At 43.4% G+C, this 72,089-nt stretch overlaps 1 protein-coding gene across 2 annotated transcripts; it reads left to right on the top strand.

The window, feature by feature from the left end:
- Nucleotides 1-14,181: 14,181 nt before the first annotated feature.
- On the top strand, nucleotides 14,182-42,876 carry LOC138733855 (follistatin-like). 2 transcript variants are annotated; one of them, XM_069881357.1, is made up of 7 exons: nucleotides 14,182-14,277; nucleotides 16,003-16,194; nucleotides 16,610-16,828; nucleotides 17,185-17,409; nucleotides 18,387-18,617; nucleotides 19,306-19,384; nucleotides 42,834-42,876. In XM_069881357.1, coding segments are annotated over exons 1-7 (1,029 nt in total). In that variant the 5' UTR covers nucleotides 14,182-14,195; the 3' UTR covers nucleotides 42,835-42,876. The 2 variants fall into 2 exon arrangements, with proteins under 2 accessions (XP_069737458.1, XP_069737457.1); XM_069881356.1 differs by lacking the exon at nucleotides 42,834-42,876 and having other exon boundaries at nucleotides 19,306-19,564.
- Nucleotides 42,877-72,089: the final 29,213 nt, after the last annotated feature.

Below are 72,089 nucleotides of genomic sequence, written 5' to 3' on the forward strand. Positions count from 1 at the left end.
CCCTCAGACAGATGGGCGCAAGTCAGGAAGGAAGCACAGTGGCGGGGGCACCTTGAACCGTTAAAAGCTTTTCCTGTGATTTATTCACGGGATGCCGGTCCTCACTGGGAACCAATTAGTTATGAAGCGATAAAGGAGATTCGAAAAGCTGTAAAAGAGAATGTACTAAGTGCTCCGCAGCCACCCACCCGGGAGGCAGCCCTACCCCCACCGCTGCCGTAGGTCCCACGGCAGTCGCAGGCCCCGCCCAGAGCACAGAACGTTCAGCCCTGGATCATTTGCAATGACCCCCGGATAGTCCTTTGCAACGGTAGGGCTGCAACAATCAGAAAGTTTTACTGCCTTTAAAGAACAGAAACCTGTCACACTGCAGTTCAGCTCATACCTACGGCAATTAAGGGCCCCTTAGGAAGCAAACTTAGTGCACTGTTAATTGGACGATCATCTGTCACAAAGCAGGGTTTGTTTGTTTTACCAGGATTGATTGATGCCGACTTTACCGCAACAATACAAGTAATGGCTTGCACGCCTCTGCCTCCTTGCTTTATACCAAAGGGCACTGGAATTGCTCAGCTGATTTGTTTTCAAGCAATTGTACCCCATGCAGCAAATCGCCTACGGGGAGAAGGAGGTTTTGGCTCGACTCACCAACCCGTGATTCTATGGACGCAGAAACTGCAAACATCACGGCTGATGTTAATCTGCAAAGTACGACACTCACAGAGCAACAAAGAACAATATTTTACCGGTATTATAGACAGTGGCGCCGATGTAACAGTTTTTTCCTTAGCAGAATGACCGACAGCTTGGCCATTGACCGAGCCACTTGGCTCTGTCGGGAGCGGGGGGAGTGACCGGCTCATGACAAAGTTTACACTCCGTAATCATATATGGACCCGAGGGTCGTGTGGCAACTGTTAAACCATATGTTCTGTCACTTCCCACTGTCTTATGGGATAGAGACTGCACAGCACAATGGGGTCTGACTTTAAGCACACATTTTTAATGGGGGCCACTGAGGTTCAGACCACCCTGCCTCTTACCTGGACTACAGATGAGCCGATCTGGGTGGAACAGTGGCCCCTCATCACCGAGAAACTGCACCACCTTAAAGCTTTAGTGCAAGAACAATTACAAGCTGGACACCAACTACCAGCCCGTGGAACACCAGTGCTTGTAATACGGAAGAAAAGCGGAAAGTGGCATTTATTGCAGGACTTGCAAAAATTAAATGCGATTATTGAGCCTATGGGAGCATTGCAACCAGGAATGCCCTCACCAACAATGTTACCTCAAAACTGGGACTTAACCATTATAGATTTGAAGGATTGTTTTTTTACCATTCTGTTACATCCAAAGGATGCAATCTACTTTGCTTTTTCTATTCCTTCTATTAATAGGGCAGAACTGAGCCAGCAGTTTCGCTGGACTGTATTGCCACAAGGCATGCGTAACAGGCCAACAATGTGTCAGTGGTTTGTAGCAAAAGCTTTATCACCAGTTCGTGAATTATATCCTCAAGCCCTGATTTATCATTACATGAATGATATTTTAGTTGCAGCCTCAACACCAGAACAGACAGCTAAAGCTGTAGCAGCTGTAACAGTAGCAGTTACCCAAGTAGGCTTTTGTGTTGCACCAGAAAAAAATCCAAAAAGTCCCTCCATGGAAATATTTGGGATGGAAAATTCAAGAACAAACCATTCAACCACAGCAAGTTAAACTTCTATATTCTGTAAAGACATTGAACGATGTGCAAAAATTGTTAGGAGCCATAAATTGGGTACGCCCCTTGATAGGCATCACTACAGAAGAATTACATCCTTTGTTTATGTTGTTAAAAGAAGACTCAGTTTTAACCTCTCCCAGGCAATTAGACAAAGATTCTTTGGTTGCATTGGACAAGGTCACTAAAAAGCTTAGTCAGAAACAAACATTTCGCAAATGTTTAAATACCCCAATTGAATTACATATTATTTCAGCCAAATTCCAACCGTTTGGAGTTTTAGCCCAATGGGTAGAAGGTGTGTCTGATAAATTTAGACCTTTAGAATGGATTTTTTACCACATCGGTTTTCTAAAACAATAACAACTCAGCATGAAATGTTAGCTATGTTAATTCAAAAGGGTTGCAACTGTTTACTGGAATTGGATGGGACAGATGCATCTACCATCTATGTTCCCATGACTCAAGAACAAGTAGACTGGCTTTTGCAACATTCTTTATCTATACAAATTGCATTAGCAGACTTTAAAGGACAAATTAGCATTCATTGTCCTCTGAGTCCCCTTTAGAGTCTGTTTGAGTGTATGAGCCTAATTCCTACCACGAAACTAAGTCATATCCCTTTTAAAGAGGCGTTGACACTTTTTACAGATGGATCAGAGAAAACTGGGAAATCAATGATCATTTAATAGAATCATAGAATCATAGAATAACCAGGTTGGAAGAGACCCACCGGATCATCGAGTCCAACCATTCCTATCAAACACTAAACCATGCCCCTTAGCACCTCGTCCACCCGTGCCTTAAACACCTCCAGGGAAGGTGACTCTACCACCTCCCTGGGCAGCCTGTTCCAGTGCCCAATGACCCTTTCTGTGAAAAATTTTTTCCTAATGTCCAGCCTAAACCTCCCCTGGTGGAGCTTGAGGCCATTCCCTCTTGTGCTGTCCCCTGTCACTTGGGAGAAGAGGCCATCACCCTCCTCTCTACAACCTCCTTTCAGGTAGTTATAGAGAGCGATGAGGTCTCCCCTCAGCCTCCTCTTCTCCAGGCTAAACAAGGCATGTGGAAATTGGACATTTGTAAAGTGTCAGGATCACCTCAAATTGCGTATTTAAAGTATGTAGACAATGGACACTTATATGCTTTTTTAAAGGAACTGAAATATCTGCTAGACAATTGCCATGATCCTTATTTTATAATGCATGTATGTTCTCATACAAATTTGCCAGGTTATTTGGCTGAAGGTAATCACAGAGTTGATGCTCTGGCAGCCCCTGTAATCATTCCAGATACATTACAACAAGCACGTATGCAGAGGATTAAGGGACAACACTACAGGCCTGTAGTTTCCTGAATCCTCCCTCCGACCCTTCTTGTAAAAAGAAGGCCTTGTGGGAGATGTGACGGTTGGAGAGCGCCTGGGGCATAGTGATCACGAGATGATAGAATTAGTTCTTGGAGAAACAAGGCAGGGGGTCAGTAGAACGGCCACCTTGGACTTCTGGAGGGCAGACTCTGGCCTGTTCAGAAGGCTGCTCGATCAAGTTCCATGGGAGGCAGTCCTTAAGAGCAAAGGACCTCACAAGGGCTAGACAGTCTTCAAGAAGGAATTCCTGGCAGCACTAGAGCATTTCCCTGTGTGTCAGGGAAGAAAACCAGCCTGGATGAGTAAAGAGCTCTGGATGGAAATCAGGAAAAAGAGGAAAATATATGAACTCTGGAAGAAGGGACAGGCAACTCGTTAGGACTACAAAGATGAAGTGAGATCTTGTAGAGAAAATAAGAAGGGCTAAAGATCAATTAGAACTTAGATTGGCCCTTTCTGTGAAAGATAATAAAAAATCCTTCTACAAATAAATCAGTAACAAAAGAAGGGCCAAGGAGAATCTCCATCCTCTACTGGACACAGAGGGAACAATAGTGACAAAGGATGAGGATAAGGCTGAGGTGCTTAATGCCTTCTTTGCTTCAATCTTTAATAGTAAGGTGAAATGTTCCCTGGATACTCAACCTCAAGAGGCAGTAGACAGGGAGGAAGAGAACAAAGCTCCTTTGATCCAAGAGGAAATGGTTAAAGACCTGCTAGGCAAATTAGATATTCATAAGTCTATCGGGCCAGATGAGATACATCCAAGGGTATTAAGGGAGCTGGTGGAGGTGCTCACCAAACCCCTTTCCAGCAGTCCTGGCTGACTGGGGAAGTTTCATTGGACTCGAGGCTGGGAGATGTTACACCCATTTACAAGGGCTGAAGAGAAGATCCAGGAAAATACAGACCTGTGAGTCTGACCTCAGTGCCAGGGAAGCTCATGGAGCAAGTCATCCTGGGTGCCATCTCACAGAACACACAGGACAACCAGGTGATCAGCCCCACCTAGCGTGGGTTTATGAAAGGCAGGTCCTGTCAAACTAACCTGATCGCCTTCTATGACAAGGTGACCCACTTGATGGATGGGGGAAAGGCTGTGGATATAGTGTACCTGGACTTTAGTAAAGCCTTGGACAAAATATCTCATAGTATCCTCCTTGAGAAACTGGCTACCACTGGCCTGGACAGGTGAACCCTCTGTTGGATTAAAAACTGGGTTAATGGCTGGGCCCAAAGAGTGGTGGGGAATGGAGTTAACTCCAGTTGGAGGCCGGTCACAAGTGGTGTTCCCCAGGCCTCAGTGCTGGGTCCAGTCTTGTTAAATAGCTTTATCAATGACCTGGATGAGGGGATCAAGTACAGCCTTAGCAGGTTTGCGGACGACACTAAACTGGGAGGAAGTATCGATCTGCTAGAGGGTAGGGAGGCTCTCCAAAGGGATCTGAACAGGCTGGATCGATGGACCGAGGCCAATGGGATGAGGTTCAACAAGGCCAAGTGCCAAGTCCTATACTTGGGGCATAACAACCCTGTGTAGTGCTACAGGCTTGGGGAAGAATGGCTTGAAAGCTGCCTGGCAGAGAGGTCTGAGCGAGTTGATTGAAAGCCAACTGAACATGAGTCAGCAGTGTGCCCAGGTAGCCAAGAAGGCCAATGGCATCTTGGCTTGTATCAGAAACGGTGTGGCCAGCAGGTCCAGGGAAGTGATTTTCCCCCTGTACTCTGCACTGGTGAAGCCACACCTCGAATACTGTATTCAGTTTTGGGCCCCTCACTATAAGAAAGACATTGAGGCTCTGGAGTGTGTCCACAGAAGAGGGACAAAGCTGGTGAAGAGGCTTTAAAACAAGTCTTACAAGAAGCGACTTAGGGACCTGGGGTTGTTTAGCCTAGAGAAGAGGAGGCTGAGTGGAGACCTTATTGCTCTCTATAACTACCTAAAAGGAGGTTGCAGAGAGTTGGGTGTTGGTGTCTTCTTCCAAGTGATAGGTGATAGAACAAAGGAGGAATGGCATCAAGCTGCATCAGGGGAAGTTTAGATTGGACATTAGGAAAAAAATTTTCACCCAAAGAGTTACCAAGCCCTGGAACAGGCTCCCCAGGGAGGTGTTTGAGTCACCATCCCTGGAGGTATTTAAAAAGCAGGTAGATGAGGTGCTTCGGGACATGATTTATTAGTAGACAGGTACAGTTGGAGTAGATAATCTCTGAGGTCTTTTCCAACCTAATGAGTTTATGATTCCATATAAATGAGATCCTTAGTCAACGACAACTAGCAGTGAGGACCATAAGTTCTGGGGCCAAGTGCTGGATCAAAGTGGACAGGGTGTTCCCCAAGTGAAGGAAGCCCTGGGAGGGAGCGGGGACAGGCGTTTCCCAAATTCTGGAAGCAGCAACTCTTGCAAGTGAGGCTGATGCAGAGGAGATGTTCCTGGAAGTGACTGTGGGAGATTTAAATGACCCCTGGGGAATACAAGCGACCAGGAGCATGGCAAAAAGTGTGGGCAAACAGAGCATGGTGCAGCAGAAGGGCGTGGCATGGCAGTTTGCACAGGCAGGTCGAGCAGGCAAGGGTGTGCAGGGAAGGCATGCAGGCAGGGCATTGGAGCTTGGCCAGATGTACCAGGGAACCGTGGTGTCCACTCAACAGACAATGAAGGCCTCTCCAACTCTGCACCAGCCATGACTGATGCAGCCTCCCAGACAGACCCCCTGCCACCCAGATTGCAGGCTGCAGGTTGTGCCCCCGTCTTGCACTGGTATCAGACACCAGTGGGGAATTCACCTGTGGGAAGTGTGACTGGGTGAAGGAACTCCTCCACTTCATGACGGAACACAGGGAGGAGGTGAGCAGGCTGAGGATTATCAGGGAGTGTGAAAGGGAGATTGACCTCTGGAACAACACCCTATGCTCCCCATCTCAGACCCAACAGGCAGGCATGCCCCATCCTCTTTCCATCCAGCTGAAGAGAGAAATTCAGGAGATGGAGGGGAATGGCTGCAGGTTCCTACCTGTGGGAATATATGCTCGTCTAATGATGTGGCCTTATCAGGTTGTTAGGGAGAAGTTTGGAATACATCAAGGTCGAGAAACAGCTTCAGCGTGAGAACAAAAAGGCAGTCTACGTGCAAGATTACTTCTACAAAAACTACTAGGGGAAACTTTGGGCTTTAGCCAAGCATTACGTAAACATTAGACAAGATAGCAGAAAAGTACAAAAGGCTTGCTTGCTAATAAATGACTTGATTTCCAATCATATTGATTGTCTGTGATCTTGTCCGGGGTACCTGCACGGGTTCAGTCTCCCACACCTACCCAGCACACAAAGAAATTCAGGAGATGAAGGGGAATGGCTGCAGGTTCCTACCCAGTGCAGAGGCATGTCTGCCCTGTGACAACCTCAGCATCCCAGATTTTGTCAGAAGAGATGCTGAGCAAAAATGACCATGAATGCTGCTGAGCCTCTGCAGATAACAGTGCAGAGAGCTTTGATAACCAGCTAGCCTCCAGCCTGAGAAAATTCAACACCAGTGGCAAAAACAAGAAGGCATGAAAACAATAACAGTGATCACGAGGCGCTTGGAAGGAGAACAGCTGTGGAAATTTTTATGAAGGACTTGCAGGACTGTTGTTGACATTTCACTAAGGTATAAAGATGAGCTTGTAACAATAAGCTTGGTCTTAGCTTGAAATGAAAGCAGAGTCCATGTGTGTGTTAATACGCCACAGGTTCCCTTGCACAATAGATACAAAGCTCTGCAAGTGGAACTGAACCTTAACGTGGATGATGGGTCTCACAGCCTAGAAACATTCCCTAGGGTAAGACACCCTATGCCCTCCATCAAAAAGGCTTCTGTAAAGAAGAAAAGATGGGTTGTTGTCATAGGGGACTCCCTTCTGAAGGGAAAAGAAGGCCCGATCTGCAGACCAGACCCATTTCATAGGGAAGTCTGCTGCCTACCTGGGGCCTTGGTTAGAGATGTGCAAAGAAAATTTCCAACTCTGATCAGACCCACAGATTATTATCCACTATTGAGTTTCTAAGTAGGCAGCAATGAAACCCCAACAAGAAACCTGAGGGCAATTAAGAGGAACTGCAGGGTCTTGGGATGAATGGTTGAGGGATCGAGTGCACAGGTAGTGTTATACTCTGTCATTCCTATTGCAGGGAACGATGAGGGAAGGAGTAGGAAGAGCCAGGAAATAAATACCTGGCTCCAAACCTGGTGTGAGGAGCAAAACTTTGGGTTCTTTGACCATGGGTTGGCCTACACAGCACCAGGCCTGCTGGCAAATGATGGGTCACACCTGTCCCCAAGGGACAAAAGGATGCTTACCAAGAAGCTAGCAGGGCTCATCCATAGAGCTTTAAACTAGATGTGAAGGGGGACTGGGACAAAACCAGGCTTGCTAGAAAAAAGCCTGGGAACTGCACTCCAGTGTCTGAGGGACAGGGTGTCAGCAAGGCCCTTTGGTCTGCTACCTCAGAGGAAGTGGGAGATAGGACTCCAAGTGGCCGCACAGATGCAAAGGTTATTGATGGGTTAGAAACGAGCAAGGGGTCACATAGGAATTAAGACTTTCCCCTCAGGCGCATGGCGGGATCAACAGCCCAACTGAAGTGCACCTACACCAACGCACGCAGCATAGACAACAAATAGGAGGAACTGGAAGCCTTTGTGTAGCAAGAAAACTATGATCTAATTGCCATCATGGAAAGGTGGTGGGATGACTCGTGTAACTGGAGTGCTGCCATGGATGGCTACAGACTCTTCAGGCAGGATAGGTGAGGAAGGAGAGGTGGCCCTCTATGTTAGAGTGGTTTGATTGCCTCGAGCACAGTGATGGTGATGATAGGGTTAAGTGTCTATGGGTAAAAATCAGCAGAGTGCCCAATAAGGCAGATATCGTGGTGGAAGTCTGCTATAGACCACCCAGCCAGGGAGAAGAGGCTGATGAGATATTCTACAAGCAACTGGGAGAAGTCTCACAATCACTAGTCCTTGTCCTTGTGGGAGATTCAACCTACCAAACGGCTGCTGGAAGTATAATACAGCAGAGAGCAAACAGTCTAGGAGGTTTCTGGAGTGTGTGGAATACAACTTCCCGACAAAACGTGTGAGCAGAACGACTAAGGAAGGTGCCCTTCTGGACTTGTTGTTTGTGAGCAGAGAAGGCCTTGTGGGAGATGTGATGGTTGGAGGACATCTGGGGCACAGCAACCACGAGATGATAGAATTCTCATTTCTAGGAGAAGTAAGGCGAGAGGTCAGCAGAACGGCCACCTTGGACTTCCGGAGGGCAGACTTTGGCCTGATCAGAAGGCTGGTTGATAAAGTCCCTTGGGAGGCAGTCCTAAAGGGCAAAGGAGCCCAAGAGAGCTGGACACTCTCTTCAAGAGGGAAATCCTGTTGGTGCAAGAGCATGCCATCCCCATTTGCCAGAAAATGAGCTGTCGGGGAAGAAAACTAGCTTGGCTGAACAGAGAGATCTGGGTATATCTCTGCAAAAGGGGAAAGTCTATGAGCTTTGGAAGAAGGGGCAGGTGTCTCAGGTGGACTACAAGGACAAAGTGCCAAGTCCGGCACTTGGGACACAACAACCTCACACAGCACTCCAGGCTTGGGGAAGAGCGGCTGGAAAGCTGCCTGGCAGAGAGAGACCTAGGGGTGTTGGTCGACAGCGGCTGAATATGAACCAGCAGTGTGCCCAGGTGGACAAGAAGGCCAATGGCATCTTGGCTTGTATCAGAAACAGTGCGGCCAGCAGGACCAAGGAAGGGATTGTACCCTTGTACTCAGCACTGGTGAGACTGCACCTCAAATCCTGTGTTCACTTTTGTTCCCCTCACTACAAGAGGGACATTGAAGTCCTGGAGCATGTCCAGAGAAGGGGAACAGAGCTGAGGAAGGGGCTGGAGAACAAGTCTTGTTGGGGTTTCATTGCTGCCTACTTGGAAACTCAATAGTGGATAATAATCCATGGGTCTGACCAGAGTTGGAAGTTTTCTTTGCGCATCTCTAACCAAGGCCCCAGGTAGGCAAGGAGTGGCTGAGGGAACTGAGGTTGTTTAGTCTGGAGAAAAGGAGGCTGAGAAGAGACCTTATCACTGTCTACAGCTCCCTGAAAGGAGGTTGTAGAGAGGTGGGTGTTGGTCTCTTCTCCCAAGTGACAGGCAACAGGACAAGAGGGAATGGCCTCAAGTTGCACCAGGGCAGGTTTAGATTAGGCATCAGGAACATTTTCTTCACCAAAAGTGTTATCAGGCACTGGCACATGTGGTTGAATCCTCATCCCTGGAGCTATTTAAAAGACGAGTAAACGAGATGATTTGAGATATGGTTTAGTAGTGGACAGGTACAGTTGGACTCAATGATCTCAAAGGTCTTTTCCAACCAAACAATTCTATGATTCTATGATAACACAGCAACAAGAAAGGATAGCCAGTGGAGACAGATTTAGTTGAGCTTTGGGGGTTCTCCTTGCTATTCCATAGCCTATCCGTATGCCTTTGGGCACATCATTTTGTGCTTGATTTTGTTCCTAAAGAAAGACAGTTAATGCCATTTGTACCTATCTAGTATACTGAGGTTATTCATATAAGGCCATGTCTGTGCAAGACACACACAGCTCTGGAGCAGCAGCTGGAGTCACAGTAGGATAGGCACACTGTGTGGGAAAATGGCTAAAGGTCTTTTCCTGCCTCTACCTCAGCCTCTCATCTGAGAATCAGATCATCTTCATGCTTACTCTTCCTCTTCTCACAGTGATCCTGTACAATTAAATCATTAAGGATTAGTGGGTTCTCAGAGCTGGAGGCCCCACAGTTATCAGCCGCATTCTGATGACTGGAGGAAACCAAGGACTTGGTTGATCCTTTGAAGAGGTAGGGGCCAGGGCAGAGACAAGAAAGCAGAAGCTCAAACCCATGTGTTCTGGACTGTACTGCAAGCCTGTGACTGAACTGGCTGCTCTGTGCAGAGAAGATGCACTATCTACTCTTTTTCCAGACATCCAAGGAGGAAGGGAACTTATTGTACCTTGAGGACTGGGAGTCTGGATATCAGTCCTCCTATTCAGTTCTATGGTCTGAACAAAGCCACAAGCACATAGAATTGCAAAACCTCCATGGGCTACCAGAAACTTTCCATTTTTAAGATCAGAGTACTCACAGTCACACTGTCCTCTTGTTCTTCCCATGAACCATAATGAATCAAGCTAAACATTGAGGGTGCTCTCCAGACAGTTTGAGTATCTATCATAGGATGGTTTATTCAAACTGCAAATTGCTCACCTACAAGAGGATTGCCTCACTATGCTCAGTTCCTTCCTTCCGCTGAACCACAGGGAGAAGTTTCCAGCTGTCTTGATCAAAGGTGATTACAGGTTTTCAGATTCAACTTGATCAAACTTATACACCCTTTGCAATTTTTTTCCAGTGGTATTTATTAGGTAAAATCCCTACTACCTCTTAATTCAGTCCATTGTCCATTACATGAAAACAAACAATCAACTTTTGGATCAACTTAAAGAAAAAAAAAAAGTGTTCAATGTACTTGTATTCATCTAGTAAGCACAACACTTACCAATAGCATACAATATAAGTTCTGTTTTTAACAGTTTAATTTATGCGTAGGAATAATTTCAGTGTAATAGGACACATACCCACTACCTGAAGAATAGAATACTAGAATTCAGTTAATACATTTTGAAGCTTGGTTTTATCAGAAATTTGTTTACTTGCTTTTCATTAAAAAGTCTTGGCCAAATCAAGAAATGAACTTTTGCAATCCAAATTTTTATGCTACTCTATGTGGAGAAACAGCACATTAAATTTCTACAGCAGAAAAGGCTGTTGAAGGCTTGAATTGCCCTATATCGGGGGGAAAGAAAAACCACAATACCCAACAAAAACTCACAAGCTTATAAAATGGAACAATGCAGTGGTGCTCAGAAAAGTCCTTAAATCTGATATCTAAGATGTGAAAGAAGGGAACCTTTGTAAAAGTGCAGATTTCCAGAAACAAGTCCTTCTTTTTGTGATAATCAGGACAAATAGGTGAGAGTAAATGAGGCTCATTAGTTTTCTTTCCTACCAGAAGAGGACATTCTACCTTTGAGTATTTGCTCTATGGGAAAAGCCAGTTGTATGAGAAAACAAGTCGAATGACAGGAACACAGGAGGGTGTTTGAGTCTTTTTCCTCTCCCTTGAATATTAGGATGGGAAATGCCTGGATAGGCCTTCACATTTTCTCTTGACCAAAATCCAGATCCCTTCCAGTTTTTGCTTGGAGTCCTATCCACATCCTCAAAAAACTTGCAGACATGTTCCTTATTGAAGAGAAGGTCCTGAGGTGGTCCATTCTCAATACAGGCAACCACTCCTCTGTTGAGAGGCAGCACATTGAGGGGAAAAGAATAAAAGGAAATACATTATACTAGTACAATGAATACTGACTTATCACAAAATAAATATTCTCCACGTATATATGTGTGTGTATATATATGGATGGATGGATGTTAATAGTACATGTCACACAAGGTTACAGCTGGGGATTATTTTTCCTCCTGCTCAGTATATTGGTGCAATTTTCCTCAGAGATCTGCCACTTAATATTTTTGGACTATGGAGCGTGTTGTACCTACATCTATATTAGAGATAGGACAAAGACACATTTTATGTACATAGAGCTAAATCTGAACTTTCCGAAAGTTTGAGATATTAGTAAATATGGATTTTTAAAGGTTTTATTATTCCAAGATCAGGGCCAGCTGCAAAGATTGAATTCACATCCAAAAGCATATATTCAAATACATACACTTCCTAGTAGAAAGAAGTTTTTAAACCTGTCAGGCTAAGAACACCACTCTTTGTGTTCTGCTTAACAATTCAGTTACAGATTGATCCTATTGTTTTTTAATGTACTTTAAATGTGATTGTTGACAAAGCAGAAAGGGATAGGGGAGTTGTACAAACAAACTGGAGGGGAAAGAGAAAATATGAGCCTGCCCCCGCAGCAAGCCCCGATATAGCGGGCAGACGGTGCCGCCTCGCTCGGGATCAGCCGCCTGTGCTCCCTGCGTTGCCACCAGGATCCCTCCGGGCCACCCGCGCTTGGATGAGAAGCAGCTCGGCTCCGGCGCTATCCCCGAAGCGAGGCAAGCTGCCTCAGGTGTGAGGCAGAGGTGCGACGCCGCTACCGGCGGTGGCCGGGAGCTCCGCAGGGCGAGTCGGAGGGGAACCCGGGAAAGGGGCGCCCGAGAGGGGGCGGCAAGGGCAGACAGGTCCCCAACCCCCACGCCTCGGCGGGGTCCGCGCCGTTTCCTACGTGCCCCGCGACGAGCCAAGCCCAGCTCGCTGTCCCCGCAGCTGGAAGGGGCTCCGCCACACCTCCCCGCTGAACCGTACCCGATGGAAGGGGGCGAGGGGGGACCGGACCTTCGGGCACCTTGCGCCCAGGATCCATCCCCTCTGGGAGGAGAGGCAGCGTTTTTTGCGTTTTGATATTAATGTCATCTGCCATTAGAGGGCACTCTGCATTAACGCCGCGCCGGCGAGCGAGGAAGGAGAGGGTGGGGGTGGGGAGAGAGAGTGGTACCAATTTGGGAAAAGATAAAAAGAATGTGGAGTCCCGGAGCTTCTGAAGTGCTCAAAATGCCCGAGTGCTGCCCAGGACGATGATCACAATAATAATAAAACAAAACAAGTGCTGCCAGTCTGGTTCTTAATGCGTGTGACAGCAGGTGATATCGAGGGATATTGTGATTCATGCCCACTTTTAAAGCAGGACCAGGGCCTGGTCTGAGGCACCTAAACACCTGTCTTCTAATATTAGCTTGGCTGTATTTCTGGATCTATTATAGTCTGTCCAGACAAGATCCCACTGTAATGGGATATTTTATTAAAAGATTAGCACTATCTCCTGCAGTTGGTGGAAAAAAATCTGTTATCACTGAGTTATTTGCAGTTGTGGGGAGAGGATGGACGATGGGCGAAGCAGGAGGGCGGGAGACGGGAGGACGGGTGTGGGTGACCGTGGCGCACCAGCCCCTAACCTGGCACTGTCCGGGCATTCCTGTCTGTGTACTTTGCGGTCTGTTCTGATTTGGTGGCTCAGAAAAGCAAAAGAATCGAAAATAAAAAGGCAGGTTTTGAATGAACAATAACATTTTCTGTTAGAGTAATCGTTTTGTATAAAAGGAAATATCGCCTCCTCTGTTTCATTGAACGATGCAAAAAAATGCTATAAATAAGAGATCGCCAACTTTTCTAAGGGGGAATAATGCCAGACTATGCTTTAATAAACTAGTACTCTAGAAGTTCATTATCGATGTTGCAATCTTTTCTGGTTCTGAAAGGAGACCGCCTACATCACCTCCATTCCCGTCTCGTCCTCCCGGGCTCCCAGTGAAAAGGCTGTCACTTGGGCACAGCTCTAGGTATTAAACTGTTATTTGGTTCTTGTTTGTGGTTGGTCAGTTGGGGTTTTTTGGGGGGCCGAGTCCTGCTGAGCAAGCTGTGTGCGCACTAACCACCTCCCACCAGTCGGAGGTGCGGGTTGTGGGATTTATTATTAGTAGCGACTTTGTGCGGGGATGGCAGGCGTCATTCCGCGCCCCAACAGCCTCTGTGCACCCATCTGCGCCGTCGGGGGAACAAGAGGCAACCCTTGCGCGGCGGCGGCCCCCACGGGTTGCGGTGGCTGGGGCTTGAGCTGCCTCCAGCTGCTGCGTTTAACAGCTCTGGCATCTCCGCCGCGCAGGGCTGGCGTGGGGCTGCGCGGGTGTGCGCCTGTGTGCGCGTGCACCCAAAGCAGGTAATTAGAGAGGGTTTCCAGAAGGTGGAAAACATCACCTGATTCGCACTGAACTTTTTTAATCTCCCCACCCCCGAGCAGACAGACAAACAGACAGACACACAGAGACTGCCCACCGTAGACAGCTAGGACCCTCGTATAGATTTAAAGAGAGACTATACTCAGAGCCTGACGTTCATTCAATAGAGCGATCATAAGCAGGCTGGCTAGTGCTCGCTCCCTGTCCTTACTCCCCCTCACGCTGTTTTCTGTCTCTCTCACTCCCTGCTATACTAAGGATGTTAAATCGGAGAAGCCACCCGGGCATGGTCTTACTCCTGATGTTTCTGTGTCACTTCATGGAAGATCACACCATGCAAGGTAAGACCAGATTGTTTATTCGCAGGTATATTTCGTTATTATTACTATCGTTTTCTGTCTTTTGATTACAGTTTAGTTTGCTGCAGTGTTAAACACCTCTCTTCAAGATCCAACAGGATAGAAGTTAACTGTGGGCATGGGATTGCTTTATACGGAGGTGTCACTTAGGTTCCTTTTTGATAGGATCTTCGCGCTGCTCTGTATAGGCACAGAGGACAGATAGGATGTTTCTTGGTGTTTATTGTTATTATGCGGCATGAATGAACAACAGCATCGTGAGGGAACTTTTCCAGTCTCGGCTCCCGAACGAGTGCTCAAAGTTTGTTGGTAATTTAGCTAAGAATTTTATGTTGCTGCCTGCCTGGGATTTCCTCCCCTCTCCCTTATTTTTTGGGGGGGGGGGCATAAATATTACCGTGTTGCAAAGTCTCCTGCACTGAAGAGTATGCTTAAATAAGGTTGGGGTTTTTTTCTTTTCATGCGAAAAAAAACCCCAAACTCGAACCTGATACTGAAAACTCTTAAGAGCCCTCTTTCGACACAAGAGAATATTGATTTCTAGCTTGAGGGCTTTTTCCCCTTATCTTGAACGTGTTCCAACCACAACCTGGATGTCGTCCGGTCTCCCCCCCCCAGCATAAATTAAGCTAATGTAAACAACTGTAAGATGCAAAACTTTTTTTCTTTTTAAGGTCGTTGTTTGTTCAGTGGTTTTTAGTGGGGGTTGGGGGGGGTTCTTCCCCCGCACCCAGCGACATCTCGCCTGGCCGATCTTGACCCCTCTCTGCCGTACATTCCCATCGGAATAAGGAGGCAGGATCGAGCCCTAGCTGGATCAGCACCAGAATCAATTGGTATTGAGTTGCTGGAGAAATCACATTGGTTATTCACAAGAGACTCGTCCCAACCAAAACTCTCCAGCTAAAAAGAGGGGGTTTAGCTTGGACTAATGTTCTTGGCTTGACTCCACAAATAACAGGGATACTAGTTAAAAAAAGGGGGGGGAGGGGCAAAAAAACCCCCAAACAGCCCCACCCTATCCGGTTAAGGACAGTACTTTCCTCTGAAATGCAGGAGAGACGGCACCTATAACTTTTCCCGTTTGATCAATTCTTAAAACTCTGCAGGGACCTTCTTTTGTGTGCCCTTGTATTAATTTTTTTTTTTTTTGAGCTCTGCTAGCTTATTTTAGCGAAGAAAAATATGGAGGTTTCAAAAAACTTCGCTAACAGTAAATGTTCCCAATTCGTGCAGATTGCAAAATGGGCTGGGACTGAAACTCTGCGGCACTAAAACAATACTGCTGTGTAGCCACGGTAAGGAGGGAGGAATTTGCAAGCGCTATTTTCTTTTTATTCCCTTTTAAATGCACATCCTTTTCAAGCCCCTTTCACGTGCCGACAGTGCTGCTTCTGTTCTACATATGGAATAAATACTTCCGAAAACTGCCTCGTCCTATTTTGATCGGGTCTTTTCTTTCTTAATGGGTTTTTTTTCGGTTTGTTTTTTTTGGGGGGGGGTGGGGGGTGGTTTGTTGTTTTCTTCTTTTTTAAACTGAGCTCCCAAATGGGTCAGAGTAGCTGTGGGTTATGAAATGGGACAAATAAAAACAAGCAGTCTAGTAAAAGTCATTGCAAGGCGCACGTGTTTTGCCTGGGTCACTGGTAGCTGCCACTGATCTGTCTGGGTGTCTTCCCCGTGGCCCCTCCTCCTCCTCCCTCGCAGCTGGGAACTGCTGGCTCAGGCAGGCGCGGAACGGCCGCTGCCAGATCCTCTACAAAACCGACCTCAGCAAGGAGGAGTGCTGCAAGTCCGGCCGCCTGACAGCTTCGTGGACAGAAGAGAATGTCAACGACAACACGCTTTTTAAGTGGATGATTTTTAATGGGGGAGCCCCAAACTGCATCCCGTGCAAAGGTAAGGGGGTATTTCTTGCTAAGGAGCGGTTCAGGCAGGGACTGGGCTGGGGAAAGAGGAGCGGGGAAGGAGCTGGAGGGGGCGTAGCGCGGTCCTCCGGCTTCCTTCCTCGGTGGGGGTTTGAGACGCGTCTCGTACCAGCCCCGGAAGAGGACTCTTGTTTCTTCTCGGCCGCCGTGCACGTTGCGGGGAGGAGGGGACTGGCCTCCTCTCCCCCTGCCCTCACCGGTTGAGAGAATTTCCTTCGAGTGGTGTTTCTTGGTGGGGGGATGGTATTTTCTCCCTATGCCCAGGAGTCACGGTTTGGTATTTTGTTGTGTTTTGTTGTTTTTTTTTTTTTTTCTTTTAAGTGGTTTTGACACCAGGTCTGTTCTGCACGCTCAGTACTAAAGTGGTGCCTCTTTCCTTCCATCAGAAACATGCGAGAATGTGGACTGTGGACCCGGGAAGAAATGTAAAATGAACGAGAAGAACAAACCTCGGTGTGTTTGTGCTCCGGATTGCTCTAATATCACTTGGAAGGGCCCCGTGTGTGGCTTAGATGGGAAAACCTACAGGAACGAGTGCACCCTTCTCAAAGCCAGATGTAAAGAACAGCCTGAACTTGAAGTCCAATATCAGGGCAAATGCAAAAGTAGGTTTGCAATTCTAATCCAATCTCCTTCAAATGCCAAAGGGTGCATGTCTGAGTGTAGGGAGGAGGAGTTTTTGGACATATGTCCCCACAGGAACCAGAATGATGTTCCAAGTGCTGGGAGACAGCAACTAAACCACGCTCAACAAACAAGGACATAGCTGGATTGAGAGTTCCCCACAGTCTAGCAGCACTTGTATCCCACCAGCTACCCTCAGATGGGAAGGTTTTCTCCAGCCACCATGAGGAGAGCTGCTGAAGGCTTTTATCTGGTCATTTGCTTCATTGTGTCACTATTCGCTCCTTGCTGGGGCTCTGGGATCTCCTATTAATCAGTGTTTCCATCTTTATTTCAGAGACCTGTAGGGATGTTTTATGCCCAGGCAGCTCCACATGTGTGGTTGATCAAACTAATAATGCCTACTGTGTGACATGTAATCGAATTTGCCCAGAGCCTACCTCCTCTGAACAGTATCTCTGCGGGAATGACAGTATAACTTATGCCAGTGCCTGCCACCTGAGGAAAGCAACCTGCCTACTGGGCAGATCCATTGGATTAGCCTACGAAGGAAAATGCATCAGTAGGTATCATATATGGAACTGAATAGATGTATTGAGCATTGGTGAGGAGGAGAGGCTTCCAGCAGCCTGGGTTTGTGCTCCCCTCGAGGAAAAGGAGAGCCAGAGTGAGCTTGGCCCCAGAAAAGATTGCAAAAGGGGTGAGGAAGTAGAGGGCCTGATCCTGCTTCTCTTGCTATCCCTGTGGGTGCTGACAATAGTATCCATGGGGAAGTACCTGCCATTTAATAGATAATGGCTTTGTTAGAGTGTAACAGGGTCTCAATATTCAGTGGATCTGGAATCCTGGAAACAATTGTCTTCAAGTGGTCTTGGCAAAGCTTGCATTAACTTAATTGGAAACATCTGATCACTTTTTCCTCTTTAAAAATATTGCAGAATTTGGAGTCAGTTGGTGGGTGAAGATAGGAAAATAATCTTTATGCATCTTGACGTTTTGTATTAAGATTTCCAGAAATGAGTGATAATGAAGCATGTTACAAGGAAGCATCTTCGGGGAAGTCTCTGCTCCCCAAAACTGCTGGGGGGATTTGGGAGGAGTCCTAGGCTGCTTTTAGTTGGAATAGGCTGAGGTGAATTCCCTTTCCAGTCTTGCAGACAACTAGTCTGTGTGGATTAGTTTAAAAATAAATGATTTGGAAATGCTGAATGTGTTGGCAAATTGTGCACTTACTGCTAATTTGGGGAGCTGAATTTCCACTGACATCAAATGGAGCAAGAACGTCATGTACAACTGGCAAATGGTAATTCTGTATTCCCAGGGCCAAACTCTGCTGGCAAAGCTGTCTTTCCCACATATAGATGGGCAATGGTGTCCAAGGGACTACTTGCTTTAGTAAAATCAGGAAGTATCATCATGTCTACTGTATCTGAGCTTTGTCTATTCACAGTTCATGGGGGAAAGGGAGTTTGGAGTTTTGTTGCTTTTCTTTTTCCTCTGTCTTTTCACTTACTTTTAGTATCCTGTATACATTTTTAGAAGCCAAATCCTGTGAAGACATTCAGTGCAGTGCTGGGAAGAAATGCCTGTGGGATTTTAAGGTTGGCAGAGGTCAGTGTGCCCTCTGCAATGAGCCATGCCCTGAAAGCAAGTCAGATGAGGCAGTCTGCGCCAGCGATAACACAACTTACCCAAGCAAGTGTGCCATGAAAAAGGCAGCCTGCTCCATGGGTGTGCTTCTAGAAGTAAAGCACTCTGGATCTTGTAACTGTAAGTGAGATTTTTAACTCTGAAAACAACCTCTAGGTACTGAAGACTTACACCTTTAAACATAAGAAAGCTTGATTTAGAGATTTGAGGTATAGTACTGGTGCCATATAAACATGCATCTATCATATACACACTTCGGTTACTGATAAAACGCTATAGATTAACAACCAGTTTGCTTTCAAGTTGGGGTTTTGGGGCTATTCTGAGGACGAGTTATTTTGTCAGAAAAGGGTTGCCCTAGGATCATAATTCTAGCGTTCTTTTCCTAATTTATCTGCTCTCATGTGCTTCACTGATTGCTTTATTAACACCTGGATAAACTCTGTCCAAAAGAACAAGCTTAATGGTAGCATATGGGCACCTGGTTTAGCACAGTTGCCTCTACTAACTCTGAATGAAGGACACAAAGCAGTTAAACCTAGAACACAAGCACTTTTTATTTGATTTCAGGAATCTGCCAAAAATAAAACCTGAGCCATTGATTCTTCAGAACTTTCTGCAGTTATGACTTCATAGATTATGTATAAAAAACCCTTATTGCATAACAGCAGATGCCAAAGAGCATCTCACTACAAGTCGCAGCACCGTATTATGGCTGTTCAGAGGGCTTTGAAAACATGCACTGAGCTGCTTCTGTGCTGTTGTTGTCCTTATTTAAACAACAGCTCCCCTGTATTCTCCCATCTAGCCATTAATGAAGACCCAGAGGAAGAAGAGGAAGATGAAGACCAGGACTACAGCTTTCCTATATCTTCCATTCTAGAGTGGTAAGACCTCCATCACTATTGGAACAGCCATTGGGCACAAAATCAATGTCCATACTGTAAATAAGTGTATGCTTATTTATTTGGGGGAGAGAAAAAAATATACATGTAGTTGAGTCTGGTAGACATTTATTTATACTGTCATGTTTTAGAAGTTACACATAAAATGACTGGTTGACTATACATCTTGTTTTTTGAAGAAATGTATTAGTTGGGAAAGAGTGGTGTTATTTATTTTGAGGTCTCTTGCTTGTAAAGCTAAGCTTTTCTTTTTTTTTTTTTATGTAAACTATAAAAGTCCATTCCTTACAGCTTACCCATATGATCTCATCTCTTTGTTTCACTTATGTTAATTCTTTTCCACTTTAACACACTTGCATGTCAGTTTCTGTTACATTTATTTATTGTTTTTTTTCTGCTTGCCATTTCTGTACATAAAAGATCCTAGGGTTTTGTTTACAAGGAATTTTGACTGACCAAAAGGTGTTGTAACTGACTTACCTCACTGCACCCTGGCAGTATAGTTGATATTTAAAAGGAAACTTGTTCTGCTTCACTTTTCTCTACTTCTGATCATATTATGTACTGAAGTGATCTCAGTGTGCTGAGCATATATCATAAAATGGTTTGAGTTGGAAGGGACCTTAAAGCCCAGGTGATATGGGGCAACCTCCACCTCCCCCAGTAACACTGAAGAGTTGGGCAAACCCCATAAACTTGGCTACATCCCATGATGATGCCCTGGTTGTAAGATCACCCTCCTAAAATATAGAATGGTTTGGGTTGGAAGTGACATTAAAACCCATCCAGTTCCAACCCCCTGCCATGGGCAGGGACACCTCCCACTGGATCAGGTTGCTCAAAGCCCCATCCAACCTGGCCTTGAACACCTCCAGGGATGGGGCAGCCACCACTGCTCTGGGCAACCTGGGCCAGGACCTCCCCACCCTCACAGGAAAACATTTCTCCCTAAGATCTCATCTCAATCTCCCCTCTTGCCACTGAAAATGGTTCTCCTCATCTCATGCATGCACTCCCTGATCAAGAGCTCCTCCCCAGCTTTCCTGGAGCCCCTTTCCATACTGATTGAACTCACCATCCACATAGTAGCACAACATCAGTGCTTCCCAAAGTTTATTTCCCAATTTTATATTTTCAAACAGGGTGAGTTAAATATAAATTCATTTAAATATGTATTTTGTACTTTTCTACAATGTAAATGTGAAATGTATATAAAAGTTATAATGTGTATTTGGAAGTAAATGATGAGTGAAAACAATAAAAAATGGGATTTTCCCTAGAGCCAGTACTCAGTTTTTGATTCTAAAGCGTTCTGGCCCTCTGGCATAGAGAAGACATACCCATGATTAGGGGAAAGGAGGTTTGTGTGTGATGCAGCACTAAAACACACTGGTTAAGGCCAAAGCTTTCAGCTGACATTGATTTAAGAAACCTTTTTTTCAGACAGGAGCAGTGTCTCCAATTCATTGGTATATATTAATTTTAAATCCAAGTCACTGATGGAGGAGAAGAGATTTGGCATTTTTGTTTCCCTCTCTATAATCTAAATAACAAGTCTGTCATTTCTTGGACACACTTAATTTTCATAGTTCTAGGGGGTTTTGAACATGCATTTGAATTTTTGCTAAGCTTCAGATCCATGTTACTGGGATTGAAGTTGTATCACTGTTTTAGATGACCAAGAGAAAAAGCAAAATATGACTTAGTTGCCTAAATGTATGATGTGTAACAGTTGGCAAAAAAGACCCCCAAAAGCCCCAAAATAAACCCCAAACCATCAAACAATACATCATCATTGCCCCCAAAATGATTAATTCAGCAATTCCAAAGTGCTACATGAGTTGTGCTGTTCTCCCAAATAAGGCCCCACTTATCAAAATTTCTCTATCATACTGCATAAAACTTAAAATTGCACTTGAGCACCTGTTTAAATACCTTGCTGAACTGAGATTTGAGAGCAGGAGTCGATTTGTCCATTTTGTTTGAATACAAATCATGTTTAAAGGCTGTTCCTACTATAGAGCAAGCTCATTTGTTATGTATTGTTTAGCATTATCCAAAGCAAACAATTTATTCATCTATGAATACATAAAAACTACAGGTGTGCATTTACAATATTGTATTCAAAATAATAATTAAAAAAAAATACTGCCCTTCATCCTCCTGTTGCTTTGGTTGGACAAGTAGTCTCTTTGGAAGCATGTACATGGTGAAAGGAGCAAAGGAAGCAGGATTTTAGTCTCCTGAGGGGAGCAGAACCCAGAATAAGAGAGGATGGGGGCTGAAAAAACAGAGATGGAAAAAGAACCTACTGGAAAAATCTCTTGAGGAACTAATAAACACATGACAATGACATAGAGACAAAATGTTTAATAGATGTGGAGAGTATCAAAGGTGATTCTTCTCAAATTCAGATAGGTGCCAGCTATTTAATTTCTAACAAAATGATGGCATTAAAAGACTGGTTTTAATTGTAAATATATTAACATGCCTTGCAGAGAGATTGCAGCAGAGCAGGATTTCTGGGTTCTAATTTTATGCTGGTTCACAAAATAACTTTGAGAAAGTTACTGACAGCCAAATCCAAAAAAGGAGCAAAAATGCTAGGAAGCTATATTTCCACATGTACACTTATGCAAAACAGTCACAAAGATCCACACTGTTTTTGCTGATAAAATTATCTAAAAGTTGTGCTACCGCATTTCCCATCACTACTGCTATTTCTATACCACTGAAAATCTTGAAACCTACCTTGCACCTGCAGATGCGGCCTCTCCTGAGAGACTTCATGAAGTAGGCATCTTCTGAGCATGCCTAACACACACCAGCTTTGGCATGAAGAACAACAGTCCCAGAGATTTTTCTCACAGAAACATGTCTAGAGGTTGTGGCAGCACGACTGCCAACATTTTACATAACATCATACTTGTAGGTAAGGCACTTGTTCATGAAGGGGGAGATGCAGGTTGACTGCTAGTCTCTTCTTGAAAAGATCATTCCCATATCTCCCAAGAGTGCATCCACCACCAGCTCAAGGTAAAGCTCAGACTGGAGAACTGTCTGTCATGCCTGCTGAAGCCATACTTCTGTACTGGAGAGGAAGCAAGATTTATTGAGAAAAGATAATTTGCAACCTTAATGGGTACTTCTCTTGAAGAGGAAGTCCTGGGTTTTTTCCCCAGGGACTGCCTACATATTTTGTATTTGTAATTGAGTAACATACATAAATAGTGCTTGAAGCAGAGGCTAGAATCCAGGTTGCCTCCCCTTCTCCTTCCCCTAGTAGGTAAGTGCCTCCATTCTTAAGCTATGAAATCATATTTAACCCCTGTTTAAATCAAGATTACAAATATCATGTCTTTCTATACTGAATAATAAGTAGAACAGAAGAGGCTTTAATTTTTACTTCCCTCTATTCTAGGCTTGCACATGGGGAACTTCCTGGGAAGTGGAAATGTGAACCTCGTTCCCTCATAGAATCATAGAATCACCAGGTTGGAAAAGACCTCTGAGATCATCGAGTCCAACCATACCTATCTGCCACTAAACCATATCCTTAAGTACCTCATGGCATGAGGTTTAACAAGGCCAAATGCCGGGTCCTGCACTTGGGGCACAACAACCCTATGCAGTGCTACAGACTGGGAGAAGTCTGTCTAGAAAGCTGCCTGGAGGAGAGGGACCTGGGGGTGTTGGTTGACAGCCGACTGAATATGAGCCAGCAGTGTGCCCAGGTGGCCAAGAAGGCCAATGGCATCTTGGCTTGTATCAGAAACGGCGTGACCAGCAGGTCCAGGGAGGTTATCCTCCCTCTGTACTCGGCACTGGTGAGACCGCTCCTCGAATACTGTGTTCAGTTCTGGGCCCCTCACCACAAGAAGGATGTTGAGGCTCTGGAGAGAGTACAGAGAAGAGCAACAAAGCTGGTGAAAGGGCTGGAGAACAGGCCTTATGAGGAGCGGCTGAGAGAGCTGGGGTTGTTTAGCCTGGAGAAGAGGAGGCTGAGGGGTGACCTCATTGCTCTCTACAACTACCTGAAAGGACGTTGTAGAGAGGAGGGTGCTGGCCTCTTCTCCCAAGTGACAGGGGACAGGACAAGAGGGAATGGCCTCAAGCTCCGACAGGGGAGGTTTAGGCTAGACGTTAGGAAAAAATTCTTTACGGAGAGGGTCATTGGGCACTGGAACAGGCTGCCCAGGGAGGTGGTTGAGTCACCTTCCCTGGAGGTGTTTAAGGCACGGGTGGATGAGGTGCTGAGGGATATGGTTTAGTGTTTGGTAGGAACGGTTGGACTCGGTGATCCGGTGGGTCTCTTCCAACCTGGTTATTCTGTGATTCTGTGATTCATCTACCCGTCTTTTAAATACCTCTAGGGATGGTGACTCAACCACCTCCCTGGGCAGCCTCTGCCAGTGCCTGATGACCCTTTCTGTGAAAATTTTTTTCCTAATGTCCAGTCTGAACCTTTGGCCTTCTTGGCCACCTGGGCACACTGCTGGCTCATGTTCAGTTGGCTGTCAACAAAAAGCCCCAGGACCTTCTCCTCCATCTGTTTTTTTTCTGGTTCCTGTCTTTTTTTTTTTTTCTTGTGCATTGTTTTGTTTTGCTTCCTCTTTTAATGCAAAGGCTATCCTGGATGTCGTTTAAATGAAGAAACAGAAACCTCTGGATGCCTAAGTACAAGAAGGTGGTTTCCAGCTCTGAAATCATCTTGCACAAGCTCCTGAAACCAGAAGAGAAATAAATTTTCAGAAATATCTTTCTCTTCAGTGTTTTGTGTTCTCTGGCATACATATTCTCTTTGCTGTAAATCACATTTCTGAAACTCCTAGTTCACCATGGTATGCACTTGGGTACTGAATCCTAGGCCTGTGAACTCTATTCACAGATGCAGGCGCTTAAAAGTCAGGCACAGTAACAAAGTGGAGTGTGTATGCTTGAGAACAGAAACCCATATTCTGGCACTTCAGTAAAATCAGCTTAATTCCAAGAGACAGCTTCAGGCATTTGAATTATAAGAAATAAAAAACTGATTCCCAAATGTATTTGTCTGTGTAATACATGCAAGTGAGTATATATAATTTTGATCACACTCAAATGCATTCTTGATAGCTGTTCGTATGACAGACTTAAGGATGCCTTTTGCACCTTTTACCTCTTTCTGCCTGCTAATACACCTCAACTAAAACTACATTCCAAGCCTCTCAGCAAATTTCAAACAGCTACCATTTCTTTTTTTTTTTATGACATACAAATGTTTCCTTCTTTTCCTCCAAATGGGAATCAGGTGAAATTAAATTTCAGCATGCAGTGCTGTTCTCTAGGCAATGACATTTTATTATACAATGAATCACCAGCACAGAAAGATCTGTATCTTATCCCTTTGAAGAACTAGGATTACATGTTTTCTGGTGAAGCATGACCTTTGTACATAGACCAAGGGGTTCACAAGGTATCAGATTTTAAATTCATAACTCCCTAAAGATAAGGCAATTACATTTTTTTGTTTGATATTTCTGTAATTCCAAGACCTGCCTGACCCATTATGACAGTGTGAATTTTGCAGGTAGTTATGAAAAATACTACCCACAAGTTAAATTTATCACATCCTTCATGGCTGGATTTTTCTGACATTCACCTGGGATTACCATGGCTTCATTACTTCTAAACAATGTGGCAAATGAAATTATCACACAGTGGAGAAATACAACATGAAAACAAGGTAAGAGCCATAATGTTCAGCTCAGAGACTGATTTGGAGTTAAAACCATACCTATGGCTCATTTTCCTGTAATTTGTTTATTTTCCATTCTTTTTATCTCTTTAATCTTTAAATGGATTTGTTCAGTTTTGTCATGAAGAGCACTAATATGTCAGAAAACTGTGAAGGAAGGAACTTTGGACTTTGATAACAGCTAATCAGGCCTACCAGATGCAGTTACAGTATAATGAGTTTACCAAGGCGGTCCAGTGTAGATTTGAGTGTGTAAAGGCCCATGAATTCCCACCAGTGCAACTCAGTAATAGCATCTGAACCTCCCAGTGCTTCAGTGAGGTCTACAGATACTCAGAACTCCCCAAAATTAAACCAATTCATTCATAGTCAAGAACTAAATTTTCGTCACCTGATTTTAAAGATTTTTGAAATATTTAAAAATGAATGTTGGAACTATTTTTCATAGCATGTTAGAGTTTCACAGCAAAGGCAACATTTGAAAAAAAATATTATTACTCTGGGTAGCATGATTGTGCGCAAAAATATAGTTTTGCATAAGAACAGTTTTAAAATCTTTCCTGAGTTTCCTTAGCAATTTGGAATGCTATTATTCAGATAACAGTGTTCCTATTGATCTTCTGCTGAGCTTCGTGTTATGTACTTGCATTGTAAGTTTCAATCACTTCGTATTTCAAGAAGCACCTGGAACTACAAGAATCATGTTGGTGGGTGGCCGCTGTTAGAAACACTTATAAGATACTAAAATGTGCTACCATTTAATTTCTGAATGAAAAGCATTGTTAAAAGACGTCTCAGGGCAAGATATGTAGATAAATCAGATAGGTAGTTATGCAAGTCCTTGGACAAGGTGATGATAAGTGAGCACAGTGGAGGGCCATCAGGATGCTCAGGAGGTAGAGCCCCTGCCCTGTGACGTGAGCCCAAGGGATGGGGTTACTTCTGCCTTGGAGAAGGGAAGGCTTTGGGGTACCTCAGAGCAACCCTCTCCTGCCTACAAGTTCACGCTGGGTATAAGGAAAGCCTTTTCCCTGCAAGGACAATCCAGCAGATGATCTCCTGACATCCCTTCCAAGCTGAATTATTTTATGATCCTATGAAGAGGTATGTCCACCCACTTTTAAGTCTTACAGACTCCAAAATCAGAAAGGAATGTCCATTTAAAAAGAAACAATTCCCTGAAGAAACATTCATGGAACAACCATATCACCACAGCTGTTGGATGCAATTTTCAGTAGGAATATAGTGTTCCTTCTCTAATATGTCATTCCCTTACACAATCCTTAAGTAATCCTAAAATTTCCCATAAATGCTACTTTCCCATTGATTTTAGAGAAACATTTTGCTGTGCAAAGAATGCAGTATCTATTCACTAGAATATTCATTCTGTGCAGAGTAGAATGCATAGTGGAGAAAATGCAAGGAAATGAACAAAAGCTTCTGTCAGTGTTTTTAAGTGAAAACAAGTAAATAAGATCAGAGAGTGAAGTAGTTAAAATGTAGTTTAAATCTACTGTATTTCTCAGTTTTCAATTTTTTTTAGGACTGACAAAAATGCTCAAAGAGACAATAACAAGTAACAGCTAGATTGGTCAAGACACAAGAACCGGGGCTGTTTAGCCTGGAGAAGAGGAGGCTGGGGGGAGATCTCATACTTCCCTGCAGCTCCTGGAAAGGTTGTAGGAAGGTGGGAGGTGGTCTCTTCTCCCAAGTGACAGGCAATAGGACGAGAGGAAAGAGCCTCAGGTTACACCAGGGGAGGATTAGACTGGATATTAGAAACAGTTCCTTCCCTAAAAGGGTTGTCAAGCACTGGCAGAGGCTGCACAGGGCAGTGGTGGAGTCCCTATCCCTGGAGGGATTTAAAAGCTGTGTAGATGTGGTGCTTAGGGACATGATTTAGTGGTGGGCTTGGCAATGTGAGGTTTATGGTTGGACTCAATGATCTTAAGGGTCTTTTCCAACCTAAACGATTCTGTGATTCTGTCATACGTGAAGAACTACACACAAGAAGTCCGTTTTTATCAGCGTCTCAGATGTATAAGCAATACTATGAACTCTGAAGTACCAGCTATTGGTATATCTTGTGCTAATTAACCATGTTGTTTGGAGTCCACCATGGCATACATGAAATTGGAGATTCATTTTTTTCACTGCCACTGACATTTTGGTGACTGTGAGTAACAGACCTTGCCAGAACAGTGTGCTAATCTCCCTGCTGCAAAATGAAGATATTAAGATTTCATAAACTGTGCGCTTCCACAACCTAGCATCATAGAATCATAGAATCATAGAATCATAGAATCATAGAATCACTAGGTTGGAAAGGACCCACTGGATCATCAAGTTCAACCATTCCCATCAATCACTAAACCATGTCCCTGAGCACCTCATCCACCTGTGTTCTAAACACCTCCAGGGAGGGTAACTCAATCACCTCCCTGGGCAGCCTGTTCCAGTGCCCAATGACCCTTTCCGTGAAAATTTTTTTCTGATGCCAAGTCTGAATCTCCCCTGGCGGAGCTTGAGGCCATTCCCTCTTGTCCTGTCCCCTGTCACTTGGTAGTTGTAGACAGCAATGAGGTGTCCCCTCAGGCTCCTCTTCTCCAGGCTAAACAACCCCAGTTCCCTCAGCCGCTCCTCGTAAGACCAGTTCTCCAGGCCCCTCACCATCTTAGTTGCCCTTCTCTGGACTCGCTCCAGAGCTTCAACATCCTCCTTGTGGTGAGGGGCCCAGAACTAAACACGGTATTTGAGGTGCGGTCTCACCAGTGCCGAGTACAGAGGGAGAATAACCTCCCTGGACCTGCTGGTCACACCGTTTCTGATACAAGCCAAGATGCCATTGGCCTTCTTGGCCACCTGGGCACACTGCTGGCTCATATTCAGTCGGCTGTCAACCAACACCCCCAGGTCTTTCTCCGGGTAGCTTTCTAGACAGACTTGTCCTAGTCTGTAGCACTGCATAGGGTTGTTGCGCCCCAAGTGCAGGACCCGGCATTTGGCCTTGTTAAACCTCATGCCATTGGCCCAGCGGTCCAGCCTGTTCAGATCCCTTTGCAGAGCCTCCCTATCCTCCAGCAGATCAACACTTCCACCCAGCCTAGTGTTGTCCGCAAACCTGCTATGGGTGCACTCGATGCCTTCATCCAGGTCACTGATGAAGGCACTGAACAGGGCTGGACCCAGCACTGAGCCCTGGAGAACCCCACTTGTCACTGGCCTCCAGCTGGAGTTAACTCCATTTCCCACCACTCTCTGGGCCCTGCCGTCCAACCGGTTTTCCACCCTGGAGAGTGTGCGCCTGTCCAGGCCGGAGGCTGACAGTTTCCTAAGCAGAATGCTGTGAGAAAATGTGTCAAAGGCTTTACTGAAGTCCAGAAAAACCACATCCACAGCCTTTCCCTCATCCAGTAAGCGAGTCACCTTGTCATAGAAGGCGATCAGGTTAGTTTGGCAAGACCTGCCTTTCGTGAACTCGTGTTGACTGGGCCTGATCACCCGGTTCTCTTGCATGTGCTTCATGATAGCACTCAAGATCACCTGCTCCATGACTTTCCCTGGCACTGAGGTCAGACTGACACTCCTGTAGTTTCCTGGGTCCTCCCTACGACCCTTCTTGTAGATGGGCACCACACCAGCCAGCCTCCAGTCTAGTGGAACTTCCTCAGTCTTCCAGGACTGCTGGAAGATGATGGAAAGGGGTTTGGCCAGAACATCCACCAGCTCCTTCAATACCTTGGGTGAATCCCATCCAGCCCCATAGACTTGTGGGTGTCTAGCTGGGCAAGCAAGTCTCTAACCACCTCCTCTTGGATCATGGGAGCCTCATTTTGCTCCTCTAACTCCTGGGTTTGTACACAGAGGGAACAACTTTATTTACAGTTAAAGACTGAGGCAAAGAAGGCATTAAGTACCTCAGCCTTTTCCTCATCCCCTGTCACTGTCCTTCCTTCTGCATCCAATAGGGACTGAATATTCTTCCCAGTCCTCCTTTCATTGTGAATGTGTTTATAGAAAGATTTTTTATTATCTTTCACGGACTTAGCCCATTTGATTTCTAGTTGGGCCTTAGCCCTCCGGATTTTTTCTCTGCACGATCTCACTTCACTCCTTTAGTCCACCCAAGATGCCTGTCCCTTCTTCCAAAGCTCATAGACATTTCTCTTCCTTTTGATATCTCTCAGGATCTCCCTACTCAACCAAGCTGGTTTTTTCCCCTGCCGGCTCTTTTTCCGGAACATGGGGATGGCTTTCTCCTGAGCTGCTAGGATTTCCTTTTTGAAGAGCGCCCAGCCCTCATGGGCTCCCTTGCCCTTAAGGACTGTTTCCCATGGGACTTTGCCAACCAGCCTTCTGAACAGTCCAAAGTCTGCCCTCTGGAAGTTTAATGCGACTGTTCTGCTAATCCCCCTCTTCACCTCACCTAGAACTGAAATCCCTATCATCTCGTGATTGCTTTGTCCCAGGTGTCCTCCTACCGTCACATCCCCCACAAGGCCTTCTCTGTTCACAAACAGCAGGTCCAGGAGGGCACCTTCCCTTGTCGGCTCATTCACCAGTTGTATGAGGAAGTTGTCTTCCACTCACTCCAAGAACCTCCTAGACTGCTTCCTTTCTGCTGTATTGTACTTCCAGTAGACATCTGGAAGACTGAAGTCTCCCACAAGGACCAGAGGTAGCGATCTTGAGACTATCCCCAGTTGTTTATAGAAGAGCTCATCAGCTGCTTCTTCTTGGCTGGGTAGTCTATAACAGACTCCCACCACAATATCTACCTTCTGGTGGGCTCCTCTGATTTTAACCCACAGGCACTCGATCTCCTCATCACCATAATCGAGCTCAAGTGTATCAAAGCACTCTCTTACATAGAGGGCTACCCTGCCTCCTCTCCTACCCTTCCTGTCCCACCTGAAGAGTTTATACCCCACCATAGCTGCAGTCCAGTTATACAAGTCATCCCACCACGTTTCCGTGATGGCAATGACATAGTAGTCTCCTTGCCCTACAACATCTTCCAACTCCTTCTTCTTATTGCCCATGCTGTGTGTATTGGTGTAAATGCACTTCAGCTGGGCTGGCGATCCTTCAGCCCTCATAAAGGGAATAGAGTTCATGCCCAATTGAATGGTCCTTGGAATATCTAACCCCTCAGTGCCTGTTTCATCCTTACTGTCACCAGATGTACTCGCCCCGACTTGCTCTGTGGTGACATACTGGCAGTCCTTGCCAGCACACCGTCTCTTAGTCACTGGAGTTCCACTTCCAGGCTCACTCCCGTCTAGCCTGGTCTCATCCCCCTCCCCCTCGACATCTAGTTTAAAATTCAGTTAATGAGCCTAGCTAGATTTTTAGTAAGGACTTTAGTCCTCCTAGTAGACAAGCGTGCCCCATCCCTAGTAAGAAAGTCTAGGGGTGCATGGGCCACCCCATGATCAAAGAACCCAAAGCCTCTCTCCTCACACCAGGCTTGGAGCCAGGTATTAATCAAGTGCTTCTTTTTGACTTCTTGCTCCTCATTCCTTAGTGTTTGAATGGAGCTAAAATGGACCTGTGCAAAGCTCTGAGATCTATTGGTAAAAAGTTCTGCAAGAGAAGTAGGAACTTTTGTAGCATCATCTCTGAGTTCAAACATGGGGCTTCTGGAGAAGAGGTTAAAAAATGGAGTGTGAGACACAGAAGAAAAAAACAGAAGACAGCAGAGGAAGAAGAAGGGAGAAGAGGGTAAAGACCAATAGGAGTTAAGGAGGAGGAGAATTGATAGAATGCTGTGTAAGAGATTTAATTGCTAAGGACAATAGAATTTACACTGCGGTTTAAGTAGATGTGTGTATTGTTCCTGCTGTGGGAACAGCAGACTTTCCAGATCTTGTTTCTGACAGACAATAACTGTGAACTCTATTATGTGCAAACAATAAATCTAAGCAGCACCTCCAACATATGCATGAGAGAGAAAAAGAGGCTCTATATTTTCAGAAATGTTAGCATATATTTGTTAACACTAGACTTTGCTAAATATCACAAAGAAAGACTACAAGACAATGGTAACACATACCCAAAGCAGTATATGAGCTTGCAAGTAGATACATGGTTTTGAAGGTCTGTCCCATTTTTAATAGGTAAGGCCTTCAGGGGTGGTAGACTGTGCAAGGTCTTGGATAGACTGGATGGGTTTGTTTTGTTGATATATTTACTGGCTAGTATGCTCAATTTCAGTGTGTTAAACAACCATTCCTAAGTTAGGGTCATGACCGCACTTGAGGCCCGAAAGCCTGGAAATGAAAATGAAAGTGGAGATGTGACCCTCGAAGTAGAGTTGCTAAGGGAAAACTTTGGGAAGCACTGATGTTGTGCTACTATGTGGATGGTGAGTTCAATCAGTATGGAAAGGGGCTCCAGGAAAGCTGGGGAGGAGCTCTTGATCAGGGAGTGCATGCATGAGATGAGGAGAACCATTTTCAGTGGCAAGAGGGGAGATTGAGATGAGATCTTAGGGAGAAATGTTTTCCTGTGAGGGTGGGGAGGTCCTGGCCCAGGTTGCCCAGAGCAGTGGTGGCTGCCCCATCCCTGGAGGTGTTCAAGGCCAGGTTGGATGGGGCTTTGAGCAACCTGATCCAGTGGGAGGTGTCCCTGCCCATGGCAGGGGGTTGGAACTGGATGGGTTTTAAGGTCACTTCCAACCCAAACCATTCTATATTTTAGGAGGGTGATCTTACAACCAGGGCATCATCATGGGATGTAGCCAAGTTTATGGGGTTTGCCCAACTCTTCAGTGTTACTGGGGGAGGTGGAGGTTGCCCCATACCACCTGCATGATCTTTGAGCAAGGAAAGAGTATGTTTAATGAAGGAAAGAGTCGATATGTTGAGCAAGCATACTGAATAGAAAGATATAGCCACATTGAAGAAAAGACTGTCTTAGTTCTTTAGAAGAAGTGGAACAGATACCTTCTTCAAGAACAGATCCTAAGCTTGAATTCAGCCTGGACTTTGAAGGTTTAAGGCTCAGTTGCCAGTACACACTCACCTAGTGGCACTTCAGGCATCTTAGGATAACCTGTTTGGTCTCCAGCTGCTGTTCCCAAGGGACACAATTCTTCCATAGCTCCTGTGTCATATTTGACAGCCCCATGAGGAAGCTTGCAATACCCTAATGAGTTTTAAATGGAACATGATCACTATGTGTGAACAAGTGAATTGAGCCCTGAGGCTCCTAAATCATACTTCTGAATACAGTCATGAAAAGTAGACTTAAACAGTCGTATCTCCTTATTTTCCATGTTCTATGCACTTTTAATCCAATCTCAAATTATACTGTGCTATGACTGCAGCATTCACAGTAGAGCTGGAGAATATTCCTGACTTTCACCTAGAGAAATATTCTGTAGTTATTGATAGAACTTTTGTGGTATGTAGGATGCCATTTCAGTAAATGAAGAGGCATTAACAGATGATTTTTTTGCAGTGACATGTCTTTGTTTCTCATTTATTAGTAACTTGTATTTTTTTTATACCAGGATTAATTATTGATGCAAATATTTCACCCATATTTTTTTCTGTCACAAGCAGGGAAAAAAATCCCTGGCTGTGAATAATCCATAAAATGGTTATGAAGCCCAAATTCCTCAGAGAGTATCAGATATCTACCTGGTGTCCCTGAATACTGGATTTTGCATTTAGATCTCTGAATTAACAGATGTGTACAGTCTCACGCAGGCAAAAAGCTCCTTCTTGATACTACATCTGAGGAGGCTCATGGGCACTCTTTATTTTAACAAAAACATGGGTTATTTTGTGCTTGTGAAATTTGTTCTAAATCTACTTGTTTCAAAATGTTCATAACCAGTACTCTGCACAGAGCTCAACTTCTAAGTTTTAGTTCATAAAGCACATCTAAAAAGGATAAGTGTACCTACTGTAATATGTTTCCAAAATGAAAAAAGTCACAATTTTTAGCAAAAGCCCCTGAATCTCAAGCCATACTTTTCTAATGTATGCAATCCTGTTAAAAAGTAAATCTTACTATGCATCCTTGAACGTGAGATACAACAGATTTCAAACCAGCTCCGGCAAATAAAATCTATAGAAAGTAATTATTATCAAAAATATAGTGTTAAAAAAGAGAAGGTCTTATAAAGAAGGAACTTGATTTTAAACTTACAGTATTTTAAAATACTGCACATTTCAGATCCTTCTATTTGCTGTGTTAAAAGTGGGGACTGTAAGAGTGTTTCCAAGCATTTTCTCCACAACTATGAAAGCTAGAAAGATGGTCTAATATGAAGCACAGACTTCTATGCATTCGTGTTATGCAACAACTTGAGGATTTAAAAAAACAAACAAAACCAAAAACAAATACTGAAAAACATGATAAAATCGTAAGTCAGCAGGCCTGACCAACAAGCAGAGAGGTTATTTATTTATTCAGGACTGTTCTGTGTCTATGAAACTGAAGCCTTGTCTGCACTTAAGAATGTTTCTTTTTATTAGTCCTGCATAGGGCAATCATTCCCCTCATCTAGAAATGGTAATTCTAGTTTAAACATGTTTTAAACGTATATCCTAGTTCTGGTACAGACCAGACTTGAATACACTATTTTCTGAAGAACCACAGAAACCAAGTTGACATTTGGGATTTTCTTTTTCACAGGAACAAGTAGCCACAGCTGCTTATAATGTTTTAATGTTTTTTTTTCACTACAGTAGCAAATCATATAAGAACATATCAAATAAGCTTTTATTATAGTCTTGTAAAATAGTCAGCAGCATGTATCAAGCCCAGAAGCTATGTTCTTGCTCTTTGTTCTGATGATGTTAATAAAGAATTTTTTTTTTATATATATATATGATCCAGAGAAGAGGAAGTGTCTAATATGCCTGTTGTTGTGAAATCTGAAATCCTCATCTTTTCCAATGAAAAGCGAAATATTTAAGGTCAATTTTTCAACAACTCATTGAAAAAGCATGCACACACTATTTGCATGTTCAGACCAAATAACTGTAATTAATTGCACATACAATCACTTGATGTACTGTCTGTCTCGGGCAGATTGGCTGTAATCATGTGCACATAATCCTCAAAGCTTCCTTGAGTTTCACAGAAACTGAAAATCATAGATGATATCTTTATTTAAAGCTTCCATGGAGGGATGGTGGCTCAACAAAGTAGAGGGAGTATAACAACTGCTGCTTATTTTCTTGAGGGAGGATAGACAGTCTCACCATATGTGCAGTCTTTCTCCCCTCTCCCAAGTTATGGAGCAACATCGTTACCAATAAATAAACCTAGGATGAGGAAGGAGGTGGAGTTTTTGCCCTTCCATCCCTTCCATGAAGGCAAGTAGCCCTAAGCCACTGGGTTTGGTATGGAGAGCTATGCTGGGCCTTAGGTTACTGAGGCTAGAAAGGGACCCTGAACAGTATCCTGAGGCAGGCAGGGATACAATGAAATCTTCTGATAACACTGCACTGATAAGCTCAGCAGGACCACAGCACTCCTAGCATAGTTTTGGCTCAGGCCAACTGCATCTCTCCCACAATTCAAAGTCATATTTCAGGGGTTTGCACAGGCCAAGGATCATCCCCAATAAGAATACTGTTAATACAGTTAGAAGGGCAAAAGTTAGCCATATGGACACAGGCCTTGCTATCCCAGTTAGCTTCAGGACCAAAGAACATTCCTTGGTCCATTTTATTTACTAATACAGACACAGCCCTCGAGTCAGATTTATACACTGTATATGCTAAACCCTTATTTGTATGGGTCTAGGAATTGCTTATATAAATTGCATGTGATAGAATGGCAAAGTACAAAGTCACAAATGAGCTGTGCATAATACTCATCTTAATTCTCTAGCAAAGGCACACATGTATCAACCTGTCTATGCTCCTTACTTCTTTAAATGTACTACAGAGATTTTTCTTGAAGATTCGGGAGAGAAAGACAGCAGGTAAGTGAATAAACTCAGTATATTGATAAGTAAATAGTGAACAAGTAATACACTAATAACAGAAAATGTGCTTGCTATTAAAATACTCAGGGGAAAATATGATTGATTTTAATAACTCAAGTGAACTTCACAATCTGTGTTTCTGAATAGGAGAAGTGCCAGATTTGGAATAAGTTGTTGCCTTATAGAATGTATCTTGGCATTTTCTTCTGCTGTGAATTTCACCTGAGCTATGCAAATCATCTTGTCTTATGCTTTTTTTATTAGGCAATTTTGTCTTGATACTCTGAGTAATGAACTACAAAATACAGTTTTCAATGGAATCAACATGTTACTTCAAGAGTGGAGACACTATGTAAATAATTGCTTAGAATAATTTCTTTCATGCGCAAATTAAAGAGCTGCAAATATAGCTAGGCAGACTGAAGCAAGGAATGAGAAGGAATTAAGTGCTATTGGACACACCTTGTGGGTTCCTGATATTACTAGGAATGTCCTAGGTGTATAGCTCAGTCTGTTATGCTCTCTAAACTATGGGATGTGGGCAGATAATTCACATTTCCTTTCTTGTATGTCACTGATCTATCTACATGAGAACAAGTTATCTGACCTACTATACATGAATACATTATAAAGCTCTGTTTTAAAAGGACAGAATTTTTTATAAGATTAAAGCAAATGCCAAAACACATCTTTAACAGACAGAAAAGAAGACCTCTTTTGCAAGAGGTCTTTGGACAGGCTGCATGACAATTGTATATTAACTCTGGAAACCTATTGTCAGGGACAACAAGTGCCTAGGATACTGCAAAGAAATACAACCTTCCTCCAAAAATTTAGACAGAATGGAACTTTTGTAATTTCTTTCTGCTGACTTCTCTCCACCTACTTTTGCTACAAAAAAGAGGGTGATCCATGCCAGAAAAAAAAAGCATGACTTGGTGACTTGTCAAAAAGGGAATGAATAATCCAAAACCAAGAATAAAATTAGACTAAGCTAGAATCAACTTCCAATAAAAGCATGGTCTAGAAAGTCTGAATTTGGAGCTTATTTTTGCGTGAAGGTATTTAAACTTTCACCGATGCTGTCTTTTTCCATTAGTAAGCAAAGTTTAGTTTCTGTCTTACATTTCAGATGGTTGACACAGCAAACGGCAGAAGTAAATGATATTGTGGGAAAACTGCAGCTTGCAATTCTTGTTTCTTAAAGACCTGGCTCTTCCAACCTGGTTATTCAATGATTCTATGATTCTAAAAAAAAGCTTCAGATTCCATGAGGCTGCCCTAACAATGTGCAGAAGTTCATAGCAGAAAGCAAGAATAAATGGGGGGGTAGGGTGGGAGGGGTGGAAGATAAGACAAGATAGATAAAATGTTAGATGCAAATTTCATCATACTGACATCATGTGATCAGATACTGACATTCTTTGACCAGATAACATATCTCCAGACAAAGAAAATGCAATCCACTTGGGCATCAACAAAAATTGTGTTATGACACCATAAAGGAAAATTTTAGTTATGCTAGAAGAAGGTGGTAATTAGTGGAAGAATGGTAAGGCAGGTAAAAAAAGGCTAAAAAGAGGAAAAAGGCGATGATCACAAGCAGTCCTGAGAAAGGAAGTATCCAACCAGAGTGCTCCTCAAACATCATGTTTAATATATTTGTTAACTGAACCTTTGGACAGAATCCAAGCATATATATGTTGATAACAAAAGTTAGGATACACGGTCAGTATAGATGAAAACACAGATACTACCCACAGAGAATTGGATGGCATTGATCATTGGCAAGTTGCAACAGGAAAAAGAATGAGACTCCAGATTGAGGGGCTACTAACAATGATACAAGGCAGTTGTGTGATATGGACATCATACAAGTCCAACACAATCACAAGACAGGATAGAAAGAGCAATGAAGCTCTTGAACAGTCTTCCAGAAGGAGCAATGGGGCAAAAATAGCCCAGATCATCTTAAGACGGAACTCCATCAATTTATTAAAAAGGCTATATGATGTGGTTGCCTGAAACAGGAGGAGACTGGATGAGCCAGAAGATCCCCTTCAGTCTTGGTTAAAAAGACCATAACACCTTGCCACTATTTCTAGAAATGTGACTTACAAGCACAATAACCTGAACTCAACAATTTTCTATTAAAATTTATTTTCTTGTTCCAGTTCTTCATGTTGAGAAGCTAGCACTGCAAAACCCTTTAAGCACTAAAGAAAAGGAAAATCCAAATACTGAAATCCAGGTTGCAATGGGAAAAATTTAACCTGGTGAGGCAACAGTCAAACCATAATAGACACAGAATAAATAACATATAATAAATCACGGGCTTTGAGTTCTTAGGGAGACCTTTAAGACTAAAGGTTGTGGTGATGGAGAGGGTCATGAAGATAATTATTCAAGGCAAAGTTCAAAATAATTTACATAAGAATTCCTGAAATCCCCCTTCATTTTGTAGAAATCAGTAGCAATTAAACAAAGTTGAATTGAGGGCCACAGAGATGATCCAAGACTGGAGCACCTTTCATAGGATGACAGGTTGAGAGAGTTGGGGTTGTTCAGCCTGGAGAAGAGAAGGCTCGGAGGAGACCTTAGAGCGTCCTATGATTCTATGAATATCAGTGTTAAGAATTCTGGGTGGTTTTTTTCCTGAATGTATAATTTTCCTGCTAAAAATTCAAACATTACACATTATTTATCTGCAGAAGTTGTGCATGTTGCATATGGGCTTCATAACTTGGATATTTTTCAAGAAATATCCCTAGAAATTGAAAGTCAGAAACATGTAAAACCAAGTTTCAACACTGTTGTCTGTGTTCTTAAAGAAAGAAAAATAACAAAAGGGAAAATTCATTCTCTGTGTTTAATATACTTTATGATTCTAGTTGTCCTTCTGAAATGAAAATTCCAAGTTTGTGAATAATGGAAACATTTCAAGCCACTGTAAAATTTTGTATTTGCTTTATCCAAGCAGCAAATTGTGACAAGCCTTTTTTTAAAGCTTCTTCTGAAAGTTGTACTTTTTTGCAGTTCTTTCCTAGTTATTTGAGGATCTCAGTTTTGTTTTATATTTCAGTTCATTGAAATCAGAGGCCTCAATTCAGCAGTGTATTTACCATGTTCCAAATTTCTTTAAGGCCATGAATATCTCCATTGAATGCATGAAGGACTCTACATTATATGAACATGAGAAATAGAGCTGGGTTTTAAACACATGTGAGGACACTTTATAATGTATTTTAGTTAAAATGTGCTCAAAATGCATTTGGTTTTGATTATGCATTTCTAATCAGTTAATATAAACTAGTGGTACCTTTAGCTCCATTCCAATGCTAAATACAGAGGAGCAAGTAGTCAAAAATAAGAAATCGACTAATGCCTCGCTCCGAGCCTGGTGTGAGGAGAGGGGCTTTGTTTTCTTTGATCATGAGGTGGCCCAAGCATCCCCAGGCTTTCTTACTAGGGATGGGACATGCGTGTCTCCTAGGGGGGCTAAAGCCCATGCTAAAAATCTAGCTAGGCTCATTAACTGAACTTTAAACTAGAGGGGGAGGGGGAGGGGGATGAGACCAGGCTAGTCAGGAGTGAGCCTGGAAGTGGGACACGAGTGACTCAGAGATGGTGTGCTGGTGAGGACCACCAGTACCTCAAAACAGATCAAGTGGGGGCAATTGCACCTGATGACGATAAGGAAGAAATTGGCACTCTGGTGTTAGCTATTCCAATGACCAGTAAATTGGGAATAAACTCTATTCCCTTTATGAGAGCTGAAGGATCGCCAGCCCAGCTGAAGTGCATTTACACCAATACACGCAGCATGGGCAATAAGAAGGAGGAGTTGGAAGATGTTGTAGGGCAAGGAGGCTATGATGTCGTTGCTATCATGGAAATGTGGTGGGATGACTCATATAACAGGAGTGCAGCTATGATGGGGTATAAACTCTTCAGGCAGGACAGGAAGGGTAGGAGAGGAGGCAGGGTAGCCCTCTATGTAAGAGAGTGCTTTGATACACTTGAGCTCGATTATGGTGATGAGGAGATCGAGTGCCTGTGGGTTAAAATCAGAGGAGCCCACCAGAAGGTAGATATTGTGGTGGGAGTCTGTTATAGACTACCCAGCCAAGAAGAAGCAGCTGATGAGCTCTTCTATAAACAACTGGGGATAGTCTCAAGATCGCTACCTCTGGTCCTTGTGGGAGACTTCAGTCTTCCAGATGTCTACTGGAAGTACAATACAGCAGAAAGGAAGCAGTCTAGGAGGTTCTTGGAGTGAGTGGAAGACAACTTCCTCATACAACTGGTGAATGAGCCGACAAGGGAAGGTGCCCTCCTGGACCTGCTGTTTGTGAACAGAGAAGGCCTTGTGGGGGATGTGACGGTAGGAGGACACCTGGGACAAAGCAATCACGAGATGATAGGGATTTCAGTTCTAGGTGAGGTGAAGAGGGGGATTAGCAGAACAGTCGCATTAAACTTCCAGAGGGCAGACTTTGGACTGTTCAGAAGGCTGGTTGGCAAAGTCCCATGGGAAACAGTCCTTAAGGGCAAGGGAGCCCATGAGGGCTGGGCGCTCTTCAAAAAGGAAATCCTAGCAGCTCAGGAGAAAGCCATCCCCATGTTCCGGAAAAAGAGCCGGCGGGGGAAAAAACCAGCTTGGTTGAGTAGGGAGATCCTGAGAGATATCAAAAGGAAGAGAAATGTCTATGAGCTTTGGAAGAAGGGACAGGCATCTTGGGTGGACTAAAGGAGTGAAGTGAGATCGTGCAGAGAAAAAATCCGGAGGGCTAAGGCCCAACTAGAAATCAAATGGGCTAAGTCCGTGAAAGATAATAAAAAATCTTTCTATAAACACATTCACAATGAAAGGAGGACTGGGAAGAATATTCAGTCCCTATTGGATGCAGAAGGAAGGACAGTGACAGGGGATGAGGAAAAGGCTGAGGTACTTAATGCCTTCTTTGCCTCAGTCTTTAACTGTAAATAAAGTTGTTCCCTCTGTGTACAAACCCAGGAGTTAGAGGAGCAAAATGAGGCTCCCATGATCCAAGAGGAGGTGGTTAGAGACTTGCTTGCCCAGCTAGACACCCACAAGTCTATGGGGCTGGATGGGATTCACCCAAGGTATTGAAGGAGCTGGTGGATGTTCTGGCCAAACCCCTTTCCATCATCTTCCAGCAGTCCTGGAAGACTGAGGAAGTTCCACTAGACTGGAGGCTGGCTGGTGTGGTGCCCATCTACAAGAAGGGTCGTAGGGAGGACCCAGGAAACTACAGGAGTGTCAGTCTGACCTCAGTGCCAGGGAAAGTCATGGAGCAGGTGATCTTGAGTGCTATCATGAAGCACATGCAAGAGAACCGGGTGATCAGGCCCAGTCAACACGAGTTCACGAAAGGCAGGTCTTGCCAAACTAACCTGATCGCCTTCTATGACAAGGTGACTCGCTTACTGGATGAGGGAAAGGCTGTGGATGTGGTTTTTCTGGACTTCAGTAAAGCCTTTGACACATTTTCTCACAGCATTCTGCTTAGGAAACTGTCAGCCTCCGGCCTGGACAGGCGCACACTCTCCAGGGTGGAAAACCGGTTGGACGGCAGGGCCCAGAGAGTGGTGGGAAATGGAGTTAACTCCAGCTGGAGGCCAGTGACAAGTGGGGTTCTCCAGGGCTCAGTGCTGGGTCCAGCCCTGTTCAGTGCCTTCATCAGTGACCTGGATGAAGGCATTGAGTGCACCCATAGCAGGTTTGCGGACAACACTAGGCTGGGTGGAAGTGTTGATCTGCTGGAGGATAGGGAGGCTCTGCAAAGGGATCTGAACAGGCTGGACCGCTGGGCTGAGTCCAATGGCATGAGGTTTAACAAGGCCAAATGCCGGGTCCTGCACTTGGGGCGCAACAACCCTATGCAGTGCTACAGACTAGGACAAGTCTGTCTAGAAAGCTGCCTGGAGGAGAGAGACCTGGGGGTCTGACTGAACATGAGCCAGCAGTGTGCCCAGGTGGCCAAGAAGGCCAATGGCATCTTGGCTTGTATCAGAAACGGCGTGACCAGCAGGTCCAGGGAGGTTATTCTCCCTCTGTCCTCGGCACTGGTGAGACCGCACCTCGAGTATTGTGTTTTGTTCTGGGCCCCTCACCACAAGGAGGATGTTGAGGCTCTGGAGCGTGTCCAGGGAAGAGCAATGTATCTGGTGAAGGGGCTGGAGCATAGGTCTTACAAGGAGCAGCTGAGAGAGCTGCCTGTAGAAGAGGAGGCTGAGTGGAGACCTTATTGCTCTCTACAACTACCTGAATGGAGGTTGTAGAGAGGAGGGAGATGGCCTCTTCTCCCAAGTGTCAGGGGACAGGACGAGAGGGAATGGCCTCAAGCTCCACCAGGGGAGGTTCAGGCTTGACATCAGGAAAAAATTTTTCACGGAAAGGGTCATTGGGCACTGGAACAGGCTGCCCAGGGAGGTGGTCGAGTCACCTTCCCTTGAGGTGTTTAAAAGACAGGTGGACGAGGTGCTGAGGGGCATGTCTTCCATAGGATTGTTCATGGTACTGTTAATAATGACTCTTCATGGTATTTATAAACCTCCCAGGAGATTATACTTCCTGATTACTTACATGATAATAATACAAAACCAAACCAGCTCAGTTTAGTTCAGGGACAAGATCCAGTGTGCATACAGGATACATTAGAGTCAAAAGCAATAACTCATTTACAGACCCATTCTCCGCGGTCATTTATAAATGAAATAAGTATTGTTAAGGAAATAGCAGTTGAATGGTTTTTCATGATCAGATCTAGATAAGACAACATGGAATAAATTAAACATAAAACATAAATGGGATGTGATATTTTACTGTACTGAGAAGAAACAGGGCATCCTACTGCATTATCAGATTTCCTTTTATATGTGGACAACTCTCCATCTTACAGGATTTAGTCTGATGTAGCGATAAAGGCACGGATCCCGTTGATGAGGCAACAAGCAAGATCACCTTTATTGAGAGGATGCAAACCTTATATAGTGTTTCTGTACCCAGTCAGCAGCTACCCCAGTGAGTTTCCACCTGTGAGAATCCCACAGTTACAGTGATAGAGTGCAACCCACTATTTACCGCAGATGTGGCCCTTATCTTCATGTTTTCCATCTAATGCATTCTTTTCTTATTAACTCATGGGTCTTAGTAAAGATTCCAAGGTCTCAACAAGCTAGCAAGCATGAGAACACCGGCCATATGCTCTGTGCTTGCTGCTAATATCACAGGTACGCCAAGGCATCGTCCGCTGGAGGTGTTTAAGGGACGGGTGGACGAGGTGCTGAGGGGCATGGTTTAGTATTTGGTAGGAATGGTTGGACTCAATGATCCGATGGGTCTTTTCCAACCTGGTGATTCTATGATTCTATGATTCTATGAATAGTATCTAAATATGAGGCTATAAAGTTCCCTTTAAACTGTCTGAACCTGTTAAATGCTACTTATACAGTTTTTGCGTAGCTTATAAAAAAAAGATCTTTGTGAATAGATATAGAGTGTTTTCCATTTCCAATATTTATCAGAATTAGAAAGAAATATAAAGCATAAAAGGAAATGTAAGCTTCCAGAAAATGTTGCTAATTTCTGAGTGCCTTTGTTCTCATTCAGAATGCCAGTGGTCCTCTCTAGACCACAAAGATTTAATAAAAACCTTGATAATTATGCCCATTTTTTTCATAAATGTGCCATCTTATTTTATCTCATGCTCTCTTTTCAGAACAATTTCCCCCTTCTGCCTAAAAGAAAAACCCTAATAGCACTTTCCTCCAGTGGGTTCCAGTAAAAGGAGGCAAGCAGTAATAGAAGCATGGATTCACAGGCTTGAAAATAGAACCATATGGAAACATGGGCAGAAGACTTGAGCAGGAAAGGTACTGTTTAAAAATTAATCTTTACAGCTTCATGTGGACTGTTAGGAACACTGCAAAAGGTCTGAAAACTATTAATTCAATGCTGCTACAAAGCTAAAACAACATTTATGTTGTCAGACTGGCTCATCAATGACAGTCTGTGACACTTTGTGACCTAAATCTAAATTAATAAAAGACTCTGAAGATTACTTATTGTATCTGTCTTTATAGTCACATTTTCTGTGACCACTGACATGCACATGTGTACAGGGTATTTATTACTCTGTTTTAATATTACTACCCTTCACCTTCTTATGAGGAAAATAGGAAATGAGAAAGAAGAAGAGTCTCCAAACTCTTACATGGCAAATAAAGTACAAAGAAAGAAATATGAGAGCTATAGTAGCATTTAGCCTGTTTATGAAGAGCGGGGGAAATTGTAACTTATATTACAGTATTAGTTTTCTGTCTGTTTTTCCACTGCACTTCAAGGGTATAAAATGGAAAATACATGAGAAAAGTAGTCTCAAAGAAGGGGTTTTATATGATACTTTCCAAATTGACAAGAATACACAGACACTACAGGGATTACAAGTCTCTTTGATGAAGTGTCTCACTTAAACCTGTTTCTGCTTTCTTCATGGAATGAGATAATCTCTTCAAAATATTTTTTTAATGACTCAAGGAAAGGTAATTGCTAATGTAAGGCTTAGAGGTCAGAACAAATGTGGGAAGAGAGGTAAGGAGAGGAATAATAAATACATAGATAAATTTAGAAAAGGGGCAATATGAGGTAATTTCACAAGTCAATCAGTCTAGTAAATGCTTAACTGTTTCACTGAAGAGCAGGAAGAGAAAAAGTAATGATCATATAGCCATTTCTATGAAAGAGCCTTGCTTACATGACACATGAATGAGTTAGATCCTCCTCAATTTAATCTTGACATGTTAATATTCAAGTCAAAAGGCACAAGTTTGTACAATTTTACTATTTGTATTAGCTAAAATTAAACTCACCAGGAATGCTACAGTGGATAGAAAAGATCTATTTGTGTCTAACAGTTTCTGTTTCAGATGAAATATAAATTCCTTTCTGTGTTTTTTTTCTGTTGTGCTGCAATACAACTGCCTTTGGTGAAAACTATATGTGATATAAAACAATAACAACAATAATTTAATCAAGAAAATGTCAGAAAATTAAATAAAAAGTGATCCCAAATTAAAAAGAGGACTGCATGAACTATTTTCTGTCATAGCTATACTTTAACTATATGTTTAGGGAATTGTTTTAATTTAAATTATTTATTGCAGAATAATAGTTCATTTTCATTTGACAGAGAATTAGTGCAAATTTTGCTTTACTACTTTCCCGTTGGAAGTAAATCATCCATTCCTCAGTATGACAGTGTCCTGCAGCTGATAGTGGCAAGCATATTAATTAATATGCTAAGCCTTTTAAGTGGCATAGGATAGAACCATCCTGTTCTCCCCAAATGTTTTAACAGGCCTAAGAATTATCACTTAATTTTAAGACTCTGAAGTTTGACTTCAGAGGCTTCAAAGGTTATAGCCTCCAAAATTAAGAAAATAACTATTTCTTGTAAGTAGAAATCTTGTGGCATTTGTAGACCTAATGATGTTATTAGATGATGTGATATTACCTTAAATAGAAAAAAGAAAAGGAGTAAAATAACTAATTTACAATACCTTTTAAAATCATCAAGACAAACTATGGTATGCAAGAGAAATTGCATGACTACCAGAATTATAATCCTGTAATTAACTGTGTACACTACTGATGACAAAGTAGAGCTCAGGCCTTTAGACAAAACTATACTGAGAAACATAGGTAACTAGATGACCTTTTTCAGAACTTCATTTTTGCAATTAGTTTAATACAGGCTATAGTATCTTAGCAAATGGAAAAATAAAGTGCATCACTGATGTCACTGTGATTTAACCAGTAAAAAAAAAATTTGTAGAAAGCCATTTAGAGAAGAAGATAAAAGAGAAAATTAATTGTGAATGATCATTTGGGTGCCTAAATTTGTAAAACTAGCAGCACATTTTGAGAAAGGTGTAGTAGGCAAGCTAAAGCTACCATTATCAAGCATCTGTATTAAAAAAATGTATTCCTACAGCATGTAACCTGACCAGGGGTTATTTTGAGGAGGGCATAGTGTTCCTTAACCGGTGTATTCAGTAAAACCAGGGCATCCTTCAATATCTTCTCTTATAAATGAGTCAGAAATATTTTTTTTCTGGAAAGTTTCTAAATGGTTATGGTTGGACTCGATGATCCAGTGGGTCTTTTCCAACCTGGTGATTCTACGGTTCTATGATAAATACTCTATTTAGAAAATATTCTGTCTCTATATATTGGTAATTTACTTTCATGAAACAGAATTATTAATCCTTATGAATTTCAATGGCTGCTTTACAGAAATTGTATTGTTTTCATGGCACCACAATTCTTTTTGTAGAAACTAATTGTGTCACCATACCAACATTCCTGGTATAGTTAATACAGTGATGGTCACAATCAAAATTTAAAGTACTACACAGCAGGCTGCATTTTTAGTAGAATATTTTGATTACTCCCATCCAAATACAGAAGGTGCACATGTGGCCTCTTCCAGATTCAGCACACCAGTACATAAGGCAGACAGATACAGAATTTATAATTCCTTATCCAGAGCCAAAACAAGCATAACCCAACTGTGTTATTGCCATCCTTTTTGCAATCTCTTGATTTCAGATTTCAGTTGCTATAGGGACATCTGTCTTTCATTTCTATATGGATAGTCAGATATTGTAGACATTTAGCAGCTCTTGTGAATCTTAGACTCACAAATTGTGCACTTAAGAGCAAAATTTTCATTCTACAACAAAGATCCAAAGTAATGTTCATGGTCCTGTAGGAAAATTTGAATACGCAAACTGAGTAAACCAAAAAGGCCCCAAAATCTGGAGGCAAGCCATGGTTTTATAACTTAATTATTTTTTAACAAACTCATGACATTTTGGGCCCAACTTCACATTTCTGAACAGATGGGATTTGCAGTGCTAGGTCTGGAATAGATAAATCAATCCTCACACAAGGCAACATGATGATCAGCCTTTTGACCAGATGGGGACCTCGGGATTTCACTGTCCTTTTCCCCAGAACATGCTAGACACAGGAGCCAGTTGTGGTATGATGGTAGCATGAGAGCCTACACACTGGTGTGTTTGGAGCAACACATGAACTCTTGTAAATAGCACAAAAAAACCCCAAACAACCTAGAAGTGCTTTCTTCAGTCTGGTCAAGAAAACAGGAGCACAATGGCAAATCACATACAGATTGTTATAGCAAAGAGAAAAAGCAAAAGCATTGTCTCATCCCATAAGGAGAGACCAAAATTCGTTAATTCCCTGCCCCCCCCATTACAAATGGAGTGAAAAAGCACCGAAGGTCCATAAACACTAAACAATTTATTGCTAATATGTGCCCACACTACTTAATTACATAGGCAAAATATGCAGCCTCAAAACACAAATACAATACTAAAATGTGTGGCTGCAATCACAATGTCAAACACAATACTACAATGCATGTGTAAAAGATGCAGCACCAAACACGATACTGTGATAGGCCGTGCATTAATCAAAAGGCAAAAAAGAGAGAAGGCCGTGCACTTAATTAAAAAACAGAGAAAATAAGAGAAAAATATCCCCAGTCCTGGTTCCAGTCCTGGTTTTGTTTTTTAACTAAAGCACCAAATAATGTCCATAAGGTCAGCATCCACCCCATCTCTTTTGCTCTTGTCTCGAAGTATGGACATACCCATTTAGCTGGTAACCATCGAGGTCCTTTATCTGTAACGACACAAGCATAACCTCTTCCCCACATTAATAACTTGAAAGGGCCTTCCCATTTTTGTGTATCTATAGATTTGACTAATACCTGAACATCATCATGTTTACTTAATCTATCTGTCATTGCATGAATGTGTTTAACAATTGGTGGTACTGTATCTGATCCACTTAACCATAAAAATTTCATAACATACAGCGCTTTATGTAACCTATTTTGTGGAGATTCTCCAACTTCTCCCCCTTTCTGTTTTTCTAAAATTGATTTCAATATCATATGAGTGCGTTCAATGATAGCTTGACCAGTGGGAGAGTGGAGGATTCCGGTAAGATGGGTAATTCCCCATTGTTGAAAAAAGCGTTGTGTGCTATGAGCAACATAACCTGGACCATTATCAGTTTTTAATTTGTGTGGAATTCCTAAAACAGCAAAAGCTTGTCGAAAGTGAGTTTGAACATGCCGACTTGTCTCTCCTGTGAGAGCTGTGGCCCATACGGCTTGCAAAAAAATATATATTGAAACATGAACATATTGTTGTTTTCCAAATACCTTAAAGTGAGTCACATCAGTTTGCCATATTTCCAAAGGGCCTAGACCTCGTGGATTTAGAGCTGGTACGGGCCCTATCGCTGAATGCTGACAGTCAGAACAACATTGAATGATTGCCTTTGCATCTCCTCTGGAGATTCCAAATTGTTTTGCTAATGTTTTAGTAGATTCGTAATGAGTAACAGAAAATAATTTGCTGATCAAGCCAACTAAACGAAGCCACAATGCTATCTTAACTAAATGCTAAAAGTTAAGTTTTGTATATAGATAAGTATCTACTGAATTTACAACCAAGCCTTCTGAAATCTCCTGAAACAAGAGTTAAGAGCAACAGATCACCTCGGGCCCCAGCAGACGTAGATTAGCCAGCTCAAAGAATGCGGCCTTGTGCAACTAAGGAACAAATAGCCCAGAGATAAGGAGGAAGAGGAGTTAGGAATTGTTTGACGAGAAGCTGGACTACAACCTTGAAGACTGCTGAACTGAGACAACTCTGTAAACTTAGCTGATATATATTATCTGGCCATATGGAGATTGCATGTACCCTAGAGGAAGGAGGGGGGCATCTTCAAAGATGTGACACGAACTCAGGGGGGGATAAAAGGGGTCGCTCAGCTTACCTAACTTTGCGAGCCTTGGTGGAGTTGCGACTCCCCAGCCACCCAGCGCTGCTTTTGCTTTCCTATCTAAATAAATAGTAAATTGATCCATGTTTGGACTTTGTATTGTTGACTCAATTATAACAGATTGATGAAAAAAATTGTGTGAGAGTCGCGCCTGCTGCAAACGGTCTGGCAGTGGTGCTGCCCACACAGGGTTGGTTAATTTGTCAGCCATAGCATTGCCACATTTTAGCACACCAGGCTAACTGGTATGACTGCGTATATGAACAACATAATAAATGTATGATCTTGTTTGTAATAACCATAACAAACATTTAAACTGATTAAATAACATATTCTCTATATGACGCAAGTCTGACCTTTCTATACATTGAATGACCCCTACAACATAATGTGAATCCACTACAAGATTGATAGGTTCATTTTGGAACAATTTAAAGGCCTCTATTACTACTTGTAACTCAACAGCTTGAGGTGATCCTGAACAAATCACAATATGCTTTTTCCATTCCTGATCATTTTTCCACACTACCACTGCTTTACCTGTTCTGCCATTTCCATCTGTAAATACAGTTTTTCCTTCAATGGGATGTTCACAATTTTTTGGCTTGTGTTCTATTTGTATTTGTTTTAAAAAGGTGATTAACCTATGTGCTGGACGTTGTATCTGTACTCTCCCTTCATATCCTTGTAAGGCAACTTGTATTGGTAGACTATTTTGGTAACACCATTGTAAATAATTGTCTGCCATAAGTATAATTATACTTTCTGGCTCCTGACCACGAAGGTCTACCATTCGTTGCCGTCCCTTAATAACTAATTCTGCAAACATTTCAACTTGTGTCAAAATAGTTTTTTTGGGTTGCTGGGCTAAAAATATCCATTCTAACATCATTAAAGGATCTTTTGCTGATCATCCCAGTGGGCAATTATCCCTAAAGTCTGTTCCTTTTGATTACAAATGATGAATTGTATAGCTAAATCATAACTGACTCAATGACACTGTACTAAACTAATACACTCACTGATTTCCTGCAATGCTTGTTCAGCTTCTTTTGTCAACTGTTCTTGGACGAATTCTTGTAAAATGGCGACCATCTCTTCTGTTAGCGGCCACTGGTGGGGGTTGCACTGCAATCCATTGTCCCACTACCATTGGTGCCACCGACAAGACTGGGCTGACTGGCACCCCAGATGTTATCACTACAGAACGGACTATAAGAGAATGAGAGGAGCAAGCACAAATGGGAGCTCCCTCTCAGCTTGTCTGAGATCCCCCACCGACGTTGTCAACAATCTACAAGCACCGGAGCGTTTGCAGAAACTTCACTCGCAGCAGCTTCAAGGAAACATCTAACGACTCTATCACTGAACTCTGTACAGGTCATATAGTCCTTTCCAAACCCTTATAGGATGCTAATATTGGTCTAGACTTAAGCTTATATTCTTGACTTAGAATTGTAACATTATAGGTAATAAACTAAATGTTTAAATATAATTCTGGGTCCTACTCTGTCTACCTTGGGATGTGACACCATCGTTGCACATGTGTTACTAACATTGTTGGTTTTTGAGCAGTTATTTGTGCCTCCCAAAAAATGTTTTTGTCATTCCCTGTAGAACCAAAACCTCCCTCTCCCCTGTGAACATTTTCTGCTTGACAAATTTGTGCCTTAAAAAGTATTAATTGGGCAATTCGTCTTCTCTTTTCAATAGTTACTGGAGGGCTGGGTGTCCACACCATGGCTTGAATTTGCCCTTTATAACCTGCACCAATCACCCCTGGTAATACAAAAATTCATCTTGTTGTCCCATGACCACAGGAGGGGTGAGGAGAGCAGTTGTTAGTGAAGCCTGAGGGAAAAAAAGTTGTTGAGTACCTCAGCCTTCTCCTCGTCTGTTAATACGAGGTCACCATTTTCAGCCATCAGTGGGGGTACATTCTCTTTAACCTTCCTTTTCTGATTGACATACCCGTAGAAGCCCTTTGGTTAATCATAGAATCATAGACTCATAGAATCATAGAATAACCAGGTTGGAAAAGGCCCACCGGATCATCGAGTCCAACCATTCCTATCAAATAGTAAATCCTGCCCCTCAGCACCTCGTCCACCCATCCCTTAAACACCTCCAGGGAAGGGGACTCAACCACCTCCCTGGGCAGCCTGTTCCAGTGCCCAATGACTCTTTCTGTGAAGAATTTTTTCCTAATGTCCAGCCTAAACTTCCCCTGGCAGAGCTTGAGGCCATTCCCTCTTGTCCTGTCCCCCATCACTTGGGAGAAGAGGCCAGCACCCTCCTCTCCACAACCTCCTTTCAGGTAGTTATAGAGCGCAATGAGGTCTCCCCTCAGCCTCCTCTTCTCAAGGCTGAACAACCCCAGCTCCCTCAGCCATTCCTCATAAGGCCTGTTCTCCAGCCCCCTCACCATCTTCGTCGCTCTTCTCTTCCCTTGCCAAGTTCATCTCCAGCTGCGCCTTGATCTTCCTGGCCCCATCCCTGCACAGCCAGGCAGCATCCCTATATTCTTCCCAGGTTCCCTGTTCCTGCTTGCACTGCCTGTGCAGTTCCCTCTTGTTCTTGAGTTTGACCAGCAGGTCTTGACTCAGCCATGCTGGTCTCTTCCCTTCCCTGCCTGATTTTCTACGTATGGGAAATGAGCACTCTTGTGCTTCATGGAAAGCATTCTTAAATATTTGCCAGCTCTGTTCTTCTCCCTTGTCCCCACGAACCGTGTCCCACGGGGTCCTACTGATTAACTCCTTGAAGAGCTGTACGTCTGCTTTCCTGAAATTTAGTGTCCTGACTATACTCCTCACTTGCCCATATCCCTCCGGACCTTGAACTCCATGCAGTGCATGATCAATGCAGCCCAGGCTGCCTCCAATCCTAATGTCACTGATGAGCTCACTTGTATTAGTGACCATCAGGTCCAGTATTGCATCCCCTTGTGTGGGAGTGTCTATTAGCTGGGTTAAGAAATTATTTTCAGTGCACTCTAGGGATCTCCTGGGTTGCCTACAGTCTACCATGCTACTTTTCCAGCATATGTCGGGGTGGTTGAAGTCCCCAAGTAGGATGAGAGCTTGCAAGTGTGAAGCCTCCTGTAAATGGAGGAAGAAGGCTTCATCAGCTGGCTCTCCTTGATCAGGTGGCCTGTAATATACACCAACCACAAGGTTCCTGTTGATTCCTCGGTCTTTTATTCTGACCCACAAGCTTTCAACCTGTTTGTGGCTACTCTTCAATGACAGCTCTTCACACTCTGTCCATTTTCTGATATAGAGGGCAATGCCTCCACACCTCCTTCCTGGTCTGTAGCCATTGATAGCCACACTCCAGTCATGGGATCTGTCCCACCAAGTTTCAGTAATGGCAACTAGATCATAGCTTTCTAGTAGCAGGGTAGCTTCCAGCTCCTTATGTTTGTTGCCCATGCTTTGTCTGTTTGTATATAGGCATTTCAGCTGGGGTGTTCTTTACATTGCCTTCTTTGTGGAAGACCCTGTATTTCCTATAAGGTGTTTTGGAGAAGTATCCTCCCGGACACCTACTACCTCAGGAGCCCCCCACTCATCTCCACAGGACTTCAACTGTGCCATGGCATCCCCAGCATGCCCCCGGACAGCAGGTGGATGGCCTATACCAGCACCCCACTGTGTCTCCCACCGCTTGTCATAGGCTAGCCTGATATTATCCCCCTCCCCCTTCACATCTAGCCCTACCTACGAGCCTTGCAATCTCCTGAGCAAAGACCCTTCTCCCCCTTTGAGAAAGGTGGCTCCCATCTGATACTTATAAACCTGGTGCCGTGTAGGCCATCCTATTATCAAAACCCCCAAAGTTATTGCAGTGACACCATCCACGGAGACATGTATTAATAGTCTGGACTCATCTGATCCTTACAATGTCACCACCTGTAACTGGAAGGAGAGAAGAAAAAATCATCTGGGCTCCAGATTCCCTCATTAGCCATCCCAAGGCCCTAAAATCTCTTCCCCTTGGGCTATGTACTGCAGCTTCATCACCTTTCATGTGGAGCAGCAGTAATGGGTAGTAGTCTGAGGGCCTTACCAGGCTGGGAAGTTTTCTAGCAATATCCCTTACCTGGGCACCTGGGAGGCAGCAGACTTCCCTGTGAGTAGGGTCTGCTTGACATATTGGACCCTCTGTCCCCCTCAGCAGAGTGTCTCCTATAACTATGACTCTCCTTTTCATCTTTGTGGCAGCTGTACTAATATGGGGTGTGTGCCGTTGTGGTTGCGGCCCTTGCTCTGATATAGACGAACCTACCCCTACATTTTTCTTTTGTCCGTCTTCCACATCAAGAGCCTTGTATCTGTTGCGGAGAGACACCTAGGAAGGCGTGGATAAGGAGGGGGTATGTTTTCTGCCCCGTCGGTGGACTTGCTTATTTTTCCAAATTCTCAAATGCATGTATCTATTCTAGCTTACCTATGTTTGCTATACTCATAAAGAATTAAAAACCTTAAGATATAAATATTTGAAATAAGTCACTAATTTTCAGTAATATATTGAGAAACATTTCCTAATTTTGAATGAAAGGGAAACAGAGGTCAGAAAAATGGTACTTCTAATGCACTACATTCTATGATACAGTGTTTTCATCAATATTATACAATCACAATTTTAAAAATTTTTCTTCCATGTCAAGCAGTTTAGTTTTTTTTATCTTAAATCCCATGTATTATTTCATAAAGCCCCTAAAATGTGGTTTATTCAAGACTGTGAAATTAATTGTACCAGAATTTATTTGCTTGGCCATGGAGTAAAGCTGCACAACCTTGCTCTTACAGGAAAAATGTAAAAGGTTAAATTTTCCTTTCCATTTCTCACAATAAGTGCAGCTCACATATGTGAGGAGAAAATATGACTCTAACTCTACATTGTTAAGCTAATAAGCTTTCTCATAGAGTGAGATAATAGCAACTGTGAGTGTAGCATACAGAACAATAAGTGCTGGCATATGAACTGGTTCAGTCTTGAGGGACAGTGTTTCATAGTATATCAGTGACAGAAGACTAGTCAGCATGAATGAAAAGTTTAAGCCTTCGTGAAAGTATGGTCTCAGAATTCTTTTGCAGTCACCTAGAAAAACGACATACTGAATTATTTTGGGGAATATAGCATTTAACACTTTATTTTCTAAGACTGTATACACACAAATTGATTAGTTTAATCAAAGACACAATATTTTAAAAAGGTGTTATATCTGTGAATAAATTTACATGAATTTAAGCCAATCAGATAAAACATTATACATCCAACTTAAAACAATGTAGGAATATCTTATAGGTCTATTTCTAAACCTGGGGAAATAGCAGGAAGCAGAAAAAAATTGTAACACTCTCCCTTTCTCAGGCACCAGACTGCAAGGGACTGTTGGTGCATATTATTTTCACAGTAAACCGTGTACTTGGAATTGCCACACATGCTGTCTCTGGAGAGCTATGGTTATTTGTTTTGAGTGTTTGTGACTACTGTACAATAATACTTCAACAACATTGCTACATTTATATTAGTAAATAAGCTGTTCAAGGACCCTTTTGTACCCCTGATGCAACTCAGCTTACATGGCATAGCTCACATTCATGGAGCTAAACTCTTTCCCCTCTTCTCCAAGTTCTCCCCTGCTCAGAAAAAAGCAATCCAAAACCCAGAATGGCCTCATTAATGGCTTATTAGGAACAGTCCCAGGCCCACGCTAGTTCCCAGCCTGTGCTCAGACATTGTTTGGGACGGTACTAATTGGCCAGGGCCAAAAGAGTTCCAGGGACTGTGCTAGCAATTAGAAGTATGTTCACTTGTACACATGCTTAAGCCCGTCAGTCACTGTGATCTATCATGAGACCGTCCTCTCTCTGCAGCTTCCAAAGGCAGCTCCTGAATTTGGCACCCTCCTTTGTTGGATTCAGTTAATGAAGTGGCTGCTCCAAACTCCAGCTGCCATGTGCTACCTCTGTCCTTCTCCCTTCAGCCAAAGAAGAGATAGCAGAGAGAGTAAGAGTTCAAAGACCTGAGTCATGTGAAGCACAGGAGGCCTTCAGTGCTGCTGAAACCACTGGTTCCATCTCTGACAGTGAAAGAAGACACCAGATACAAATATCCTGAAAGTTGGATCTACCCTAAAGGTCTTTGGCTGAGCTGTTTCCCAGACGGAGCCTCAATGGGTACATGCAGCCACCCAGACACTGGGCTGCAGGGAGTGCCCCCCTCTCATGCTGACTCCCACCACCAGTGGTGATTTCACTTGTGGAAGCTGTACTCAGGTGGGGGAACTCCTCCGCTTGGTGTCAGAGTTAAGGGGGGAAGTAACTAGGCTAAGGACCATTGGGGAGTGTGAGAGGGAGATAGACCAGTGGAGCAACACTCTATACTCCCTCTCACAAACTAAGCAGGCAGCCAGAGCTAGCATAGTTGAGAACTTCCCATCCACTAACTGTAAGGCTTAGGAGAAGAATGATGGGGAATGGCAGCAAGTTCCTGCCCGGCGCAGCAGGCGCGTTGTCCCCATTCAGACAACAAACTCCCAGGTTCCCTTGCAGAATAGATGCAAAGCACTGCCAAGTGGAATCAAACTCCATAGAGGAGGAGGATGGCTCCCACAGCCTAGAAACATTCCCTAGGCTGCGCCATCCTCAAATGAATATCAAAACAACCTCTGAGAAAAAGAAGAGTCTTGGGGGGATTCCCTTCTGAAGGGAACAGAGGGCCCAATCTGCAGACTGGGCCCAATCCGCAGACCAGGCCCACTACACAGGAAGGTCTGCTGCCTGCCTGGGGCCTCTGTGAAAGACTTCATAAGAAAGCTTCCTTCCCTGGTAAAGCCTGCAGATTATTACCCTCTGTTAGTGTTCCAAGTAGGCAATAATGATATCCAGAGGAAGAAGCTGAGGGCAATTAAGAGGGACTTCAGGGCCCTGGGGAGAATGGTGAAGGGCTCCGAGGCACAAGTAGTGTTTATCTCCACCATTCCAATAACAAGAAATGAAGAAGGAGAGAACAAGAAAAGTCAGACAATTAATACCTGGCTCCAAACCTGGTGTGAGGAGCAAAACTTTGGGTTCTTTGATCATGGACTGGCCTATATACCTCCAGGCTTCCTTAGCAGGAATGGGGCACACTTGTCCCCTAGAGGTACAAAAATTCCGTTGAAAAATCTAACAGGGCTCATTAATAGACATTTAAACTAGATGTGAAGGGGGAGGGGGATGAAACCAGACTTGACAGAAAAGAGGCTGGAAATGACACTCCAGTGCCTGAGAGATGGTATACTGGCGAGGACCTCTAGTATATCAACTCGGAGAGATTGGGGACGAGTACATCTCATGATGGAAAAGATGTAATTGGCACTGATAGGTTAGATAATCCAAGGATCAGTCATTTGGGAATGAACACTATACCCTTTATGAGAGCTGAGGGATTAACAGCCCAACTGAAGTGCATCTACACCAATGCACGCAGCATGGGAAATAAACAGGAGGAACTGGAAGCTATTGTAGGGCAAGGAGACTATGATATAATTGCCATCACAGAAATGTGGTAGGATGACTCGTACAACTGGAGTGCCACTATGGGGGGAGGGTATAAACTCTTCAGGTGGGAGAGGAAAGGTAGGAGAGGTGGTGGGGTGTCCCTCTATGTTAGAGAGTGCTTTGATACCCTCAAGCTTGATAGTGGTGATGATAGGATTGAATGTCTGTGGGTAAAAATCAGAGGAGCCCACAAGAAGGCAGATGTTGTGATGGGTGTCTGTTATAGATGACCTAGCCAGGAAGAAGAGGCTGACGAGCTCTTTTACAATAAACCGGGAGAAGTCTCAAGATCTGTAGCTCTTGTCCTTGATTGAGACTTTAATCTACCAAAAGTCTGCCGGAAGTACAATACAGCAGAAAGGAAGCAGTCTAGGAGGTTCCTGGAGTGTGTGGAAAGACAACTTCCTCACACAACTGCTGAGTGAGCCAACAAGGGAAGGCACCCTCCTGGACAAGCTGTTTGTGAACAGAGAAGGCCTTGTGGGGGATGTGATGGTTGGAGGATGCCTGGGGCAAAGCAATCATGAGATGGTAGAAATCTCAGTTCTAGATTGGGGGGGGGGGGATATTAGCAGAATGGCCACGTTAAACTTCCAGAGGGCAGACTTTGGACTGTTCAGAAGGCTGGTTGGCAAAGTCCCATGGGAGACAGTCCTTAAGGGCAAGGGAGCCCAAGACGGCTGGGTAGTCTTCAAGAAGGAAATCCTGGCAGCACAGGAGCAAGCTGCCCCCACGTGCCGGAAAATGAGCAGATGGGAAAAAAACCAGCTTGATTGAGCAGAGAGATCTGGGGGGACAACAAAAACAAGAGGAATGTCTATGAGATTTGGAAGAAGGGAAAAGCATATTGCATGGACTACAGGGAGGAAGTGAGATCATGCAGAGAAAAAATCAGGAAGGGTTAAGACCAGATAGAACTCAGAACGGTCAATTCTGTGGAAGATAATGAAAACTCTTAACATCAATAGTAAAAGGAGGACCAGTGAGAATATTCAGTGTCTACTGGATGCAAAGGGGGAAAATGTGACAAAGGATGAGTGTCCGAAGAGATGCTGAGCAAAAATGACCATGAATGCTGCTGAGCCTCTGCAGATAAGAGTGCAGAGAGCTTTGATAACCAGCTAGCCTCCAGCCCGAGAAAATTCAACATCAGTGGCAAAACCAAGAAGGCATCGAAACAATAACAGTGGTCACGAGGAGCTGCGAAGGAGAAGAACAGCTATGGAAATTTTTATGAAGGACTTGCAGGACTGTTGTTGACATTTCGCTAAGGTGTAAAGATGAGGTTGTAACAATAAACTTGGTCTCAGCTTGAAACAAAAGCAGAGTCCATGTCTGTTTAATACACCACAATAAGTGTTTAAGCACTAATGCAACAAGTGAATTTATCATGGCAACCTTGAATTTGTTCTCATCTGTCACTCTAATTAAATTAGTTATCACCCCAGCATTGCAAAATTGTCTCTCCGTTGGGGCTGTGAGCTGCAGGTATTAACCCTGTGTGTCCCAGTCTCTAAGGAGACTCTCACAGGTAACCGGATTCTGACTTGTTGCAAAAACACATATAAGCACACACATAATCTTTTAGTCATAAAACTTAGACCAGATCTGGGACTAGAGACAAATCCAGCTGCACCTAGGCTCCTCTTTATTAGTTAATTAATTCTTAGTTTAATTCTTTCTAATAGATTGGAAACACTGCTTGTATATTTAGACTTACAAAACAAAACAAGTATTTGCATGTTGAATAATCCTTTGGAAACCAGACCAAATTAACATTGCATAATGATACTCCTTTAATTTGTTCTGAATAGCCACCATAGCAAGCTCTTGAAAAACAGTATTCTTTGATAGAAAATGAAATACTATGTAATGAAACACAAAAAATTACCTGAATACCTGCACAAAGGAAGCCCGAAAAAAATAGACAGTAGAATTTAGAAGGTTGTATAAACTCAGTCTCAGACACTCCCCCTTCCAATACTCAGCAGAGATAGCACTACCATGCATCAAAATAAAAGGCACTCGGAGGAAGGAATTCAAATCCTTTACCTATCTATAAAATCAAATAAACCTACATAGGGATTAGAGTGCAATTGCAGCTCATTGATACAACTACATATCACTTTATACAGTCTGGTGAAGTCCCCACGGACTGGAAAAGAGGAAACATAACTCCCATTTTTAAAAAAGGAGAAGAGGAAGACCCGGGGAATTCCAGTCCGGTCAGTCTCACCTCTGTGCTGGCAAAATCATGGAACAGATTGTCCTGGAAACTCTGCTGAGGCACATGGAAAATAAGGAGGTGATTGGTGAAATCCAACATGGCTTCACTGAAGGCAAATCGTGCCTGACAAATTTGGTGGTCTTCTGTGACGGGGCTACAGCACTGGTGGATAGGGGAAGAGTGACTGACTTCATGTACCTGGGCTTGTGCAAAGCATTCAACACTGTCCCGCAACACATTTGTGTCTCTAAATTGGAGACACATGGATTTGACAGATGGACCACTCAGTGGATAAGGAATTGGCTGGATGATCGCACTCAAAGAGTCAAGGTCAAGGGCTCAATGTCCAAGCAGAGATCGGTGACAACTGACATTCCTCGGGGGTCAGTATTGGCACCAATGTTGTTTAACATCTTTGTCGTAGACATGGACAGTGGGATCGAGGGCAATGTCAGCAAGTTTGCCGATGACACCAAGCTGTGTGGTGCTGTTGACACGCTGGAGGGAGGAGATGATATCCAGAGGGACCTGGACAGGCTGGAGAGGTGGGCCTGTGTGAACCTCCTGAAGTTCAAGAAGATCATGTGCAATGGCCTGCACCTGGGTCGGAGCAATCCCAAGCACAATTACAGACTGGGTGGAGAATGGATTGGGAGCAGCCCTGAGGAGGACTTGAGGTGCTGGTGGATGAGAGGCTCAACATTAGCTGGCAATGTGCACTCGCAGCCCAGAAAGCCAGCCATATCCTGGACTGCATCAGAAGTGTGACCAGTAGGGTGAGGGAGGGGATTCTGCCCCTCTACTTTGCTTTCATGAGACCTCACCTGGAGCCCTGTGTTCAGTTCTGGAGCCCTCAGCACAGGAAGGACATGGATCTGTTGGAGTGAGTCCAGAGGAGGCCACAGAGATGATCCAGAACTGGACACTGGGCTCCGAGTGATGTTTAAATGATGGAGAGTGGCTTGGCAAGCTCCTATGCTATCTCTGCCAGTATCCTTGGGTGGATAATAATACTTTTCAAGTGTCAAACATCACAACTGTGCATGAGCAAATGTAAACTAGACACTAAATACTGATGACAAGACATGCTGTGTGAAAGGTTTTCTAAACCATCGGTAAACAACTTCATTTATCTTGAATCCAGAGTATAACACACAGTTCAAATAACCTGGCCACCTTCTTAGTTGACACAACTGTGATGGAATAAAGTACTTCTCCAAGCCACAGGCCTCATATAAAAGGACATTTTGGTCAAAGCTAGAAGCTGTTTCTAAAAACATATCTGCAAAGAAAAGGGTGGAAAAATCATGTTTATTAACCTAATTTTATATAACAGGTTTCACCATACAGTTTAATCCATTTTTCATTATTCTTAAGTAAAATACAAGTTGCTGATCTAATTGAGAAAAAAAATAAATAAAAGGAATATAACCTAAAAGAGAGAAGTTTGGGGCTACAGGGAAGGAATGGGTGGTGGTGATAACTATCTGAAGCCCCAAGCAGATTTACATCCTGTGATCTCATACCCTTTGAATATGACAACTCCCTATCACAGAGCCATACATATAAGGCACACAAAAATTTCTAAGTGACATTCCTCATCTAAAGAGGAATCGTGTCCTGAACTGAATCCTGCAACTAGAGTGGATTAAACAAAAAGATTGTAAATTCTTTTATCTTATTAAGTTACCTTAGGAAAAGCTTGAACTCACCCTCAAGGAATAGCCAACAAGGAGTTAACAGCATTTTGAAAAACACAAAGCATAGAACATCCACTATATCCTTATTATGTAACACCATGGTAATGCTTGGAGAATTCTTAGCTGAATAGCAGTTTCAAGAAAAAGAAATCCAGTAAGCCTGTCTTTAATAGAGGCATACTTTGTCCAGTATTTCTCTTCACCTATACACAGTCTTCAAAGGCAATGTGTCACTATATTTCATGTTATTTTATGACACAATACTGCTTTGTTTTTCAGAGTAAAGTATATTATATACTCTTGGTTCTTGGAAAAGGCTGCTCGCAATGATCATACTTTGAAAAGCACGTTAAAGCTTGATTTGCTGTCCTTTGTTTAACAGCACTGCAGACTATCAGATTGAGATGTGAAGAAGGTCCATCATTCCAGGCTATACTTCACTTCTTTATATATTGCATTTTGAGCTGCAATATTATCACTGATTACCATAGTGAAGTCTATGCTTCTCTAATTAAACCAAGATTATACAATTTCACTACTTTCCAAATCTAGCCAAAACTGGGATTTGGATGAAGATGAACAAACTATGATTCAGTTCTGAAAATACCATGTGATGCAGTCTTCTAGAAAAAAAATTCTGCAACTTTTTTGCTGAAGAAGTTCATGTTCCAAGAATCCTATTGATAAACTGCTACTCCCAGATTATCCAGTAGTAAACACAACAGATGTTAACTGCTACCTCTGAACAGACAAAAGGAAGCTGCTAAGACTCTTGATTCTGATTTCACAAGTTATTAATCAGTTTTGGCCTAGGCTGCTGCAGTATACAGCATTTACTACAACTCCTGAATATCATCAAAAAGTATGAATTGCTCATCCCCAAAAAGGGGTTCAGATTTTCTGCACCGAATTCAATGTATACTGCAGCAAGTTATCTTTAATGAAGTATGCAGAAGTTTGTCTACAATCAGACGGAAACTGACCCTCTACTGAGTTTTAGTACTGAGACTTCTGAACCATTACTGAAAAATCCCTAATTAAGAATAAATTGATAAAACAAAACAATTTGGGCACAGCAGTTGAAAAATCAATAGCATCACTGTAGCCTGTCATTCTTGTAATAGAGTCTATCCCTACATAGTCTCACTCACAATGCTGCAAAACCTACTTCAGTACCATTTCAATTGCACTTGATAACACTGCTCTTGAATGCTCTGAGTAGCAACTCATTGTATTTTATCATGACCTGATACAGAATAAAAACATCTGTGAGATGGCTCCAAGTAATAACTGATCCTTAACGACAGTTCCACAATGTTTCTAGCATCTCCCCAGTGGCCAAACTCTACAACTGCTTTTGCATGAATTCTTGCTTTGAGCTACAACATATACATTATCAGTACAATATTCTGCTTTAGAGATGCAAAGGATATTTCCTGGCAGCTGTTCTAATTTTGAAACATTTTTGTAATATCAGTATCATTTAACCACTACAAAAAGCCCTTGTATTGGCAAATATTTGGAGGCAATTTGGCATGACACCTTCCAATTGCAGACAGTAACTTTCACAAGAGTGTCAAGCCTGTAGAAATTAAAAAAAAAGTTTTTTGCATCTGGAATGTGCACCTACATACACAATATTGCAGGAAAATACTATTCAGTCTGACATTTATCCTTATACTTGAAAGAACTAAAGATAAAATAATCATTTAGTTTACATGTATCAAAAGCTGACAAGCAACCAATGGAAAAAAACCAAAATTATTCAATATCAACAGATCTCAAAAAAAACATACTACGATATAAGCATTTTCAACTTGACGAGAACACATAATGATGTTAGAAATAACCACGTCACTTAAAATTCACAGAATCACTGAATCATTGAGTTGGAAAAGACCTCTAAGCTCATCCAGTCCAACCGTCAGCCCTACTCCACTGTGCCTACTAAACCATGTCCTGAAGTGCCATGGCCACATGTTTTCTTTAACCCCTCCAGGGATGGAGACTTCACTACTGCCCTGGGTAGCCTCTGCCAGTGCTTCACCACTCTGTCAATAAAGAAATTGTTCCTGATATCCAATCTGAACCTCCCCTGGCCCAACTTGAGGCCATTTCCTCCCATCCTATCACCTGTCACTTGGGAGATGAGACCAACACCCACATCACCACAAACTCCTTTCAGGGAGCTGCAAAGAGCGATGAGGTCTCCCCTCAGCCTCCTCTTCTCCATGCTAAACAACTCCAGTTCCCTCAGCTGCTCCCAGAACCCCTGGGCTCCAGCCCGTTCCCCAGCTCCATTTCCCTTCCCTGGACACGCTCCAGCCTCTCAACGTCCTTTTTGGAGTGAGGGGCTTGTTTTACCACAAAGGGAGATTTTAGCAAAAATCATCATGAAGACCCAGACTCTCAAATACTCTGAAATCAAGTTTTACTCAAGTTATTACAGCAAGAAAGAAAGCAAAGGATCAGTAGTGATCAACAAGTTAACAGTAACAGCCTGTAAAGGCAATGTGTCTAATCATTACCAAAAGAGAATAAGTATAGTGGTTAAGAAAGTTACATCACCAATTTCATTATCATCATCATCATCATCTAGATCCACAATTGTGAGGGGGGTAGTTTTCTTTTGCACAGAGAGGATCTGGAGAGGCTGTCCCAGCAATTGGGGTCCCTACACAGTGCATCCACCCATGAGTGAGGTCTCCCAACCATTGCTGCAAGGGTCTTAGCTTTTATACCATCGAACAAACAATTTACATCACCCAAAAAAACACGGAGTCTCTGGCCCCAGCTGCTCACTGACTCTCTTTCTCGCACTCCCTGCACCAAGAATACCACAGCCCAATCACACTGATTATAGCAATGTAAGACATTACAGATTGAACACTGCACATAGCAATGCAATATGAATCATCCATGGGTCACCCACATTGCTCTAGGCCTATCCATCGGGACCAGTCACTTCAGGGACCAAAATTGAACCCAGGATGTGAGATGTGTCAGGTCTCACAAGCGCTGAGTACAGGGGGATGATGCCTTCACTGGTCCTGCTGGACACGATGTTTCTGATACAAGCCAGGTTGCTGTTGGCCTTCTTGGCCACCTGGGCCACTGCTGGCTTATGTTCAGCCGCTGTCAACCAACACCCTCAGGTCCTTCTCTGCCAGGCAGCTTTCCAGCCACTCTTCTCCAAGTCTGGAGTACTGCATGGGGTTGTTGTGGCTCAAGTGCAGGACCCGACACTGAGCCTTGTTGAACTCCATCTCCAGTCCATCAATCCAGTCTGTCCAGGTCCCTCTGCAGAGCTTTCCCGCTCTCAAGCAGATCAACACTCCCATACAATTTGGTGTCTTCTGCAAACTGACTGAGGGAGTACTCGATCCCCTCATCCAGATCATTGATAAAGATAGTAAACAAGACTGGCTCCAGCACTGAGCCCTGGGGACACCGCTTGTGACTGGCCGCCAACTGGATTCCACTCCATTCACCACAAGTCTCTGGGCTTGGACATCCAGCCAGTTTTTTACCCAGCAAAGAGTATGTCTGTCCAAGCCATGAGCTACCAGCTTTTTCAGAATGCTGTGGGAAATGGTGTCAAAGGCTTTATTGAAGTCCAGGTCCACTACATCTACAGCTTTTCCTCATCCACTAGGTGGGTCACCTGGTCATAGAAGGAGATCAGGTTGGTCAAGCAGGACCTGTCCTTCATGAACCTGTTCTGGCTGGGCCTGATCCCCTGGTTGTCCTGCACTTGCCTGCTGAGCACACTCAAGATGAACCACTCCATAATCCTTCCCGGCACTGAGGTCAGGCTGACGGGCCCATAGTTCCCCAGCTCCTCCTTCCAATCCTTCTTAGAGATGGGCATCACATTGTCAAGCCTCCAGTTGTCTGGGACCTCCCCAGTCAGCCAGGACTGCTGATAAATGATGGAAAGTGGCTTGGTGAGCACCTCCACCAGCTCCCTCAGTGCCACTGGGTGGATCCTGTCCAGACCCATAGACTTGTGAGTGTCCAGGTGGCTTTGCAGGTCGTTGACTGCTTCCTCCTGGATTATGGGGGGTTATTTTGCTCCCCGCCCTTGTCTTCCAGCTCAGGGGGCTGGAGACCTTGTGGAAAACTGGTCTGACTATTAAAGTCTGAGGCGAAGAAGGCATTAAGCACCTCAACCTTTTCCTCCTCCTCCTTTGTCACTATGTTTCCCTCCACATCCGATAATGGCTGGAGATTCTCCTTAGCCCTCTGTTTGCTGCTGATATATTTATGGAAACTTTTGTTATTGTCCTTTATCACAGTGGTCAGATTAAGTTCTAGTTGGGCTTTGGCCCTCCTAAATTTCTCCCTGCATAACCTCACAACATTTTTGTAGTCGTCCTGAGTTGTCTGACCTTTCTTCCCAAAGTGGTAAACTCTCTGTTTTTCCTAAGTCCCAGACAAAGCTCCTTGTTCAGCCAGGCCAGTCGTCTTCGCCACCGGTTCATCTTGTGACATATGGGATTTCCTTTTTTTTGCTCCTGTGCTTTTAAGGTTTCCAAGACAGCCTCCAACCATCACATCTCCCACAAGACCTTCTCTGTTCATTAACAACAGGTTGAGCAGGAACCTTCCCTGGTTGACTCCCTCACCAGCTGTGTCAGGAAGTTCTCCTCCACACACTCCAGGAACTTCCTCGACTGCTTCCTCTCCGCTGCATTGTATCTCCAGTAGACATCTGGTAGATTTAAGTCCCCTGCGAGAACAAGGGCTAGTGATCGTGAGGCTTCTCCCAGCGGCTTATAGAATAATTCATCTGCCTCTTCATCCTGGTTGGGTGGTCTGTAGCAGACCCCCACCATGATATCTGCCTTGATGGCCTTCCCCCTGATTCCTCCCCATAAACACTCGACCCTGTCATTACTGGTCATTAAGCTCTAGACACTCCAAACACTCTCTAACATTCAGAGCTACCCCACCACCTCTTCTTCCTCGCCTCTCCCACCTGAAGAGTTTATAGCCACCCATGGCAGCACTCCAGTTATGCGAGTCATCCTACCACGTTTCAGCGATGGCAATTATATCACAGTTCCCCTATTGCACAATAGCTTCCAGCTCCTCCTGTTTGTTGCCCAGGCTGTGTGCATTGGTGTAGAGGCACTTCAGCTGGACTACTGATCCCATTGCCTTTTTAGGGAGACAAGCCCTAATTCCTACGTGACCTAATTCCTACATCAGGTGCTTCCATGATTTCTAACACATCAATAACCATTGTGCTGCCACATGAATCTCCATCCCCCACCCCCAGAGACAGCAGACCAAAGGACCCCCACTAGCACAGCATCCCTCAAGCATTGGTGTGCTGCCCCCAGGCTTATCCCTAGCGAGCCTGGTTTTCTCCCTTACCATCTTCGAATCTAGTGTAAAGCTCTTTCAACAAGCCCTGCTAACTCCTGTGCACAGATCCTTTTCCCTCTTTGAGACAGGCTTACCCCATCTATTGCCAGCAGACCTGGTGATGTGTAAATCAACCCATGATTAAAGAACCCAAAGCCCTGCCCGTGGCACCTGTCTCAGAGCAGGCATTGATCTGCTGGGTCTTCCTGTTTCTTCCCTTATCATTCCCTATGACTGGAGGGACAGCGGAGAACACTGCTTGTGCTCCTGATCCCTTAACCAGCTGTCCCAAGGCCCTGAAGTCTCTCTTGAGTGCATTTACACTAATACCAAGAGAACAAAACAGTTGTGTTTAAAATTAGTATCACATTAACTCATCTGTAAGTATAAACTCTCATAGCTATACAGGGTAATGCAAAACCTTAACTTAGGATAACATACATTTAAATACAAAATGAAAGATAGAAGAGTATTAATTTTCTGGAGCTGTCTTTGCAGTGTAGTCTTTTTCAGATCTATGTACCCATCACCTGAGGTCACAATAGGGAAATGTGATACTGTAAATTCAGGCATTATAAAAACTCTATTTAGATGATTTTTTTTTTCAAATGTTAAAGGATAGTTCTACAGTAATCAAATGCAATTCAAAATATGTTTAGAGAAATGTTGGTGTATTGACTTGGTGAACCTTATTTACATAGTGACTCATGAACTCTTGTACACTAAATGAAATTTCCTGAATCCAAATTTATGCAATTAGATTAGCAAAACAACCATGTTTGCTAAAACACAGTATTAATTTTTACCTAATTTTAATACCTAGAAATATGCGATTACTTTTTAATTAAAAAAAAAAAATTACAAAAGATCTGAATCTACTGACAGGTAAAATAATTTATTATTGCTAAATCTATATTATAAAGCATGAGAAATAAAACTCTTTAGTTGTTAAAATAAGTGTGTTTTCTTCCAATAGCCTGTTAAACTGCAGCTGTCTCAACTTGTAGTTATCATTAGCAATGTTCAATTTAGAAGTACAATTTCCAAATGATTCTTGAATAGTTAATATAGCCTCAGGGATACAAGAAAAAACATATAATATGAGCTGTGTGATACACATGATGTGAGGGGATTGATCATATGGACTTCAATCTGATGGATCGAAGATATTTTATTGAGCTTAGCTGTTTCTTTGTAAACCCTTTTTAGTTACATAACTGGGTGCCCACAAGGGTATCTACAGTGTATTACTGGCTAAAGGTAACTGTCCATAAAGCTATTACTAACATATTATTGGCTAAACTACTGTGCATGCTAAGAAACCAAGTTACACTAAAATTAACTATGTTGATAGTTCTCTTTAATTGTTTTTCTTTCAGTTGGTACTCATTCCCATCGAACTAGCTCTTGTATTCCTTTCAGCTGGCCATTGCTAATGAGAAGGCTGTCTTTTCTCCTCACCAAACTGGCCTTTGTTTATCTTTCAGTTCTCTGTTTCAAGGCCTTGTTAGAATTGCTCAGTATCAATCAGTCCCACTGCATACAGGCCTTCTTCTCTGTAAAATGTCTCCATAATGATGGGAGATTTTTTCCTGAAGATTCAAAAGCAATATGAAAAACAATGAAAAGCATACTTCTGCTGTGACACATTCCCCCCAGAAGTCCTACAAAAATTGTACTATTGAATAATGCAAACATAAGTGTCATGTTACATCTAGAGTAACAGACCACACATTATAGAAGAACTTAGAAGAAAAATTGCAAAATTTCTGATCTGCTTCTGATTAGCAAAGAGTTGGGGTTGTTCAGTCTGGAGAAGAGAAGGCTCCGGGGAGACCTTAGAGCAGCTTTCCAGTACCTGAAAGGGCTACAGGAAAGCTGGAGAGGGACTTCTACAAGGGCATGGAGTGACAGGATGAGGGGGATGGCTTTAAATTGGAAGGGGGAAGATTTAGACTAGACATCAGGAAGAAATTCTTCACAGTGAGGTTGGAGAGGCACTGGCACAGGTCGTCCAGGGAAGCCTTGGATTCCCCATTCCTGGAAGTGTTCAAGGCCAGGTTGGATGGGGCATTGAGCAGCCTGGTCTAGTGGGAGGTGTCCCTGCTCATGACAGGAGGGTGGACCTGGATGGGCTTTGAGGTCCCTTCCGAACAAAACCATTCTATGATAAGAATGTTATGCATTTGTTCCTAGTTATAACCTACCTTATTGTTGTTCCCAGTCATAATCTAATCTTCATGCATATTCAAAAGCTAGAGTATATGTGCATATTAACAGTAAACTTGCTTCTTTACACACTCTTCAATAATATGGGTCCTAATGAAGATAATTTCAGGAAGCTAGAAAATTCTGTAAAATTTCACTACCCAGATTTCAAAAAGTACAAGCTTGTTATAAATTACAGCTCACACTGGCTCCTGACCACAATATAGAATCATAGAATCATAGAATAACCAGGTTGGAAGAGACCCACCGGATCATCGAGTCCAACCATTCCTATCAAACACTAAACCATGCCCCTTAGCACCTCGTCCACCCGTGCCTTAAACACCTCCAGGGAAGGTGAATCAACCACCTCCCTGGGCAGGCTGTTCCAGTGCCCAATGACCCTTTCTGTGAAGAATTTTTTCCTAATGTCCAGCCTAAATCTCCCCTGGCGGAGCTTGAGGCCATTCCCTCTTGTCCTGTCCCCTGTCACTTGGGAGAAGAGGCCAGCACCCTCCTCTCTACAACCTCCTTTCAGGCAGTTATAGAGAGCAATGAGGTCTCCCCTCAGCCTCCTCTTCTCCAGGCTAAACAACCCCAGCTCTCTCAGCCGCTCCTCGTAAGACCTGTTCTCCAGCCCCTTCACCAGCTTTGTTGCTCTTCTCTGGACTCGCTCCAGAGCCTCAACATCCTTCTTGTGGTGAGGGGCCCAGAAATGAACACAGGATTCGAGGAGCGGTCTCACCAGTGGCGAGTACAGAGGGAGAATAACCTCCCTGGACCTGCTGGTCACAATGTTTCTGATCCAAGCCAAGATGCCATTGGCCTTCTTGGCCACCTGGGCACACTGCTGGCTCATATTCAGTCAGCTGTCAACCAACACCCCCAGGTCCCTCTCCTCCAGGCAGCTTTCTAGACAGACTTCTCCTAGTCTGTAGCACTGCATAGGGTTGTTGTGCCCCAAGTGCAGGACCCGGCATTTGGCCTTGTTAAACGTCATGCCATTGGACTCAGCCCAGTGGTCCAGCCTGTTCAGATCCCTTTGCAGAGCCTCCCTACCCTCCAGCAGATCCACACTTCCACCCAGCTTAGTGTCCTCTGCAAACTTGCTAAGGGTGCACTCAATGCCTTCATCCAGGTCATTGATAAAGACACTGAACAGGGCTGGACCCAGCACTGAGCCCTGGAGAACCCCACTTGTCACTGGCCTCCAGCTGGAGTTAATGCCATTTACCACCACTCTCTGGGCCCGGCCATCCAACCAGTTTTCCACCTAGGAGAGTGTGTGCCTGTCCAGGCCAGAGGCTGACAGTTTCCTAAGCAGAATGCTGTGAGAAACTGTGTCAAAGGCTTTACTGAAGTCCAGGAAGACCACATCCACAGCCTTTCCCTCATCCAGCAGCCAAGTCACTTTGTCATAGAAGGCGATCAGGTTAGTTTGGCAAGACCTGCCTTTTGTGAACCCGTGTTGACTGGGTCTGATCACCCAGTTCTCTTGCATGTGCTTCATGATAGCACTCAAGATCACCTGCTCCATGACTTTCCCTGGCACTGAGGTCAGACTGACAGGCCTGGAGTTTCCTGGGTCCTCCCTGCGACCCTTCTTGTAGATGGGCACAACATCAGCCAGCCTCCAGTCCAGTGGGACTTCCCCAGTCTTCCAGGACTGTTGGAAGATGATGGAAAGGGGTTTGGCCAGCACATCCACCAGCTCCTTCAATACCCTTGGATGAATCCCATCCGGCCCCATAGACTTGTGGGTGTCTAGTCGGGCTAGCAAGGCTCTGACCACCTCCTCTTGGATCATGGGAGCCTCATTTTGCTCCTCTAGCTCCTGGGTTTGTACACAGCTGGAACGACTTTCTTTACAATTAAAGACTGAGGCAAAGAAGGCATTAAGTACCTCAGCCTTTTCCTCATCCCCTGTCACTGTTGTTCCTTCAGCATCCAATAGGGACTGTATGGTCTCCCTAGTCCTCCTTTTATTATTTATATATTTGTAGAAAGATTTTTTGTTATCTTTCACAGACTTTGCCAATATGATTTCTAGTTGAGCCTTAGCCCTTCTGATTTTTTCTCTACACAGTCTCACTTCCCTCCTGTAGTCCACCCAAGAGGCCTGACCCCTCTTCCAGAGCCCATAAACATTTCTCTTCTTCTTGATATCACTCAAGATCTCTCTGTTCAACCAAGCTGGTTTTCTCCCCTGCCGGCTTTTTTTCCGGAACATGGGGATGGCTTTCTCCTGAGCTGCTAGGATTTCCTTTTTGAAGAGCTCCCAGCCCTCATGGGCTCCCTTGCTCTTAAGTACTGTCTCCCATGAGACTTTGCCAACCAGCCTTCTGAGGCTATTCCCAAATCTATTAATTCCCAAATCTATTCCCAAATATAATAATAATAAATAAGGTACACATATTTCTATATCACTTAATACTTTGAATGCCATATTTCCTCCACATACGAGGTCCGACATAAAATCCCCAAGACTGTGCCTGCAACTCTTTATTTAACAAATTAAGCAAATCAGCTATGCTCACCTTCCAAACAGTTCCCTTCTGAGCTGACACACATCTGCATCCGACGGTGCCCACATCCAAAGCCATTCTACAGATCATTCTTTGAAAGGCTGTTGAGCATCTCTGCCGGTTTGGCTTTCGCTTCTACTGACAAAATATGCGTTCCTTTGAGCACCGACTGCATCTTTGGGAAGAGGGAGCCAAGTCTGGTGAACAGGTTGGGGGCTGAAGCACAGGGATTTTATGAGCTAAAAACTACTCCACAGATGAAGTGCTGCGGGCTGGCACACAGCAACATTTTCTGACTGAGGGTAAGAAAACGTCTATCTGAACCTGTGTCCACTCACACTTAGTGAAGGGGTCGAGCTGAGCCCTGTCTTACTGTGACAGGTTAGAACATGTTCTATACCCATCTGTCTCTCCCCTCCTACTCTTGGTTCCCCAGCTATAGGGTTAGTCTTGCAGGGAGGGTGTCAGATCTCATACTTATGTTTTACTAATATTCCCCTTTTAAAAATGTATGGATTGTTGCTTTGTAGTTCACATTTATATGGCCTTCCTAGAAGAATGCAGAATACCATACTGAATGCCTATTGTGCAGAAATAACCCTGAAAGCTGTATCATAGCAGTATGCAGCAGAAAAGCCTTACCAATTTCTGTGCTGAGTTGTGTCTTGAGTTTGGTCCTGTGCCAGTTGCCATGTGGAAATGCTCAGTGACCTGCAGTGCAAGACTTGAAGCTAAAAAATTATTCATGTAATGAGAAAATAGAGACAGGCAAATCCTACATAAACAAATTGCTTAAACAATATCCATCTTGTAAAAAAAAAAATTCTAGAGGGAGAGATGAGGGCACAAATCCCCCTTTTCTCACCAATTAGTTCTGTCTGCTGAGTTTTTGGCCGATTCCCACTTAGAAGTTCACAACAGGCTGCACTTTATATCAGCAAACAGGCACTCTGTCACAGAGAGACTGCCAGTGGCAAGGACTGTACTGCTCTATATGAATGTACAGCAGCTGGTTTATCATGGACAGGCTGCTGCAAGCATTCTGGACCCATCTTTTCTTCTCTACAGAGGCTTTTTTGATGGAGGGCATAGGGTGTCTTAACCTAGGGAATGTTTCTAGGCTGTGAGACCCATCACCCATGTTAAGGTTGGGTTCCACTTGCAGAGCTTATGTTTGGAAACATAATAACTGATGATTCTAATTAATACCAGCTGTGCTGGTATTAATTAATTAATATTAGCTGTGCTGGTTGAACACTAACTAAATGAGCACTCAATTTTCAAACAATATTAGCATGGTAATATTGTTTAGGAGGTAAAACCTACACTATAAAGGAATCGAAAACAGTGCCTATACTGCAAGCCAAAAGAATCTTATAAAACTAAGTAACTGGAACAATGTTCAGTTCAGTAATATTTCAAATGCAGATTTTCACAAATCTATACTTTAACACGGATTACACTCTACTAAATTACCTTCCACTTTTCAATAATAATGAAAATAATTTTCAAAATAATAATGAAAAACAAACTCAATTCACAATGCCTATAGAATCATCCAACTTTGCAACATGGACAGACACACCTACTCTTATCTGAAATGACAAAATTTGTCTGCAAGGGTACTTTGAAGAACAAGATGAAGTTTTCAGGGAAGCAAGGGAGCACAAGAATTTCACAAACATCTAAATGATAACTACTCTGTTACTTCAAAATCTCTGTCCCAGAGAGCTTCCGGCTTAATGTAGCTGTCATTTTTAAGTGTACATATAAAAAAAGAAGCCATAAAAGCAGGATAGACTGATACTGCAATATGCTATAATTAACGGGCTCTTAGGTGGTCCTTCTTCAAAAAATACCAAAGAAGTTATCCCAAAAGTCTCCTGAACAGCAGCATAGCACTTGAGTTCCAATGGCAAGTAGCTGAAGCCACACAATTTCCAACTTTAAACAAGGCAAAACACTGTAACAGGAAAATGAGTTTGACCTGTTTCCTAGGAATTTTAGTATCAAAGTAGTATTCTGCAGGTATTCTAGAACTTCACGTATTATGATGTTAACTACACTACTTTATATATGGCTAAAGAAGGATATTGGATTACATAATCAAATTGGTCCTTTCTGGATAGAAATAGTCTAAGAGATTTTTAAAGCCCAACCCTGACCTGCTCAGCTGAAAAGGAGGATAAAAGGTTCTTTTGGATATCTGCACGGCAATTTGAGAAACTGACAAATCTCCCCAGGGAGATTAATTAAAATCCAATATTTATTTTGGACACAGCCAAAGTCGCAGAGCAGATCTCAATCTGCACAGATCACAATCTGATACTTTGAACACACATCAAAGTTGCTAAAACAAAACTTGTATTTGACCTGATAGACTTGGAAGTGCCAAGGAAAGATTAAAAAAAAAAAAAAGATGAGGCAGAATAAGGGGAAAGAATATGGCAGAGAGAGAGAGAAAATAGAAGTAGCAGGGAGAAAGGAAAATAATCACCACATCAG

Source organism: Phaenicophaeus curvirostris, assembly GCF_032191515.1.
Source record: "Phaenicophaeus curvirostris isolate KB17595 chromosome Z unlocalized genomic scaffold, BPBGC_Pcur_1.0 scaffold_52, whole genome shotgun sequence".
In the NCBI taxonomy this organism is placed as follows: Eukaryota; Metazoa; Chordata; class Aves; order Cuculiformes; family Cuculidae; genus Phaenicophaeus; species Phaenicophaeus curvirostris.

Bases quoted from the DNA above. Each gene is read 5' to 3' on its own strand.
- LOC138733855 (XM_069881356.1), top strand. From the start codon at position 14,196: ATGTTAAATCGGAGAAGCCACCCGGGCATGGTCTTACTCCTGATGTTT. The intron at 16,195-16,609 runs GTAAGGGGGTAT...TCCTTCCATCAG, and splicing joins AAACTGCATCCCGTGCAAAG to AAACATGCGAGAATGTGGAC. The intron at 16,829-17,184 runs GTAGGTTTGCAA...TCTTTATTTCAG, and splicing joins ATATCAGGGCAAATGCAAAA to AGACCTGTAGGGATGTTTTA.